Genomic DNA, 72,089 nt, shown 5'->3' with positions numbered 1-72,089 from the left:
TGAGAAGAACTTATGATGAATTACGCTAGTAAATATTTCCAATCGATTCTTTTGCTTGTCGACTTTTTTTTATTGTTTCTACGTTCTAGTCTTCAACTGTCTAAACAGTCAAGTAGTGATAGCTCCAGGAAAACTAAGTGTGACAAGGTCAGAATCGTATATTTTTCAAGTGTTTTCAAAATAAAAATAGATTTTACAGGATTGCAGAAACCGCTTATATTCACTGTTTACTATTTGTATGATTTAGATTCTTTGGTGAAGCGGTAACAGTTATCGATTTCAGCAGTTCCTCCTTATGCTGTGATTTAAGATTGGAAGCTGCATAAATAAACAAAACGCTGACAAGTTAGAAGTTGAAAAATTATGACTAGCACGAAAAAGATAAACTGGAAGTTAAATGTGAGTTGTCTTTAACTAAAAGCCCTTGTAAATCTCTGAAGGATGCCATACTGTCATGTAGTGGATTTTATTTAAGCAAAGAATAAAAAACGTGGACATTATGAATATTTAAAAGCCTACTTATGACCATACTGTAAGGGCACAATGCTATCGTAAAAAAAAAAAGCTAAAATATCGAAATAAATTCTTGTTTTTGTCATTGCTAAACAATAATATTCTCTTCTGTGAGTATTTACTCCACATATTAAGAAGACAATTCAAAGGCTAAGATAGGTAATAAATCAAAACAAATATCATACATTAATTTCCATAAAAACAAATTTATTTAATTTAAAGTAACGATGAAAATACAATGATGATGATAATAATAATTTCATTATACGAAGTAAATCAAATGAAAACCCAGCTGTATTATTATTATTATTATTATTATTATTATTATTATTATTATTATTATTATTATTATTATTATTATTATTATTATTAAAAAAGTAAAATCTTCCAGTATGCAGACGACACGGCCATAGTATCCATTCACAACAATGCAAATATCGCTTACAAAAATATGCAACACGACATCAATCAAAACTGGTTAACCGAAAACGGCATATATATAAACCCTGGAAAAACAAAGCTAATGATATCAAAAACCCCCAAACCCTGCCCATAGAAACTAAATATCTCACTATCAAACATTCATCCTCCTATACACAAAGTGCAGAACCTAAAATCACAACCATCACACAGGTGAAAACAACACGCTATCTTGGACTTCACTTCGATGCTGATCAAAGTTGGAATAGCCATACAAACTACCTACATACCAAGCTTAGGATAATAGCAAGCAAACTATACAGATTAAAAGACATTGCCCCAACCCACATAAAAATACTAATCTATAAAGCATTATGTGAAAACATTTTAAGATATGCAATCACATCATATGCATTCTGCACAGACTACAGACTTAACAGGCTACAATGGTTGCAAGATAAAATGATAAAACTGATATTCTGGGAACAACCCACTCTTATGCAGGAAGCATGGAGAAAACACAAAATATTTAAGGTGAAACACTTACGCCACTACACAGTCATGTTAAAACACTACTACAGCCCAACATATAGAGTAACCAGAACAACAAACTACATAACATATAAGTACAACAATCACTACGGCGAAGCCACCCGAAACTTCTACGTACCTGACATGATAAACAAACTGGCGTTCGACAACAGAAACAGGCACTATATAAATATTATAGCGAGAATGAAAATTAGAGCAATTCCTGTCTCTCTCTCCCCCACCACACACACACACACACACACACACACACACATACACACACCTATGACAACCCCCCTCTCAAAAACTATCACTACAAGAACACAAAGAAACAAACACACCACATCTAAATCCAACCCTATTTGCACAAAAATAATAAAAAAAATAAAATAAATAAAAAAAAAAAAAAAGTTAAACTGTAATCGTAAAGTCGAAAAAAAGTTGTAAAGTCGAAGTCTTTCAAGCACGTACCAACAAACAGTAAAATCAACACCTGGCTTGTGACCAGTATAGGAACACAACCATGAAACCACTACCCTCTGTCATCTATTATCTTCCTCAGATAAGCTCTGCTGAGCTTCGAGGAAGAAAATTACTAACTTGCAAGAATCTGTTATACACACTTGTAATGCGTTATAAATATTATATATATAATTACTACAGCAACTATGTATGCAATTCATCTGAGACAAAAAAAAAAAAAAAAAAATGATAATAATAAATAAATGAATAAAATAAATAAATTATTATTATTATTATTATTATTATTATTATTATTATTATTATTATTATTATTATTATTATTATTATTATTATTATTGTTATTATTATTATTATTATTATTATTATGCATATTCTAAAATCAAAAATTATGTATAATCCTTATAGTATAATCCTTATAATTCTTATAATCCTTAAATTATTACTTTTATTAAAAAAAAAAAAATTATTATAATTTAAAAATATTAATAACTCGCCAGTATCTGTTATTCACAATTGCAATGTATTATAAATATTATGTATATATATATATATATACGTGTATATAAAACTATTGTTGTATCTATGTATATAATTTATCTGAGACAATAAAATGTTTAAAAAAAAAAATTATTATTATTATTTTAATCTTGAAATGTAAGGCAAAATGTACAAGCTTCTAGTGTTTTCAACATAGTTCTATTTCTTTTCCTAGAGGTCTTTAAATCGGTGTTCATGAGATTATTAATGAAACTAGAAATTATTAATTCAGAAATTATAAATTCGGAAAAAGTCAGGTATGCACAGCTCTTTAACTTTATTATCATTTGAAAATGCCCTCCTTTTTTTAGAGAATCCAAAGAGAATGGTAATGACTTGAGTTAGGTCTAGAGTGTGCATTGTGGCATCATGAACTTGAAGAAATATCTTTTGCAAAAATCCTCTAGTTTTCTATGAACATCGAATATCAAATTCTCTTATGGATTTTTCTACCCACACACTTTTCTTTGTCTTATACGCGTCTTAACATACTGCGCTAATATTATTCTGTAAAACTCAGGTGATTCGATCCCTTCTGATCACAAAAGTCTAATAAGAGCATATTATTCACTTGAGGACCGATCGAAAACAGCTGCCATGTTTAGTTCTCGATTGTATGAGACGCAGTAAACAGAGGCAACAGGGGAGAGATGTTTACACTTGTTAATCTACATAAGAAATATAATATTCTGAAAGTTTTCTGACCTGCTGAATTATTCTTAGATGTAAATTTCGTTTTCTTTTTGATCTCCCCTCATAAAATAGAAATGTTTATAATTGTTTCTTTTTCTATTTTTCCGTCCCACTTGTGAAAAATTAAATAAATTTGCAAATATATAACAGTTCATAAACATTTATTAGTCTAATTACTGAAATGCTTAAATACTATAATCCCCTTTTTTTTAGGGTTAAAGAAATGTGAAGCATGGTTTGGTAAAAAAAAAAATACTAACTTATGATAATAAAATAAGTGTAATACCAGAAGAAATACAGTCACAGAATAAATTTTAAAATGAGTTAGTGAGCCTTATGTAGTGTTAGGAGTTTTTTTTCCCTTTCCTTGTAGAAATTCTGGATTTTGATCCCGTTAAACAGGCGCTCCAGCTATGAAACACATGCAGTTAATAGGGAATATATGTAATATACTATTTTCCTGGATTAGTTGCATTGCTTGTAATCTTACCAGCATAACCCAATCCTCTTCTCAAATTTCTAGTCCACAAACGGCCCTAATGTGTTACACGTCGTCTGGCAATTGGTCTCCCTCTCTTCGTTAGGATTAATATAAAACTAATGTACCTAATAAAACTAATCTGGAATGTGTGGCTTCCATGGAGTGATGAGTATCTATGCTGTTTAAAGAAATCAAAACTAGCAGTTAAGTATGGCTGAGCTCTACTGAAAATAAGAGAGAGAGAGAGAGAGAGAGAGAGAGACTATTTCGGGGATGATTTCCTAGTCGATAAATGTCCACACGGAACATCTCTAGATCAAGCATAAAACAATTTCGTCGCATTTTAACAAATCAGCGATCTGTTCTGTATTTAAAAGAAAAAAAAATGATGAAGTTGAATGTTATTCTTACAGACTTACAAACACTATAACCGTTGTTAATCTAAGAAAAGGGAAATAGAAAAATTTACTATTTATTTATTTAGTTAGTTAGTTACTGTATCTTAATGTGCTGTAAAAGAAAATAAATCATTACGAAATATTGACCGTTTGTTCAGCATTGAAGATATCACACCATTGTAAAAACACCGTATTTCATCCATGTATACTGTTCTCGTTTTTAGGTAGCATGGGGAACCATTAATCACTATGAACGTGACAAATGAACGAGTCTTTCAAGCTATTGATTCTTCCATTAGAACAGTTAGTATTGTTAGTTTATAGCTCTTGGTGAAGTGTCTTGCAAAGAACGTGTGACAATGAAGTGTTCAAATAAAAAAAAATCAGAAGCTGGGATTGATTCATTACGTCATGGGATGCATTTGAATGCTTTCTTATGAAAGAGATCGCAGAAATTTAACTGCATACTGGCTATGCATTTGGATTAGCACCAAGGCACTTAGAATATGGGGAAATAGTGCAATCGTATTTTATGAATTGAGTTCTTTGGAGTAAAATTTACAACTTCGAGAGGGAAATCTCAGTCAGCTATAAGGAGCGCATCTTAGTACAGTCAGAAGAATGACATCGCTGGGTTGGAGAGATCAGAGTTTGAATCAAGACGAGGACATAAGGAAGGGCTTTACAGCTGAGTGAGTTCGCCACTCTCTTACGAGGATGGATTTTTTTTTTCTGCCAGAAATTCAGGTTGTTCTCTCAAAACAGATAAATAACAAATAACAGACATCATAGTAAACACGCCTCATATAACGAAGGAATATAACGAAGAAAATTCACCAACTGGCCTCTTGAAACCTTATTTAGCATCCTTCTTCTATTTCTTAAACTGAAATATAACAATTGAAGAATAAACGTTAGAAAGCCTTGGTCTAACAAGAATTCTTAAAGTTCGGAATTTATACTTTTTAATTAAGAAGTATTCCTCGTGTAGACTGCGCTTAGGTAAACCGACGCATAAAATCATTATATTTATAGACAGGAGGATAGTATTCAACAATTACTCTCCCTTAACATTAGCAGAAAAATAAACTGGTATTGTTTGCCATAGTTTCCATGTTAAGAAAAACATTTCTAATTTTCACGTTCACAGAATGATCAAAAAACATTTGGATGACCATAGATTTACAGAATCGGTTGTCCATTTCGATCGTTATGTTTTGCTAAACGCGAGAGTTCTTTGTTAAAAATAGCAGCTGAGCCTCTGGATCGCTACTGCGATCTTTAAGTGCAGTGATGTCATTATCGATTGAGCTAAAGGCTTGTTTGTGGTCGAGCATTCTGTCAGTTTGTAGACCAATGTTTTTCCACGTGTTGATTGGAGTTTTAGAAATTTGCGGAACATGAGTAAATGTAGTCTACTCATATATATCACTTTTATATATAGTCATATATACGCATATATCATTTGTATATCCTCACATATACAGTACTCATATTTATTTTTATATATATTTATATATTACTTATATATCATTTCTAAAGAGCATTAATGTATTAATGTAAAATCATGTATTAATGTACGTAATTTTAACTGGCGAAAGCATATTTCGCCAGCTAAAATTTATAAATCTGAAAGTAAATATTAAAGATGAGGATATTTTTCGCATTTAATTTAGATGGGAATACATTTCTTAATAAATTATTGGATGACTGAAGTGGATTGAAAAAAAGTTCCATGTTTCTCTAAAGCAGTTTCCAGATGATGTAAAAATTAATTTAAAAAATAAATGAAAAAAATACAAAAATATAATAAAAATAAAAACGATCCTTAACCCATTCATGATACTTAAGTATTATTAGTTTACAACCTTCATGGGTGAGTTATAAAAAAAATCACGTTCATAATGGGTACTCTACATATTCACGTTTTAGCATCATGTATTTTGGACAGTCTTTAGAATATATTTCTTCACTTAGAAAACTTGGATTAAATTTTAAATTTTAATTTAAAATATGCTCGGATTATCAAGCTGTTTTTCTTAAGATGAACACTATGGCAAGCAATACCAGTTTATTATTCTATTAAGGGAAAGTAATTGTTGAAAACTATCCTCCTGTCTATAAATATAATGATTTTATGTGTCGGTTTTCCTAACTTTTTTAATAACTAGTGATATTATTACATGAAGCATGGTATCTCAGTTAGTAATGATGGTATCATTTGGAAAGATCTGGGTACGAATTCGGTCTATGACTAGAAGATAACCTTTATTAAGATTATATATATATATATATATACTTTTTCCTCAAAGGAAAAACTCCTTGTTTTGGATTAAACACTTGTCATTTACACTGATATCACCGTTAGTGATATTACTGATATTTATAATACTAGTAATAATCTTTGCCTCATATATATATATATTATAAATATCAGTAATATCACTAACGGTGATATCAGTGTAAAAATGACAAGTGTTTAATCCAAAACAAGGAGTTTTTCCTTTGAGGAAAAAGTACAGGTTGGGTATATTAATGGAAAACAAATAGGGACAGATTCTATTAATGGAAAAAATGAAAATTAATTTGCTTTCGATTGATAGAAATGATTCAATTTTGCACATTTTAATCATTATAATGTACCATTAAGTACATAATTTTCTTACGGACATCGATTTCTTTGTCATCACTAACCGAACTTATGTTTCAATCAATCATCCGAGTTATCATAAGGAATATAACTAGGATTTTCCGTACAAATGTATTTGTAATGTTTCTATATCACGTGCTTTGTTTATTATATTTCCCTTCAGCCCTAATCAACCAAACAAAAATCGATATTAAAAAACAATAATGTGTCTTCTCCTTTACAATCATTGGTACTAATGCATATATAACTAGAGCAATATCAATACACAGATGTAGATGTATAAATATATCGCTAGAAAAATTCTTACTACAAGCATCATTCTCGCAAATGCTACTGCATTTATGAAATATCGCCTTTATTTATTTATTTTTATATTTTGTTACTTCATTTTATAAAAGTAGCTTCAACAACTGGCATGACATTCACTGCACGCCTGTCATTTATGAGAATTTCTTACTACAATACCAAGAGGATCATTAGCTTCAACACAAAGTTATGTTATGTAAACGATGACTTACATTCTTTAGCGAATTATAAAAGCAAATTTTACAAAACATTCGTTTGTTATTTTTTATCTTTTTTTATGTTACTTCGTTGTTTCTTTGTCTTTTTATTTAACGTCATATTTTTGTGTTCTTTCAGTTTGAAGTTTGTATTGATCCATATAGAAGGAAGGAAGGTTAGGAAAAGAATTAGAAAGAATTCGATATTATTTGAACGGTGTTAATTTTGTATTGCCAACATTCCTGATATAAAATAATTCATTCCCAATTTGGGGCTTGATAAAAGTGATTGGTTTTCGATATTAAGTTGATATGTATTCGTAAAATATTTGATTATTTATAACACTATAATAATAATAATAATAAATATTTTATTAAATCACACACATACACACACAGATTGAGTTTTTTTAAAATAATGAACCAAAGCGCAAAATCATGCATTTTTGGAAATATATACAAATACTTTTCATATACAATTATTATTTTCACTCTTCTCTAAGTTGTATATCTCCTGCATGGATTTCAATATAATTCAACAATCTATATCGGAAATCCTCCATTGTTTGTTGACTCTGAAAGATAAATAATAATATTAATAATTAGGTGTAATTCAACAACGCTGGAAACTTTCATATAAAAGTAATGATATGCATAGGAAAAGATCAATATAATGTGAACCCCACCTGAGGTTCACCTTGTTTAACAGTCGACAAAAATCTTACAGTCTTAACAGGAAAATTCACGTACTTTACAAGAACATTTTCCATTAAAAAAGTAAATCTCAGAGTTTTGCCTAAGCCCAAAGACCTCTTAATCAGTCTTCATATTGTGTCGCTTTTCACGAATGTTCCTTTTAATGAAACAGTAGAGTTACTCCGACAAGACTTTTCGGCAGATACTCGTCTGTTCTCTTTTATCATCAATTCGGACGACTTCACTTGCAAGAACAAATTTTACCAGTAGAGAGTGAGTACCATCGCTGATTGCTCTCTTTCTCCTGTCCTCGTGAATTACTTTATGGAGCGGTTTCAACAGCCAATCTCTACCATCCATCCCAGATCCTCAGTATGATATCATTGCAATATGGGGAGGCTCCCTATCTGAACTTCAAGGCGCTTTTCTCACAGAGATCGAGACTGTTTATCCTCGCATACAATTTACTCTCGAAATTGAAAATGATCAACTCATTCCTTTTCTAGACATGCTTATGCTTTGTTAGCAATATGGGAGTTTTGGGATTAAAGAAAACCCACACCGGACTTTCTCTATGTTCAGCGACTAGGCTATTTCAAAATTAATTAATTAATCGAACTAGTCTTTTGTAAACACGGTCAGTAACAGTTACAAAGTTTCTCCATTCTAGTCTTCTCACAAGAAGTTTTCAACCATATAGCCATTTCATATGTCAAAGGTATCTCTGAACAAATCTCCAAATTACTTAAATCCATTGGTCTCAGAGTGACTTTTCTCCCTATTAATGAACTTTAAACGATGCAAATGACCAATTATCCCCTTTGACCTTGGGGGGGGGGGCTATCAACCCCACCCGGGGTTCACACACTTCGGCTGTTCTTCAAGATGAATATCTAGGCTATATTAGATTCCATCAGCCGAAAAAAACATGGATTTGATCAATATGCCATCTCTTCCAAACATAGAATTCTCTGGGAGGGAAAGGGGAAACTTATGTTCTACATATAAGCCATTTTCATATGGAACAGCTGTATAAAGAAAACAGTGAAACCTTGCTGCATCGCTACTTATTAGAATAGATCTGATAGGCTCTGGTTAGTTTCGTTCCCTTTATGAAAAATTATTCTCCTTCACATATCCGTCCCTAGTTCATTTTTATAACATATAAAACGATTATATATATAATTATTTTAGTTAATTTTTATAACAAATATAAAATGTTGTTAGGAGTTTGTTGTCTTACTTCATTCTGTTGTATTTTATTTAATTCTTGATTCGTATTAAAGATACTCGTGCGACAATTTTATGCAGTTAAATTCTAAAGTGAGTGTTCCTTTCTACTGAATTTTATTTAAATATCTAAATTAGTCGAAATAAGCATGTAAATTCATTTCAATAGCGGATTTTTCAATTAGAACGTTGTCAATATTTCTAGTTAATTATAAATCCTATCGCAGTCCTTATATTTATGTATACTGTATAGTAACATATTGAGAAATGCACTGTCGCTTTCGCCTAAAATATTGTTTACTGTCATCTTATTTGTAAATGTACAGTGACTGTCTGACCTTGGCAACATGGGGTCTCTGATAAATAATTCTAAAGAAATATATCATGAAATTGCGGAAGATATTTCCGACCTCAAAGACATTCAGTGTCCAAGGTTCGATTGTCTCATGAAACTTCATCCTGTTGATAAATGAGAACGACAGGAAACCATTCTTTAAACAACGTGACAGAGTGCATGTCTTATTCGATCCGTTTTAAATGGAATTGTAATGCTAAAAATTATAATTTTAAAATTATTGTTGTAGCAAGTGCTAAAACAAGAGTTTTACATTTGTAATCTATAACCAAAGATTACAAATTACAACCCATGACCTTTATAATCAAAGGTCATGGGTTCGAATCCCACTGCGATTATGAATGTTTCTGAAAATATTTTTGGTAATGGATGATTTTCATCATATTTACCAGTAATACGAGTAGTTTTACCCCGTGTGAGAACTATGCATTATAGGTCTGAAGTGGTTTTTGAAAAAGTTGCGTGTTAGGTCTTTAGAGCAAAAGTCTTGAATTACCTAACCTTTACCCTTACAATGGCACAAAAATGCTTTTACAGTTTTGCGACTTTTACTGAGTAAGAATAACATAAATATGTTTAAAATTTTATATTACCCTCATACACGAGAGACTGCAGGTACAGCACCCAAATGCCGCGTACGGCGTGAACAGAATGAAAGAAACCAAAACTTAAAAGATTTTTGTAAATTTTTGCTGGCTTTAAAGGAATGTTGACTAGTGATACTCACATTTTGATAAGCTGTGATTAAAGTGGAACTATCGATGTCATTTCAGTAGAATATCCATTGGAGAAATCTGTAGAAAAGGCTGATATACTTTCTTGTGAGAAAGCGATCTGTGAGCCAAGGTCATAATTTAAACTGCGCTATTCCGGATAGTATTACGGAGTTTTAATAAATGCTCAGTGCATTTCTCCAAATATGAGAACAGTTAATCGAATATTCGACGGGTTTTAGGTTTTCGCATTAGCAGCTGAATTGCTGAAAAGTAATGTCTTGAGGAGGGAAAAATCACCAGTTCGTTGGAGAGTGATTATGTCTTAGGATCTCAGTATTATTAAAAATTAATACAGGCAGAACTGAGGGTTTTTTCGAGTAAACCCCCTCAATTGTGCTCCTCTTGTTCCATTGGCAGCATGCGTCGTAGATTTCGCAATTTGAAATGTTTAGGAAGTGCAAGATTTAGCAGAAAGATCATACAAGAAGAACATGATATGAGAAAATAACAGGTCCCTGGGACAAGTATCCTTGGTAGGAAATCCAAATATTCGCACAACACGCATGAAGGTCCATAGATAAAACAGAACATCCGGTTATAAAGGGTAGGCAGTAGACTACAGAATAGTAACTGAGCAACTCTGTACTGCCGACAAGATCAAATACTTTCAAAATGTCAAGAGCAACTGCCAAAGTTTTCTCGTCCTTTTCTGTGGTACGGATATATATATATATATATATATATATATATATATATATATATATATATATATACTGTATATGTATGTATATATATATATATATATACTGTATATATATAACCATATGCCTGGGGAAGGAGTGTCCCAGGTTCGATTCCCGTTGTAGACTTGAGGAATTTGAGGATCTTCCTCAGGCATAGCCAAGTTAGCCGATCTTGGGCGCGGTCAGTAGGGTTTTTTCCGCCAGTTTATCTGGCGTTTTTCATCCCGCAAACAGACAAACCGGCCCCATGAACATACGCTTCTACAGTCAAGAATATATCCCACCCCCCAGCGGCAGACCAGGCGACGGGTCGGTTGGGAGCAGTACTAACAAGAAGTCGCATCTAAAAGTAACACGCGGATCCTGCATGGGAAGCGGGAATAACGCGTAGTAGAAGAAGAATATATATATATATATATATATATATATATTAAATTCCGTTTCCTCAAGAGAGAGAATCTGCTACCAGACGGAAGAATTCATACTGTATAATGGTTTATAGGAATGGGATATTGTATGGGGGGGGGGGGCAACATGGATTTGTGAAGGGTAAGTTATGCTTCAGTAACTGTCACCCTTTCTATAATAGGGTGAAAGTTGAAGTCGGATAAAGGTAATGGCTACAATGTCATACTGTCGCAAAGGTGTTTGATAGGATGTCACATAGAATCCTGATTCATAAATTACATCAAATGTGTATGGATATGAAGCTGGTGATGTTTATAAGAGATTGGTTGATGGAGAGATACTAGATAGTAGTCTACAAGTATACAGTGTACAGTCCTATAGAAAGCCTGTGACTAGTAGCTGACTGCCGAAGGGCTCAGTACTTGAGTCACTACTATTTAATTTATCAATGATATAAGAAATGACTTGGAGGGAAATATTCAGTTGTTGGCAAATGATTCAAAATTAGGTAGAACAATAGTCGATAAACATGATATTGATATCTTACAGGATGATTTAAATTGACTTTTAGTATGGGAAAAGAAGAATGGATGCCAGTTTAATGTGGCAAAATATAAGGTTATTCATTTTGGAGTGAAAAGATTACTATGATTACTATCTGTGTACCATATTGATATACTCCAGGAACTTGATGAAGCCAGGTATTTGGAGGTGTTGGTGGATATCGAGTTTAAATTCAGAGGGCATATTGCAAAGTGGCTAAAACAGTCCATATGATTATCTCGTTATTGAAGAACACTCTGACATGCAGAGATTCAGAAGGTTGTTATTCCATTTTGGTAAGGCTTCATCTGAAATACTGCGCACAGATTTGGTCGTCTGAATTTCTTAGCGATGTGGTTGAGGTGGAGCGAATTCAGAGAAGAATGACGAAGATGGTGGCAGGACTGTGTGATGCTCCATATGAGGAGAGATTGAAGATTTGTGGGTTACAGAAGCTGATTGATCAGCGGATAATGAAGGATTTGATAGATACATATAAATTGCATGGGGGGGAGGGGTTATAGGATTGATTTGGAGGAAAAATCTCCATATACGAAGAATGTGAGGAAAACTAGAGGCCGTATATGGAAATTGCGTAAGAGTCTGGTTAGGGTCAGTAAGGGAGTGAGAATTAGATTTTGTTGTTTATAAGTAATGGATGAGTGGAATAGATTTCCAGAGTCAGTTGTATGTGTTTTGTCGGTGTATGGTTTCAAGGGAAAATATGACGGATATTGTACAGGTATTGATAATTGTTGATTAATGATAATAATTTTGAAGTGGACCTCCCACGATGAGTCTATGGAATCCATGTACTGTACAGCTTGTATAATAATAATAATAATTTTTTTTTTAAAAAAAAAAAACATTTTATATGTCTCAGTATAAATTACATACAATAATAATATTTACAATATTTACAATAAGGATTATACAGAATTTTTGAATTTAGAATATACATAATAATAATAATAATAATAATAATTATTATTATTTATTTATTTTATTTATTTATTTATTTATTTATTTATTATTTTTTTTAATGTCTCAGATGAATTGCATACATAGTTGCTGTAGTAATTATATGTATATAATATTTATAACGCATTGCAATTGTGTATAACAGATACTTGCAAGTTAATAATTTTCTTCCTCGAAGCTTAGCAGAGCTTATCTGAGGAAGATAATAGAATAATAATAATAATAATACTCTACCGCAGAGATACTTCCGTAGAGCAGTCGGTAAAGCGACATATCTTCTTTTTGTTCCTTGTTTGGCTTTTCAAGCGAAGATGATTTACGAGTCTTAGAAGAGGTGGGATGTTTTCCCCTTTCCCTCTAAGCTCCAACCAAGACCATATGCATGCCAATGACTGAGGTTGGAGTTAACCAGCTATCGTTTGCATGTCCATTGGCCAAACTGTCTAAAATACATTTTCAGATGTACATACATTTGACAGACATAATATGGTTGCTTTTTGGCCTCAGTTGCCTACATATTAATTCTCAACAACTTCATTACTAGAAAATATAATACTAGTATATGGTGTCACCTATGGCCTAAATCAATTTCAAAACGAAGTAGTTATTTCAGTAGCAACAGAGCTTAATAATCTCATTAAAATTGTACTTGGAATTTTCCCATTATAAAGAACCTAAAGACGTTCTAAGAAATAATTATTTTATTGCGGGTATTTTGAATTACATTAGCATTCTTCTATTATATGCAATGTCTCATATACGGGGGGGGGCTAGTAAACACCCAGAACAAAAATTATATGTTTTGATTATTGTCTTATAACCAATGTACAGTCATGTAACAATTCTATGAAATCTACAGCAACAATTCTGACTCTGCAGTTTCAATCCAAATTGAATTTCACCTGAATGGATATAGAAAATTCTTCTTGGATAACTGAACGCGATAGCACCAATATTCTGACATTATGGCAAACTGCCTATAATAATCTCCAACTTCTAAAAATAAAAATGCAGAAAAAGAGTTTTGTCTATGAGTCCCATAAAAATTCTGCATCAAATGTTATTAATAATTTGCAGTTCCAATAGCTTCTTGTAGTATGCCCACTTTAGGTTTTATCCTAATGACTCTCACGGATATCGAAATCCAATAGCCATTGCCTTTTTGTTTTCCTTCCAATGTGGAATATTCCCTAATTTTTTTATCCTGCTATTTTTGGAAGATAAAAATATCCTGCTGTGATACGGAGATAATTTTGTATGAGATCTTGAAATTGATATTCTGAATTCGATCAAAAAACAAAAACAAAAAACACTTAAAACATAATTCTAGTCATTAAAAATAAGTAAGCCAGTTTCTTGAATAACAAAAAAATTATGAACCAAAAAAAAAAAAAAACGCAAGATTGCACGACCTCATAGTTTATAACATCCATTTCCACATAACGCCTCTCCTATGTTTTAATTTAAGTAATAATTTATAACATGGACCTTTGTCCACACATTTGTAAGCGGTAAAATGAGAAAGTGTGCAGTACACATTCAGCACTTAATGAAGAAAACGGCAATCAACTTCTTTGTGATTATGGGTCCCAGTAGTAGAATAAAGTAGTGAACACAAAGAAGGTTATTTTAATTATTTAAGACGCGTAATTGATGACGAGTTAAATCCTAGGGAATTTGTTGTGACAGTATCAGCACTTCATCTTCAGGAAATGGTCAACACGGAATAAAAAATAAAAATAACTCGTTGTTTATATTATTACTGTTAATATTAGGGCTTCAGTGCTGAGATATTTTACATATAATGTGGTTTATCTGAAATTATTTCCTTCGCATGGTGTTATTGACTTTAAATTTATTCTCTAAATTTTCGATCTGGTTCATTATACTGTTGAAAGAATAAGATTATCATTAATATATTACTTGCACTTCGAAAAGCTTTTTTCTTTTCACGTTATATGGTACACGTACGGGAAACCGGAAATGTATCATATAACATGCACATATACTAACCAACACAGACGTGTGTGTGTCTGCTAGACTTTGGATGATTTGGTGTATTGTCGGAATGTGGCGTTACTATCAAGTTCAAAATAACGTACTTCGACAGTTCCTGTAGGAGGTACGTATTTTGAGGAAACAATTTTTATTATATTAGTTTCGTAAAATAATTCCTTTTTTCAGTTTTAGAATAAGTTTCAGATGATAATGAAATATTTCTAATTTTTAATTCTAAAATAAGCATTCAATCCATTTTAGTGCTATATTATCTCCATATTGGTTATAAGGCGGATCCGCGTTTATGTAAACAAACCTTTTATTTGTTTAATAAGGTATTCAAAGAATCGACAACTGCAGGTTGCCCAATTCCTTTTGAGAGCATCCAATGAAGTTAAACGCAAATATGTTTTTGTTTATTTCCAGTAGGAATACATATTAAAATTCCCAATTACCAAACCAACGAAATTATTTCTTTATTTTGTTGCAGATATTTCCAATCTACTTCTTAGTACGTGTCTCGTTTTTGGGAGTTGAGTTTTGGTATTGAAAATTGGTCACTTCATTTAATTAAGTAAGTGGTTCTTCATAAGCTCTACAATTTTCTCAATATTTTCTTTTTCATTACGCTAACTTTTTAGATCACATAACATCATATACATTTATTAAAAATTTTATACAGTCACTAATTTTTTTCTGCGACGTTTATTAAACTTTTCATTTGTAAACTTCATTTTGTTTTGGAATAATTGCAAATCTTATTTAGGATACCTGTGTAGTCCGTAATAATGACTTTATTTAAATTAAGGGGATATTAGATCCTACATTGTTTTAAAACCGAATAAGAAACTCAAAGATTGGAATCAGAGAGTTTCATGCCGAATATAGTAAACTATAAAAGTATCGGCGACTACTAGCGTGAGCTAATGCACGTAGTCCAAGTACGTAGTACATACTCGGGCAACTCGCACCAAAAGTGATAAAGTTCTGATCGCTATTCTTGGTATTTTCCATAATGTAAAACACATTTCCTAGGAAATGTATGCTGTTATTGCATTATGGTGGGAGGTCACTACCCAGACCGGCTTCAGCCTTTATTGAATGTAAAAGTGAAACGCGCTCTAAAAATAAGACGATCCCGAAAGATCGCACAACTCTGCGTTGTTCCACCCAATGACAGGCTCATCCCGTCACCGAGAAGAACTTCTCAGTATTGGCTCCACCCAGTGTCAGGCTCACCCCGCCACCAAGCAGAGCTATAATCTCAGCGGTGGCCCTACTCAGAGACAGGCAAAAACCTGTCCCTAAGCAGAGCCTCACAGAGCCCCACCAGTTTCAGCCTTATGTGTAAGTAAAGCCGGCTCTAAAAATTCGGACGATCCCTAGACCACTCAACAGTGGGCGAAAGACCGTCCATCTCTGTGTTGGCTCTACTCAGTGATGGCCTTCCACCCACCACCACCACCGAGCAGAACCGCTCATATTCCGAAGAAAATCATTCACCGACAAGGCTCCTCACCGGACCGTGCCGGAGAACACCTTCCCCGGAAACTCAAATTGCTCCCTGAAGGCAAAAACCTTAAGAGAGCGAACTCATAATAGCCCCCCCACACAGACACCGGTTTCAGACTTTTTTGAGGCTTCATCAGTGAGTAGCTAGACCAAATTAATACCAAAGTGTATAGCGAAAAGAACTTATATACTCTGCTATACGAGTTGTCAAAAAGGTGCACCCATTAAATTACTTAAATATAAAGAGCCAATAGGCTTCATTTCGGCGATATAAACATTATTTAAATTAAGGGGATATTAAATCCCACATTGTTTTAAAACCGAATAAGAAACTCAAAGATTGGAATCAGAGTTTCATGCTGAATATAGTATAGTAATGGGTGCACCTTTTTGACAATTCGTATAGCAGAGTATATAAGTTCTTTTCGCTATACCCTTTGGTATTAATTTGGTCTAGCTACTCACTGATGAAGCCTCAATAAAGGCTGAAACCGGTCTGGGTAGTGACCTCCCACCATAATGCAAAAACAGCATACATTTCCTAGGAAATATGTTTTACATTATGAAAAATACTAAGAATAGCGATCAGAACTTTACCACCTTTGCCCGAGTTTGTACTACGTACTTGGACTACGTGCATTAGCTCACGCTAGTAGTAGCCGATACTTTTATAGTTTACTATACTATATTCGGCATGAAACTCTCTGATTCCAATCTTTGAGTTTCTTATTCGGTTTTAAAACAATGTGGGATTTAATATCCCCTTAATTTAAATAATGTTCATATCTCCCAAAATGAATGGCTCTTTATATTTATGTAATAATGACGTTTGCATCTAAAGTGCCAGGCTGTCCTAAAAAAAAAAAAAAGAAAAAAAAAAGGGGATCGTTAATACAGGTTTCATTCCAGTTTCTGATAAGTAGAGAAATTTTTTCCTTCGGTCGGTTCCGTGTTGGTCAATCTTTGGAAGGCTTTTTCTCGAGGAAACTCTGGTGTGAAAAACCATGAGTCATTGATAGTTTGGACTCACTATCAATGAACGTTTGAAGGATGAAGTTTACATCCCTTGTTTTCAGAAAGTTAGTTAGTTAGGGCTAAAAAAGCTTTGGAGTAATAAAAGGCTTTGAGGATTTATTTATCCCATTTTCGATTGGTGTGTTAGGTTCAATAGCCTGTTACAGTAAAGTACCTTGGCTCTTTCGAAACCTAATTAATGCGCGAATAATCCTATCTCAACAGGTTTTCAGAGGAAGAACCCTGCTACCTCCATATGAGGCCTGTAACTCACCCTCAGTTGAAAAGCCTTAATAAAGGTTCTCCGTGTTTTAGACGGAATTCGAAACCTGGTCTTAAAAAAAAAAGGGCATTGTGAAAACCGACTGAGCTACGGAGACTGCAGTATGAGTAATTTATTTAGAAAATATTTCTACACAACTCCAAAAATTTTTATCTATATATTTAGATAATGATGCATGATTACCTTAGGACCGATGTAATATGAGCAATCATCAGAGTTCAGGTGGGGAATGGCTCTCACGTTAAGCATGGAATTTCCTGCAAATATCAAAAGGAAGTATTAGCGAAATTCCTCCTATATATATATATATATATATATATATAGGTTTCCATTTCAGAGACCCAGAAGTGCTATTAATTTAAGGCTCTGTGAATGTTTGTAAGTTCATAACTAATCTTTTTAGGCATATTAATGAATTAATTAATTAACATGTATTACATTGAAATTGAATAAAATTGAAGTCAGAAGTCACTATACCAATCAATTAATCAGACAGTAGTGTTCCATGTCTGCCTCAACCGATCAGCGATGCATGACGGTAAATGGAGTAGGTGGCGAAGAACGAACGATATAGGCCAACAGAAGCTTCAACGGTTTGAAAAGACGTAAACTGAGAGTGATGTTAAACGAGGTTCGACTGTAATGTGATCTGGAAGTGAAGAAGGAGCAGAGTATAGTTGTGTGAAGAAAAGATCAGAGATATATCAGCATCAGTTATCTGGTGAAAGTGCGATCAGAGAGTGGAGTGTGTTTTAAACCACTGATTGTCGGTTGTCATATTCATAATTTACTGAATGGCATACTGCGTGCATTAAACGTTCTCTGAAACTGTGAAAATTAACAAAAGCTAATGTTCATCAAAAGTAACATAACAGTTTAAGAAATGATCTGGAAAACCAAAGGAGCTGTTTCTGGTAGAACAGCAGTCCAAAAGCTCTACATTAAATAAATAAATAAAAAGAAACATTCATTCGGAGAGGTAGATTGCTCATTGTTTATTGGCAATCTGTATTTCATTTTAATTCGGTTCAGCAGGACTTTAAAGAAGTGCATTGTCTCAACAACAACAAAAAAAAAAAAAAAAAAAAATTGAAGAAGGAGGTTCCATTATGTTAATTAACTTCTTTATTTGGATGGTGACAAAAAAATAAATTTCCAGATAGTTCTAGTAATTTTTTGGAAAAGCATAATGCAAAATATTTTTCTTATTATAAAGAAATCAACATTTCACATTCATGTATTGATTCGAATACTTAAGTACTCGAATCAATACTTAAGTATTGATTAGATTAATTTCGGTGTAAATAAATTACGCTAATAATATTGTAATCAAAGAATTCAGAGAAAAATTAAAGGAATAATTATGTGTACCAAGAAATCATTATAATATCTAAAGATTTTGAGTATAAGCGGTGATCGTATGGTGTTGTGTAGTGCAGACTGCCCTCAGCGATGAGTCCTCGGACTCCACGGAGGTGTCACTGATAATAATAATAAAACTAGAAAGAATTAACGACACTAGTAATTTTAATTTTGATCAAGAGAAATGTATAAAAGCTATTTCAGCTAACAAACTCTATAAATACCTACGAATATTAGAAGCCCGTGATATTCTCAACTCGAAAGTTAAACAGCGGGCAGCAGACTGTTTTTAATTTTACACCGAAATACAACAAAAGAGTCAGGAATATTCTGAGAACAAAACATAATGGACTGAACACAATTCGATCAATGAACTATTTAATTATACCAATCATCCGATACACAGCTGCCATAAGAAGATATTAGTTTGAAAAATTACATCGACAATAGCACTGAGCAAATGGTTCAAACCATTTCACAAGTAGTCATCTAAAAGCAATAGGAAAGAAACATGATTACAGAAAGGCAAAATAATCGCGATGTACGCTGAAGAAATAAATCCTTGCATGGCCAATTTCTTCGAGACACTAAAGGAAAAATTGACATGACCAAGATGTGGCAGTGGCTACTGTAAGGATATATTAAAAAAGAAACAGAAGTATTTATTCTAGCCGCTCAAGAACAGGCGTTACAAACTAATGTAACTAAAGTAAATATTTTGAACATTAGTAATAACAGCAAATAGAGATTATCTGATCAAAAAGATGAGAGTATAGAACATCTGAGCAGTGCGTGAAGCAAGATAGCTCAAACTGATTATTAATACTGCCATGATCAAGTGGCCAAAATAATTCATTTGCATGTATGCAAAAAATATGGCTTTCCTACTTCTGACAACTGGTGGCAGCGTAAAATAGAAACGGTATTGGAAAACGAAAGAGTAAAAATTCTCTGGAACCTCATAATCCAAACTGATCGGCATTTGGAACACAATAGACCTGACATCACAATTACTGAAAATCGACAGGTTTGGATTATTGACATCGCAGTACCCAGTGATATCAAGATTAACAACAAAGAACTGGAAATAATTACTGAATATTGAGATCTGGCAACCGAAGTTGGCTGGGTGTGGCTTAAACGCACCGAAGTCATCCCAATAGTTGTCGGTGCATTTGGTGCAATTTCAAAGAAGCTATCTGAGTATTTACAGCAATTAAACATTATTAAAGTGACCTCACATGATCTAGAAAACAAACACAGCATTACTTGGAACAGTCCATAGTTTACTACGCTACCTGACAGACTATTCTTAGATTCTTGGGTAGAATCTGAATTGTTCTGTATCACCATTCAAATTGTTATAATAAATTTAGTTTAATCCTTTATCCAAGTGTTAGCAAACAAAGTTTGCGTCTGAAAATATCTTCAGGACTGAATGTGGTGCTGTACTACCTTACCGGGGTAGGTAAGGCAGTACAGCTACTGGGTAGTGGACAGTCCCTTAATGCATAACATTATACATATCCGTAAGGAGATGTGTTTTGCATTATGGGAGATACTAAGATAGGAGTGTTGGTAGCTTGCTCCACCTTTGCTATGAGTTGTCCAGTGTTGTACTACCTACCCCGGTAAGGTAGTACAGAACCACATTCAGTCCTGAAGATATTTTCAGGCGCAAACTTTGTTTGCTAACACTTGGATAAAGGATTAAGCTAAATTTATTATAGTCTAACCAGGTGAAAAACAAACTTTCAACAGTCAAATTGGTGTTTAAATGATATCTTGTTTTGATTGTGTATCAACTGTGTGAATAATGTAGTAGTAGTAGTAGTAGTAGTAGTAGTACTACTACTACTACTACTACTACTACTAATAATAATAATAATAATAATAAAAGTATTTACCGAATCTTGACGTAATGTTTTCTTCATATAATAATATGGCCATCAGCGCATCGTCAGAGGTAACAATTTTCCTTAGCGAAAGCTTAGCGAAACTTTGAGACAAGGAGGTCCTATTAAGACAAAAATAACAATAATACAAAACCTCAAGTCATTATTACAGAACTTAGTCATTTAATGCCCCTTAACAGCTGCAAATCAAGACTGTTGTGAGAATATGGGGAAGAAACAATTGCATTTAAACAAAACAAATGAAAAAATATAAGTTAATTGACATTTCTCGTATGCAACTCGATCGGTCATATACATTTGAAATATATTTCCGAGAAACAATTCGCTCGTGATTTCTTTTTCTTAAAGTTTAATGTCCGTTAATACTACTGGTCGAGGTTGCAGTCTAAGTGCTGTTTCAAAACACTACATGATTTTATCTTAAATAGTAGTTAAATAGTCTAAAGAAATAAAAACAATATTCTTACTTAAATTAATAAAAATAATATAAAAATAATAAAGAATAAATTAATATATACTAGAAATCTAGATCACGAATATCCGTGCAATAACGAGGAAATAAAAATTAGATAAAAGGATTGAGGGAAGTGCCTCCATAGACCAGTTGGAAGAACGATAGTGCTATTTGGTTGGATCTGAGCTTGACTGTTTTCTGTTAAGTGATGAGGGATGTTTGCTAAAGTCTAAGTTAGCGAATCTCATACATACTTAATATTACAAATTATTATAAAAATTCATAATTTTCCTTAAATGCAAATAAAAAAATATTTTTACTTTGTAATAATTATAAATAATAAAGTATAATATAGAGGATCATAAAAAATTCCTTAGTTTCATCTGACTCTGTTTTTCGTTCCTCTGTCGTTTTCCTGCCAATCTGGCAGAGAACACTTTGCTAATCTTTCCTAGCCCATTTTGTTTAAGTGACCATACCACCTGAGATTAGCTCTGCTAACATGCCCCTAATCTTTCTCAGGACTCTCATATCTGCGGTCTCTAGTCTTTGGTCAAGTGTTTTACTTCTGACCCAGATCTCCGATCCATAAGTTAAAACTTATGTCCTGTCTTGTATACAGCTAATTTAGTGTTCCGACTAATTTCTCTCTTATTCCATATCAATTTATTCATTTGACTTCCTACAATACCTTGTGTGTTCATCCCTGCCCGATGAACACACACGGATCTACAGCCATTGAAAATATCAACTTCATTGTGAATGGAGAACCTGTAGAACAATGAAATGAAAAATTAATGAAAGTCAGCCATGAAATTCTTACAACAATGTGAAAGAGATAGAGTCATCACTACATTATCCTTACGCTCGTAGTCAACCATGAGTGGCATCATGGTAATTAACCTCCTGGACGCAAACGACATATGGTGATGATAGATGTAGAGAGATATACGTTTTTTTCATCCCTAAATGTACGTGCAATATCATATTTGAAAGAAATACGTTTTTGAATGCCAAATTTGAAATTTAGGAATGCACAACTAAGATTCTTATGTCCTGACAAGCTTTTTGGAATAACTATCTTATAATTCGCATTCTAGTATAGTTTTTTTTTAAATATACACTATGAAAGTAAGTTCTAAATTCTCCATTGAGGTACAATGGAGAATTTAGAACTTACTTTTCTTCACATGCTTATTGCTGTTTACGATCTTAATAAATATGGCAGCATTCATCTGGTACAGAATTATAAACATGCCTTGTTTCTCTTGGCATCAAGATGAATTCTGCATGTTGCTTTTTGGTATGTAAATGGCAGATGTAACATGGCACACGAAAGATGAGTCCTTGTCGTGTTTATCATATTTTACGGTAGATGGCGACACTTGATTGTCAGTTATGCCACGATATCTCTACTGCTGGTGCTCAAATAGAGCAAAACTGTGGAGTTATCTTTCGTCCACTGAAGAATTGCAATGAAGCACTTAAGGAAATTATAAATACCTATATGGTTTAGTTTCTGATAAGTTTCTAAAGAGAGAGCATTTCTAAAGGGAGATAACTTTAGAGTGCTGTTATCTGAAAACCTATATATAAGAATTTAAATCACAGAAAGATCACTGAGGATTTGTTTTAAGCCAAACGGTGTTTGTCCTTTACCCCTCCCCTCCCTCTCCTTGATGGAAAACTAGGACTTAGATACATGAAGCTAATTCAAAATGGAATGACGGATGGATGAACACACCCATTTCAGTAATAATAATTTCTGTTATAGTCCAACCAGACAAAAAAGAGGAAATCATTTGGCTCTATTAAATGAAGCCTCAGAAAAAATATGGTAAATGTAATATTCAAGGAAGGAAATGTGCATTAGAGTTAAACATTTAAAGATTAAAAGGAATTCTGGTGCTCTATTTGGATAAGATAAAATCTAAATGTTTCATAATCTTTTCTTGCTGTATCAATACAAAGAAATTAAGTTAATTTTATTTGTGCACGTTATTTCACCCAGGAGAATGACTTCGATATACAGAAAGTGAAAAGTGAACATTAGGAAGTATATGTAGATATTTCTTCTTTAAAGTATAAAGAGTTATGAAGGATACAAATGCTGCAGTGAAATAGATGGTTAGGAATCTGAAAATTATGTTTCATTTAGTAAATATAGTTTTGAGAGGCGTGAAGATGGAAATCAACTTTGCTGAAGTTTCATCTCAGGCTAGTGTGTGTGTGTGTGTGTTTAGAAGTCAGTATTATTTTATTCTTTGATAGAAGATATATTCATGTTTTGATTTTTTTTAAATGATACGTTAAGAATGGATGGAGGAAGTTGACGAGATAAATTTTTTTACGAACGAATATTAAGGAATAAAATATCACGCACACACACACACACACACGAGCGTGCGATAGGAAAAATCTTAAAACATTCTTCTGTTATATGCTTCTCCTGTTGTTGGATACATTACATTATTCTGCATACGCAACTTGCACATAAATCATGCAGAGTATGCAAATCTGATGTAAGTTTCGTATTTTCTCATAATGACGACATGAACAATTTTGCCTTTTATCTCAACCATAAGTAGCATGCTAGGTTTCTCATCAATAAGTTTTCCAAACCATATCTAAAAGATGTACAGACTATAGGATATTCAATTATTTTGCGGCCTCTGCATATCATTTATAATCATGTTTACATTTCTTGTAAAATTTGTGTCCTTCGAAGGATATGTAGAAACATTACCCATTATACTTTTATTTATTCCAAATAACAACAAGAAAAGTCGTTAGTTTAATGTCACATTAGTACGGAGGAAAACTCGTATTCCTTGTGGGGTTTATTTATGCGAGGCAGAAATAATTGAAGCATTTGTTACCCCAGTTTCTCTTCTTTTTTAAAATACCATTATTAGCTAAAGAATTCAGGTTACTTTTGCAACACTGCTAGTAAATTCATTCGGTAAGAAATATGTATCTATTAGTTTGAAGTTCAGGATATTAAACGCAAAAACACTGCTCTAACATTGCAACATATTTAAGGGAAAATGCGGATGTTTCAAAAAATGACTATTGCATAATTATTAAATATATGTAGGATGAAATAGGTCCATTTAATTTCCTATTTTGGAAGTTTACTTGACAGTATAATGTTACAGGATTCTAAAATAGATCAAGACATCGTAGCTCAGAAACCAAGTTTGAGACGATCTGTGATGCAAATTCTATTTCTTTCAGAAATTTATTGTAGTAATATGGAAATGCGTTCCTCGTCCTACATTTCACGGTAATGATATATGCAAATAGGATTTCTAAAAATGTAGCAAATCTCCTGACGAACGAAATTACACCACACCACTGAAAGATACTTTATCGGAAGATAGCGACATTTCTTCTTTACATAAAGCAAAGAATTTTTGATTACAGAAAAGAAGAACTTTTTCTTATTAGTCAATAATTACAAAGTAACGTAATGCCCGTCCTCTTTTAAATGAAAATTCAAATGAGCGAAATACATACAGGGTTGATACAGCAGCAAGAGGAAATTCAGATTTCCCTCCACAGTTTCTAGCCCTTCTACTGGCGATGTAGTACCCTTGAATGAGATGTTCAGCCTCTTCGGAAAATGACACTATTATTCGTCGAGCACAATCCAGGAACTAGAAAGGTTAAGGATATGTTATAATATGAAAGTTCAACAGCATTGATATATAATTCTAAAATAATTCTGTTCACGTCGTTTTTTAGAAACAAATACTAACTATAAAACACGCGACATATTCAGGCTTAATTATATAAAATTCATAACATTATAAATGTTATGAATTTTTTCATAACATTTAAATTTTTTTTAATTTTTTAAATGTTATTTAAAAAATGTTATTTAAAATGAGAAATTTAAAAAATTTAACATTTAATTTTTTTTTTAGATTTACATTTTCATTAAACTTTAAAAAATTTAAAGTTTAATGAAATATATTTTATTTCATTAAACTGGATGCTACGTAATATTCAAGAAGAACAAGAATTGGCCACAGAGGAAATAGTAATATTTTCATTATAATTCATTACTTTCATGCATATTTTAAGAAATGTGTTATAAATGAAAATTTGTATCTCATGAATTAGTTAGGTGCTTTTTAAATTGGTTTAATATGGAAACGAACTTTTGTTGGAGAAAATTTAAAATATATGCAAAATTTATCAACAGAATAGTTCAAAAGGGCATTATTACTTATTTTTGATTATATGTATGTAATGTATTCACCGTGAAGAAGGACGAAGTTAAAACTGTATTATGTGAAAAACACGATTAAAAATGCTCAACAGAGCCGGCTGTTGTTTTATGAGATAGTGTAAAGATTAAATTGAAAAAAATGGCAGAAACTATTGTATCAAGAGCCAACTTCACATTTTGTTTTTAAATTATGATAGCTTTTGAAATACTTTTATATTTTTGCCATCGCATTGTCACAGATGAGTGATAATGCGCTAACAAATCGATTTTATAATTAATTTTTTTCAACAACTAAAAATATAAAGGAATTTATAAACAAAATGTGTCTCTTAGCAGGTATTGACTGAACTCTATTAGGGTCGATCTGCTTGTTGGCATTATCGTGTTCTAACCACTTCGTTCGAACTGTTTGCATTAAAAGTTTAAATTCAAATAGTTTGAAACACGTGGTCAACACTTTGCTAAATTTCGGAATCATTCGTACACATTAATGACGAATATCCTGTTTGTCAGAAAAATGCTCCGAGTATCTTTAGCTCTTCCTCAGCTCATATCTTTTCGAAGATGGGTTTTACTGTGCATGTGGATCTTAGAAAAAAATAAATATAAAAATAAAATAGAAAAATATTTTATTTGCCTCATCAAGCGTTTTTATTATTGGAAATTTAAATTTGACACTTTTTGTTCTCCTATGTATATATATATACTGCATTCGTATAACCAAAAATGTATTTAATAATTTTAAAAAAAGGTCTCACATGTTTGTAATTATTGTAACGCAAATGCTAAAAAATAAATACCTTTATATTATTCGTGTTTGAATGAAATATTATTAAAACTTCTCCCAAACTGCCTTTGCCTATTTAGTTTGGGAGAAGAGGAGATATGTCAGTTTTACTAAAATTTTAAAAAGGAGAACTTCAAGATTTATAACCAATGTCATAAACACTAATCTCCTTACTATTCTGCAGTGAAATTGAAGACAGCAATGTGAACTTTCGTCTACTAAATTATATAATTTTGCTTTGTTTCTCGAAAGGAAGATCTCTCTTCACTACCCTTTACTTCTCATAATATTCATATTTCCAAGCAACATGAGATTCCTCATCTTGGAATGACTACTCTTGGCCTATTGTGGAAGAAATGCATGATGTTTATTCCTTACTGGGCCTCCATAAAACTCCGTGTATGTTTCAAACTCAAGACACTATATGTCATATTTACGACTTCTAACATTTTATAATTCATAAATGCGTCCATCCAACGTTAGAATTTTGTTGTCATATTTGAAGTGATATATTAAAAAAAACAAACACTCTAAAATGATTATTGCCATTAGAAGAGGACGAATCCGTTTATCTATTGAATTTTCCCTCAATGCATATAAGAAAATAACTGGGGCGAATCATGGATTCGCCCCAGTTATTTTCTTATATGCATTATGTTTCTGCCTGATGCTTTTTTATGTAATATTTGTTTAGGAGCTGTTTATTGAGATGGCTATGATCATTCCTTCACTTTCTTTTAATCCTGTAAAAGCATGAGCATCTGTTGGTTAGCATCCATCCATCCATCTGCTTCTCTTACTTAGAAAAGTCTTCCTTACACTATTTTTACTAAGGACTATAACATCCGTCTGTTCAACAACAAAAAAAAAACAAATCAACAGCATTCTTTCTCCTTAATCACTTGTCCACATACAGCACTGCAGCTGATGTGTTATAGCATTGCTCATCCATCAAGATAGTGGTTGTAGTTCCCATGGAAACAAGACAGAAGAAAGTTTGTCTACTCTACTTGATCAGCCTTGCTCATCAATCAGACAAGCAAACATTTCCATTGAGAAATCTAAGTTTCGGAAAGTCAAAATAGTATTTAGTTAAACATCATTATAACCTGCATGTGACCTTGTTTCACACTGTTCCAAGATGCGACAGCATTATTCGAGTTTTAAAAGGCATCTGAAAAGTGAATGTTTGCTTTTAACCATTATTCATTTGAAGGGTTTCAAGGGCATTTTCTTCAGATATTTCTCCAGTTGATGGTATCAATCTCCTCTTTAAACATATTCATTATTAAACATTTATATTGTATATCCTTTTCACGATTTCACGAATCTAGATGCTAGAAACTGACAAGATGAGCGAAAAGATGCGTGCGGAATTCCTTAATATTTCTGCAATGATTTTTCCCGTCCCTTATTTAAATGGTTGGAAGAGAGAGATCATAATTTCTGTACTTTTTCATGAACATCTCGAAGAGTTTCCGCTTATTCTTTATTCAAAAAAATGTTCTCTCTAGTTTGGGGAATCTGATGAAGGATCGACAATTTTTTTTTACGCAGAAAATCACACCACGCATAGTTTCAAAAACTATTCCCTACCTAATTACAAAATGCTTCCCAATTCGGTTAATCGATAGACGGGATGAAGATTTGCAACAATGAGCAAATGTGATGCAATGATATTTTCTCTTAAAATAAATGCATCGAATATTGTTTCCGCTCATCTTCATATAGATAAAATGGCAAGTTATTTAAGCATAACAAGCCATCGGGACTAAAACGTTAATGAAGACAGTGTGTACAAAAAAGCTAATCTATGTGATTATGTTGTCTTTGTTTTTCGATCAATCTCTACGCATGAATTCATAGCCGACAAAGTTTTTGTCTGTTTTATGGGGGGGGGTAAGTGTTTCCAAGAATGAAAAGACCTTGTAATCTCTGTTATGAGACTCTCTAACTCACCTTTAAACTTTTATTCTTTCGCATCAGATGACACAGAATCAAATTATCGGTCTACGGAAGCAGCACTTGGAACTGCCCCAGTAAGCGCATGTATGTGTGTGTGTGGAGAGGGTGTAATTAACCAAGGAGAACGAATAATTTGAAAATTATTTACTACTTTTATTTATATACGTGTCGTAAAGAAATTTCTCTAAGCCGTGCAAGAAAACCACAATCCTGTTTTTGATCACACGATAACTTCCCACTTTTGGACGGGGGGGGGGGGGGAGAACTCCTTTATTTCTTTCTATTTCTCTGCGATTTCTTGCATCCAGATTCTATCTACAGCGTATTCTCTGCCTCCTTGGATTTCTCTCTCTCACTCTATCTATCTATCTCTCAGTAAATGCTTCATTTTTTACTGTGCTTTGGATTATAAGTCGAATCCAGGTATATTTCATTTATTTATTTATGATTTGATTTTATTGCAAGTTTCTTTGCTTACATGAAAGTTAATGTTAATTACAGCTCTCAGTTACCTTGTAAACTTTAAAATTAATTAATTAAGAAACTAAAACCGGAGATAATAAGAACCTGTTTATTCACGAAATAGCTAAACAATATTTATAATCTGAAACGTGAAAAATACTTTCAGCTATTCCGATTTTTATTTTATTTTATTTGCTGATTATGAATATTTTGAGATCTCTTACATTTCTCCATTGGTCATCTGATATGTGTAGAGACTCTTCCAGTGGTTTATTGCCACTTGCTTTTTGAAGAATTTCAGCGCAAAGTAAATTTTCAGTGTAATCCACTCTGCTGTTAGTAGTGTCCGTGATGAAAAGTAATCCGAAAGCACTAAAAGTGAGGGAAAAAAACACTAAACTAAGTAACTCATATAAAGATTCCTAGAACTTCTCAAAGCTAATAAAGGATAATGTTCTGCAACTGGTAACTTACTAAAGCATTAGCTACGAGCACTTTGTAGAGGTCATAACCTTCTGATACTGAAACAATATTCAAAAGATATCTGGTTCCCTCACATTCTATATGATTAATTAAAATGTTCTGGGAACTAACGAACAGACCTGGTTATTTATCACACCCATGTTAAACATTATTAAACAGTCCTTAGTGCCTTAAACACATTCACTATGAGAATAATGACTCTTCTTATTTATATCATACACATACTAATCGAATGCGTCAAAATCTGAAGTAATAATTTTTGAGTAATTTCTGTAATGATTTCTAAGTAACAGTTTTCGTTGCTATTTTATAGCATACTAAAATATGGAGAATTGAAATACCTTTGACTATTGCAGCCATCCGTAAATGGTTGTAAAGAAATCGCATTTCTTTCGCGGAATAGTATAAGATGAAAAAATTAATCTTATTCATCCTGGCAAACTCATTGTCACTTGAAAAGTAATCGATTACTAAAATGGAAATACTTCTTAGCATAATACTAAGCTTGGAGACAGCAAACTTTGAGGATAATAACGTTACGCTGCTGCTTTCATCAGAGCTAAGCACTGACTTCAATCACGAAAACATTTGCTTGTTAACTCAGCACGATGCTTTGAGATTTCGGGATTGGCACTCCTCAGTTGTGCAATATAGCAATGCGTTGCAGCAGCAGTTGTAAAAAAATACCAGGTATTTGTTAATATAAAAGATGCTTCCAGGGTAACACAGTTGGTATGATATTTTTTTAATAAACATGTGTTCTTCTGATAACTATTGCTGTTTAATTTTTTTGAGAATGATTTATATATGACAAATAACAAATAGATTTATGACAGTGTAAAATACATACTTTATTGTCTTCATTTGAAGCTTGTTCAATTCCTAAAAAAATAATAATAAAAATACAAATAATTAGAGGAAATCTGAGATTAACATTCAGTACAAAACAGGTAGAAAAATGATTGAAGATAATTAAAATGGACTTCTTAATGGCATTCTTGCATGAAATATCTATCGTTCATTATCACAGTTAAATCTAGATATCCGGTTTTGACTTATGTACAATAAACGTATTTTGTTTCAAGTGAAAACAATCCTCTTGAAACCAACTCGAGTATATTTAACAGACGTTTGTGAAGATTCCAAATATCAAATTTCGTTTATCCAGCCAGAAGGAAATGTTCAATTTCCTTCCTGATCACTAATTAAAAGCAAGGATCTAACGATCTTCAAACATTCCTGTAACTTACAGAGAAAACCAAGTTATAAATTTTAGTTATTCTCTTTTTATTTACATCGGTGACTTTTTTTTACTAACCCATATTATAGGTTTTTCGGTTATAGTAATCTACAAATTTATCTCTTTGTTTAGGAAGAAACTATTACTATGTAAATAAACGAGAACTTAATGGTTTCCATAATCAGTTTTACTTTTCCAACCATTCTACGATGGAAAGCATAATCTAGTTAAATTCAGTCTTTACAAAACTAAAATTTAATTGTATGAAAAGATTTCGTGGTCTCATATACTGAAAATATAACGATTTTCAAATCATAACATTAACTGAGTGTTACTAAATAGAATAGTACTCAACTATTCTGATATTTATTAACACTCAGTCTCATTTGGAAGAGGCGGTATTTTCTTTTGAACGCTCAGGTTTTTATTGAAAACCAGTCAAGAACGCTTATAATTTGCAAATACAGTATACCGGATTGATAATCTGCTTTTCCCCAAGTGAAAGAACCAATTGATTTATTCAAATTGTCCGCGCGGCTAGTCTATTGGCTATGAGCTTCGCAACCATATGCCTGGGGAAAGAGTGTCCTAGGATATAGTACTTAATCCCTCATTAAGAAGGCTCAACCAGTCCTAAAGGGCAGTCAAGGAACGGGGCAAACCCACAATAAAAAAATTCGAAAATTTAACTTGAAACTCACCATTAACTACTCAAGGCGTTGCACAGGACACACGTGGTTGGGATGAATGAAGAAGAAGAGTGGTTATTTCCGTTAGTGTTTCCAGAAAGGGAAATATAAATAATTTCACTTTTATTTTATGATCCCATCTCCACGCATCATACTAACAGATTATGATTTTCAGTCTTTAGCGGATGAGTCTGCGATAAAAAAAAAACATTAAATATAATTAAATTATTATTCATCGCACGTTAACCTAGACATGCCTCCAATCACTCCCAATATCCCTTACTGCATCATCTTTGTATCTTCGTAATCTTTCTTCGAGCAGTTGAAGATTTTATTAAAATTGAATTTGATGTTGACAGGATAAAACTTTCAGCTACTTAAACGAACTTTTAGTTAAATGCCTGCGTTCATGAGTAGCATTCTCTGGGAGACTGTGTAAAAAAACTCATCATCCGTCTTTGTCTAAGATCGAATAATGTATCCTTCCCTAAAAACAAACAAAAAAAAAAAAAGTCTAATTGGAGTTCTTTTCACGGAAAGGATTTAAACCGGGGTGTCTTTCTAAACAATCGTTCAAAGTAGCATAAACTCTTATAAACTTAGTTTGGTTTATATGGTGTTTCAATTAATTTCTGGATCATTTTATGTCGATCAATGCATGTGTCTTCTGGCTGACTTCTCTGTTACAGGAATGAATAAATAAAGAAATTCCAAAAAAAGAGAAAGCCGTTTTTATAAATGAAATTTGGGTCCGAGAGGAAACTGTAACGTAGATCTTTCCAGCTTAAGGATTATCTTTCTGCCAACCGCGCTACGCAAGGAATGTTGCATTTTAAAATGGAAGATTTTGGAATCCTTTTGTTTTTAACATACAGCGTTTAATTAATGCCCGTTTATATGATTATTTTATATTGTACGTATATAAAAATTGTGTTTAAATCACTTACCACTTTACTAACGACATCATCATCATCATCTGTCGAAGATTTGAATTTGCCACCAAAGTGTGCATATGCCCACAAAGTAGCCTGCGATGGAACTTTGATTTGCTGTCCAAGAGCACTAATGAATTGTCGAGGTACTTCCATAAAAACATATCCATTATCCAGAGCTGAAAAATATTATATTTTTGTAATTTTTGTTTTGACCAAAATTAAATAAATAGTATATAAATATCATAATTGCACTAGAATGTAATATTTGCCTGGAAGACATATCAGTTCTCAATTCTCGGAACTGTGCTTCTGTATACAGTCCAGATGGACTCTTTAAACAAAAATCAACCCATTCCATCTTCAATGTATTAGAACCCGCAGCTAGTCAAGACTGAAATAATTATATTTTACAAGAACTATTGAAAAAAAAAAGAGTAAAATGAAAAAGAAAAAAAGAAAAGAAACGACTTCAGCAGTTTGATTCCGATTGCTCAACTTTAGCTACATCCATATAGTTAAAGGTGAGCAATCATATCCACATATTATAAACTATTTTGCGTATTTATTTAGAAATTAGTGCCTATTCGCAATCAATCTTTATTCCAAAATTCAATTATATTTTCTTTAGTTATTGGCATTGCTAAAACAGATGATTATGCAAATATCTATTAATTCATTCATTCTCAATGGTTCTAACATGCACTTAAGCGCCATTCCAATTATTCCTGGATTTTTTAACCGTAATTTGAGGATAAGATGGTTAGCCTTATGCCTACCAGAGTGCCCTATGTCTGTAGATGCGTGTGCTCACTATGCCGGTTTGCCTGTTCTGAAGCACGAAAAACTAGAGTTTCCGGATGGAAAAAAAAAAAAAAAAAACCTAGCTCCGTATGACACTGGCTAATCCACCTTTTGTGGGTTTCGGTGTTGTAAGGATAAAGATTCATCACGTTAGGGACGGGATTCGATCCCAGGAACTTCTAAACAAAGGGCTTCACCTATACCTACTGAGCTACGGAGGCTCTAAATATCTATTAAAGGACAGATATTAATAGATATGCAAATATCTATCAATGAAATCGTTCTTCTAATTAAGAAGTAAAAGATGGAAATCCTCCTTTCGTTTTCTAATGAATTTTCAGACAACTTACATGGAAAATAATATCTATTTTGCACTGCTTTTATCTATTTATCCAGTTTCTACAAAATTTGATTACAAAGAAGGACAACGGTTTCCGATGCTACAAATTAAAAATCCTTCAGACCATGTAAACAAAATCCGTCGTTTCTTTATCCCAGTTCGCCATATACCACATCGGAGTGATCTATCCTAATATTCGAAATGTTTCTGATGAGAGATTTCATCTTTTCAATGATATTTAAAGCCAATAAGTCTCCAGATATCATACCAGGGCTGTTTGGGATTCGAACTTTGGTCTTTCCAAATTTCATCTTCATAAAAGATCGGCTACCTGCCTAGGTAACCGACAACAAATGTCATATCTTCCTGAAGGTACGAAGGCGCGAAACTTCAGTGCAATAGCATTCTTGCGCATTTGTTATCAGAAAAAGTGTATGCTAAATTTCTTAGAGGTCGATATAATAATGTAATATATATTTTCATATCCCTTTGTATAGTTTAAACGCAAGATATTATCTAATTTCAACTGAAAATTAAAATGGTTCGAGAAATCTAAGTGAAGTTCTAAGTAAAGTATCTAATTTAAGATCAAGATCATTCCAGTGATTTCGAGGATGTCAAATGAATGTAAATATGGATTAAAAAAAAACTATCCTAATTACTGATTAAGATCTGAATGAATAGTCACCGTCGAAATTTCGTTAAGTTGCGAAATATAATGAATTATGTGCTTTCACTTGGAATATATGTGGATGCGGAATCAAATGAAAGAAAAGGAGAATACCCATATGAAGAAGAAAGTTTCGAATTCTTATTATTATAAAGGTAGTCATTTATTCTATTAGCTCACCTTGACAAACTATATCCTGGTTTGCTTTACTCATTAGGGAGATATCATTGAGCAGACAAGTTCCCTCTGAAGCAAGCACCAATGAGCCACCTAAAGGTAAAATTGTCTTTTCAATGTTATTGCAAAATATTATGTCTTTCCTTGTTTTATTTAATTTTATGGTGAATTGTTTTTAACATTCGATCAAATGAAGAATTACAAAGTTTTATTAAGCTGTATATGTAAATTGAGATTTCTTATAGTCATAATCAAGAAGTTCATTATATTATGATCATTTAATACAATTTTAGGAACAATATGCATATTAATGACATGCTGTTTCCCTTTTCTAACTACTGGTTAAGAATTATGAATATCAATAAAAACCAACTGATCCTCTTTCGCAGAACCTTACTTTCATCTTATGATGGCCAAAAGATCATCTTTAAAACTTGTATTTAGATTTAGAAACTTGACTTTGCTAGGATTATTTTTGTGCTCTTAGCGTGCAACAACACTTGCCTAGCGTTTCTAATTTTTATATTTAGAAATACTGAACTTCATAAAATTTAGCTATAATTTGAGTTGCTGTCATTTGCGTAAATTTAATGTCTCAGGTCCTGGTTGCTTCTTAGAAGAAAGAAAAAAGTAAGAACTGGCATATGATTTATTGGAATAGGAAATCATTTACTAAATACGCACGATAAGCTAATAAACAATTAAATCTCTACAGATACTAACGGTTTGCCGAGATTAAACTGGAATTACCTTACTCTCTGTAAGAAAGAAATGAGGATACAAGGAAAAGCTTAACAGGAAAAAAAAAGCACATGCTAGAAGCTATATGAACTTTCATTGAGCGACCATATTTATCCAATGGCGATATGTAGAACACAAGAACCGTACCTGTTTACTCCCCTGGAAAACAAGTCTTCCGATTATGTTCGGCAGACACTCCATAGGATTGATTGGAAAGGCACACACATTTTACATCAAACAAAAACGTGTTACGAAAGAAAATTGAAAGTAGCTTGCGAGACCTTCACAAATCAACCAAATCTAAACAGGAATGATGAGTTTCGGTATTTCGAAGCTTTAGTAACACATATCCGAACCTGACAACAACGCACGCCCTCTGATTGCCTAGAGTACAAACTACAGTAAACACTAATCTCAGACTCATCCAACTCGAAAAGTTAAATCATAAAAATAAAATTAACGATATTAATTTCTTTTAATGTAGTGTGTATATATACGCACACATTCCCGAAACATACCGTAATATAAAGATCAATACGTATAAAATAATTTTAATGCTGTTAAATGCATTTATCTCAGAATGGTAACTGATTCCATAAATCTAATATAATGATTGAAGGAAGTGTTATCCACTTGGCCAAACAAGCTGCCAGTGTATTCAATATACTCAATATTAAATCAATAGATATGTACATCCCGTAATATAAGTAAAGAATGCAATCTCTTATGACTTTACTATGAGAGAAAGTTAAAGGAATTAAGTAATAATAAAAATTAATGATACAAACTCAAAGCAGAAAGAGTAATTTCCATTTTTTGAGACTTCCTAAAAATCCAGAAATTGACAGGGAAAAGAGGAATTAGAATATTCATGAGATTTACTATATGATCATGATATTTCAAAGCGAGAATTCTTTTCTTTATATATGAAAAATCTTAGTAAAATTAGTTATCATAATTAATACACTAAAAATACATCCCACCTAATATAGAACAAGTTTCAGTTCCATGGAAATCTTTTCGGATAGTTCCTGCTAGAGGAGTTGTTGGAGAATGATGAAATCCAACCGTAACGAAACTGTGGCTGTATTTTAGAAGACGGGAAACGAGCATAGTTTCTTTCGTAATCACTAAAATTGACGTACCTCCTCTTGAATGCTATAAATAAATGTACATATCTATTAGATGCAGTTATATCTATATAAAATTACCTAATTTCTGCAAATACATTTTAATCCAAAATAATTGTTTAAAATGCCATTATTTAACAAATTTGAAAATATTATATTCTACGATACACAGAATATATTTCTCAACTAGAGTCTCTTGTTATCTCTTCTGTAATTTGAAACTGCAACAAATTTTGACTGATGAATTTCATTTAAGCAACACGAAAAGAAATATAAACTAAATCTTCAGTTGATAAAACTTAGCAATTGAGTTTAAAATGTTATTCAGAGAAAAGCAGTTTTTGTATATAATGGTACAGTACTCTCAAACGACTAGACGATGAACTGAATAATTGATTTCATAATTAAATTTTGTTAAATAAAATAATAATAATAATGTTACGTTGATTTATGTCAAAAAATTATACAGATAACTTTATGCTTATTTTCGTAGGTAACATACTAACATATCAAATTACCTGATTTGGGGTGGATAAAATACTTAACAATAGTCCAAGTTTTAACCGGAAAAATGACCCTGGGATTACAATTTTACCTGTACAAAACAGAAAAAAATTACTTTAAGTATCAAATTAATTTAACCACAATAACTAGACATCAAATTCATACAGACTAGTCCGTTTAATTATATCCATATGGTATGATCGCACAACTGCATGAGATTTTGCTCAGGGATTAACCTTCTCAGACAAAAATCCCTTATGAAGCAATTTCTTTTCGCAAAATTTCCGTTTGCTTAAATTATTTATCAAAGTATATTCTTGTAGCGTCCAAAATTATATTATAAATTGTCTTTGATGTTAGCTTTACATACTTTTTTGAGCATATGAAAGAAAAAAAAAGTCGTGCTCATGTGGGACAACCATTGCTTGGTTTCGAAATCGTATTTGAACTCGTATTATATTTTTATAAAGTATTCAGGATTAAATGCATGCCCGAATAAATTAGAGGTCCACGATCGATTTTCTTCTTTATCCTCTATTTCCAGATTTCACAAGGACTGTGGAAACGTGATGAGCGGACATGTGAATAGTCCATTCTTTTCTGTTATCATTGATATAGTTAAAAAGTTCGAACTAAATAGGAACGCTATTTACACATCAACATCTCCGCATGATATTTTCAATAAAGCATATATGTCACTGATCTATTTGATAATTTTAAAAAACAGCATATTTCCTCTCTTTATTTACATGCAGGAACCAGCAAGTGTACTGTTGCCTAAATCTGGATGGAAATGTCATCTGCATTGTTATAACGATGAACGTCTGGTAGACGTTGAAATATACGCTCAATCTGAATACATTTTGAACAGACCTCGGTAAGACCACAAAGCATAAAAAACACTAATTCCAGGAAGAAATACGATTAGCGTCAACAATTTCTTATAGGAGATATTTTATAATTTAAACATGCATCTGTTTCACTACAGTGTGCTGATTATTTCTTGAGAAAAGTATAAAATATTTTTATAAAAGGTTTCATAATTTTCAGAAAGCCAATCACCTTTATATAGAAAAGCGTGTAGCATTTTAAAAAATAAATACGATGAAATAACTATAAAAAAACAACATAATGTAGTCTGAAATTTATTTTGAAAATCTGATTCAAGGAAGAATGTACAATACCAAAATGAAGGCATATATTTAATTTACACAACTATAAAGATAACTTAGTTTGTTTTCATCTCTTTCGTCCATGAGTAGATGCATTTGACAATATTTTTAAGATAAAAAGGTATCACGTTTTTACCCACACATGACACTACTGTGTTATAGGTCATGTGACCTTTCATGTGCAGAGTTATCATAAAAAAAAAATGGAGTATTTATGTGAGCTAAGAGGATAATGTGGCAAAACTTTGAGAACATTTTATTTGACATACTGCAGTTATGTACAAATAATAGAATTCTCTTATTTCATGCCTTGCACTGGCTTTTTCATTATTTTAAACACGAAAACTCACCAGTGAGACTTCATGTTATAAAATCTCACTAGATGTTGGCTTCATAACATGAACTCTCATCCATAACATATGTTCTTCGTATGATAGTATATGATAACTTTTCAATGTTTATTTATACGAAGTTTCAAGAGCAATTCAAACTAGTTGCGTAACTCTACTGGTTACAGATTAATTACTAGGAATTATCTGTAGAATACTCCATCATCATCATCATCCAAAAAGAATGATGATAGCCTTATCAACTTTTAGTGCGTTTTAAATTCCGCCATAATATGTCAGAGCATCGATTCCAGAAACACTTTGCAGATATCGTCCAGCGAACGTAATGAATTCCATCAGATTTGATGGAATTCTCTCTCTATCTCTTTACACACACACACACACACACACACACACACACACACACACACACACACACACACACACACACACACACACACACACACACACACACACACAAGTTTGAAGCTGCATCATCAGTTATTATGATATCATATAATATCATTAAATAGAGAGTTTCTAGACTGCATGCCACTCTTAAAAATAATTTTATCAATAGATGTACACTTCTGAAAAATAATTAAATAGCAGAAAACTTCCTTTTACCTTAGCGTTTTCACAAAACGGTAAAAAATGAAGTATAAGATAAATATAAAAGTTTGCAGAAAACAAGTAAAACGAAAGCATACCTAGCAGAATAAATACTGCGCACAAAGAATGTAAATAAATAAATAACAAGATATACAATATAATTATGAGTATTTTTTTTAAAATTCTTATTACAGCTTTAGCTTACTGGCAAATAAGTATGACATAGTTATTCCAAAGCCCCAAGGAGAATCCGACTCGCCTGAAGTACAAAATAAATATAATATAATATAATATAATATAATATAATATAATATAATATAATATAATATAATATAATATAATATAATATAATAAAATTATAGTTATTGAAAAACTTTACAAATAATATCATTAAACAAATCCTAAAATGATCCATGAGAATGATACATACAGATATGATGGAGCAATCATAAAATGATTCCTTTTTTAAATAGCATTAACGTATTGGTTTACCTATTCTTGCCATTAAAATTATTTTGAAGTTGGCAGTTGAATTATCAATCAAATTATCTTAACACGTTATCGAAAATATCTTAAATGCCATTCAACAAAAAGGGAGTTATCACTTTTTGTCATTTTCGAAACGTTTTGAGCCCATAAATAATCATATTCAAACAAAACTGAAAAGGCTCAGAAATTTTCCCGTAGGGACCAACATATTAATATTCATAACATTAATATTGATTATTTAAATTAAGGGGATATTAAATCCCACATTGTTTTAAAACCGAATAAGAAACTCAAAGATTGGAATCAGAGAGTTTCATGCCGAATATTCGGTCTATAAAAGTATCGGCGATTACTGGCGTGAGCTAATGCAAGTAGTCCTAGTACGTAGTACAATCTCGGGCAACTCGCAGCAAAGGTGGTAAAGTTCTGATCGTTATTCTTGGTATTTTCCATAATGTAAAAACACATTTCCTAGGAAATGTACGCTGTTATTACATTATGGTGGGAGGTCACTACCCAGACCGGTTTCAGCCTTTTTTGAGGCTTCATCTGTGAGTAGCTAGACCAAATAGATACCAACGGGTCCTTATAGTCCTTATAAGGACTGGCTTAAAGGGGCGAAGCAAGAATGCTTTTCATATTCCCCGTTATCTGTAGAGGACAGTGTAGGGATAAGGTGTTATTGAGCAATTAAAGCTCTGATCATGGCAGGAGGGTAACAGCAATAGCCGAGCCTCAGTTAGAACTTCATTGGCTACAGCATTGCCATCCATTACCCTCCAAGAGTATTGGATTGAATGAATGAATCCTGCCTACCAACGGGTATAGCGAAAAGAACTTATATATACTCTGCTATCTGTTGTCAAAAAGGTGCGACCATTAAGTTACTTAATTATAAAGAGCCAATAGGCTTCATTTCGGCGATATAAACATTATTTAAATTAAGGGGATATTAAATCCCACATTGTTTTAAAACCGAATAAGAAACTCAAAGATTGAAATCAAAAATAATATTAATATAATAATTTCAGTTCTTGCTTGCTTGCTTTTGGGTTGTCCATGATGTAAAAAAAATAATTATTATTTAAGAAAATATGAATTTATTCACATAACCAACATATGCTTACCTAAAGGCAAACGGAAAACAAATCACCGCGTTTTAGTTACCGTTTTTACTACTACTGCTACTAACTGGTAACTAGTATGCATTATCTTTTTCATTAACATTGATATAGTGGATGTGGAAGAGGGCTGCAAACTCTCTTCCACATCATTCCTCCACTCTCTTCACACCAAACACTCTACCTCATATTGGATACGTGAATTGTGAATCCATTAAGTGGGGTCATTCAAGCAAAATTCTTTCTAAGAATGGATGTACTTTTGGTAATATTATTAGAATGCAAGAAGTTCTTGCTTTGAATTCTACTAGACAAAATTTTAACAAAGTGAGTTCTTGATAATTGCTGTCTTAAGAGGAATATGTGAACATATTCTTGATGGTCGACTAAAAATCTTTACGCGATCGACGTTATAGACAGCACTGACGTATAGAGTCTTAGTACTTAAGAGCTGGGCAGGAAATATTTATGTTTCACTGTTAATAACTTTATAGCCTAAAGTGGTGACACTCTTACAGAGTAGAATGTTTTATTGACTATCACATTGTGATATGCTGTATTTTCCAAGATATATTTCAGATGCTAATGAAATCAATTTAACGATAACTGAATTCAGTGTAAATTCAAGAGGTAGGCGTGCACGATAATGAAAGGGAGTTTCTACTTTTCTGGTTAAGCAGTGTATGTTTCCCGAATAAGGGAGAAACATATAATAAGAGAAACGTTTATTTTATTAGGAGAAGTTGCATTTTTTTTTAGTTATGTTTATTCAAGACCCGAGAATTTTATTCATATAACCGATACTGCGCAATCTCTAGTTTGTTGGTGAGATAAATGAATTCTCTTGGAAGTCATTTGTCTCATACCATTCACGTCTCAAAAAAGCAATCACCATGATTTTGCTTGCAGAAGATGTGACTGAATTTCTCTTGCAGTTTAGACTCTTTATGATGGTATTTATTAGATTTCAATCGATGACATTTCAGCGCTGTCATTCAGGCATCTCTAATAACAGAACTTATAACTCCACGAATGCAAAGAAGTTATGAGACTCCCGAAATTTAATTTCCGAACAATTGTTAAATTCAGCTCAAGTAAAAATTGAATATTGTATTTAGTCAATAAATAGACTGTACGTTTCAAATCTATGCTTATTAAGGCAGCTTAAATTGCAAACAGTGTTCTCGGAGACTGAAATAGGAACGAAAAATATTCACCTTAACTACATTGATTAATTTCACGAAGGATAAACGTAGCCAACTATTTGTTTGAAATCGAATACTTCAAACGTATGTTTTGAATAATAATCTAAACAAACACATCTGTCGTGCGCGCACGCGCGCGCGCGCGCGCGTGTGTGTGTGTGTGTTAGAAGAGCTCTTTGTTAAATGTCTCACACCTCAGACGCGCATTATGGTGGATTCAGTGATCCTTTTCCGTTCATTTGATTAAACTATCATCGCAACTGAGAGCGTCCATATACAAAACATGCATTTATTGCAGTGACAAACTACTCATTCATTTTTCATGCTTGTTGATAAAATCATTCGCTTCTTTATTGCAGTTCGACTCAATTTATCGACTTAAGTCATGTAATCTCCTATCGTGGCAGAGGTAACAGATCAAATGACTTCAACATAGACAGCGAATTATGTAAGAGGCCCCAAAGCTGAACTGAATTCTAAGATGAATATTAGACAGAGATAAAATTGACTTTACATGTTCCATCCAGTTAACCAGCTTCAGCTGCTACTTTTAACTTGGTTGATCAGAGAAGTAAATAATCATGTGGATACTTGAAATAGTGTCGATTTTTATCCCATCAAAGAAAGCGCCATCAGAGTAGGTGAAATCCGATTGATAAAGATGTCCTTTCATACCAGTCTAAAAACTGTTATGGAATTATGAGAATCGATACTGCTAAAAGCATATCCTAGAATGAAATATTTAACTGGATTATCTTCATTTGTCATATTGACAGCGTAATATGCTGTTCAGTTAGTCAGTGGTAGCTAAAATTTGACTCATTGTCTTTTTGTATTTTATTTTTACATAGTCCAGAAACAATAATCTCTAGAGACCAAACTTGTAAATTTTTCAAGCCACTTCAGGTGTTCAATAAACAGGGTCTCACACTGGGAGATGAAATTCATCTCCTAAATAAATATAATCACAAACATCTATGCCCACAGAAAATGTCGCGCCTATGAGTTTTGGTTGAACCCATCTAATCAGAATCTTGGATAAGCCCACTTAGATGGTCTCAAACCCAATCTGAAGGCCCAATAAAAATTCTCAAAGTCTCAGAAGATCTGAAAGCTTGTTGCAAGGAGGGAGAACAAAAAATGCACTTTTACCGCGCAATATCAAACGCTGCCCAGTGTTGTAAAAGTGCATTCTATTATGTTGGCTAACTTTATCTCTTATAACAATATGTCTCTTAGGATTGATGACTGCATAGCAATAGATATACTATAGAAGATACAAATTTGTACTTAACGGTACATTACAGACGCCGTGAACTAAGCACTGGAACCAAATCTTATTATTCGTAAAAGACCATACTACTCCCTTAAATTATTTAATGAAAATAGAACGAATAATAATTATAAAATAAATCTCACTTTCATAAAGCTTCCATATTAATTTCGATACCTGGTCATAGTTGTGAAGCATACACCTGCTTGGATAAACCTACACATATAATCAGAAAATAAAATTAAGTATTAATTATCTAAACACAATAAAATTAACTTGTATTATTTAGATAGTTAAAAATACGAAAAGGGGGAAGAGAAAAGTAACCCATTCAAAAGAGAGAAGTAGTTAATAATAAATAAAAGTTTATTATTATTATTATTATTATTATTATTATTATTATTATTATTATTATTATTATTATTCTGTAGAAATAACTACAACTCAACAAACAACAGTTAACAAATGAGGAAATTAAACGAGTATGTAAAACCAGCCCTGCTAAATATGATTATATGGTTATCAGAAGTTCTTATGTTATGCTGCAAAAGTTAAATTCGTTGTTAAGAATTCGCTGCGAGGAAAGGATTATTTTGGGATTCTCAAGATAATTTTCAAATGATGAGACAGCACATCATAACGTTAAATTATTTATCCTCTGGAACTTCTCACAGATAGAATTCAGGTAGAACCACACACGCACGCCAAATTTTCCATATAGAAGTACTATATAGTTGTCAGAAGTTCTTATGATTATATAAGTATTAATTATATAACAGTGTATCCTTATAGTATTAAATTACTCTGTTTCAGAAATAGTTGAATTAAGTTTTTTTTCCTGCTTGGTTTCTACAACTCTCCACAACTCAGAGTATTTTAATACTAAGATGATACATCATTATACCACTTGTATACGGAAGATATAACTAATGGATTTATTTAACTTTAGTATCTTCCTGGGTATGGTTCCCACCGAGGATATCAATAAAGGTCGAAAGTGATATTTGTAATGATCCATCCCATAATGTATAGGAATATACACTTCCAAAAGGAAGTGGGCTTTATGTTATGAGATACTGAGGCGATTAATACGAAATCGATAGCTTCTATACACAAGTAGACATCGTAAAGATACTTCACGCGTAAACGTATTTACTTGTGCTTGGGCAAAGGACTGAAACAAGAATAAAATTTCTTATCATGTATAAGATATATATAGAAATATCAATAAAAGATTTGTATATAATCACAATTCAAAAGGTGAAATTCTCTCAAAACGTGAAAATCTCTCAAAGTGAAAATCCGATGCACAGTTACACTTTCTGCTATCATATATTTTTTTGAATTTTTTTTTCCACAAAACAGAAATGAAAGTTCGGAAAGTATAGTCAGATACATAAAGAACTAATTTTAATTTACTACACTTAAATAAATGAACCAAATGACGTCTAATTATCAAACTATTATCAAAACACAGTGTGTATATACTGCTTCACTTATCTAAACAGTACACAACTCTGCTTTGATTATTAGAGTTTAATAAAATCTAAGAATACTTACCTCAGTACGAAATATGTTGTTAGCCTGTAAAGTTAAATAAATAAATAAAAATAAATGTATGCTTTTTCTTTGTAGATCCAAATAATTAATATACAATTATGAAGATTGTGTAAATATCTGTTCTATCCTTTAATTTTAAACTTTATTTGAAAGAATATTGCTTCTCTGGAGTAGCTGAATACTTTGTGAAAGGTTTAGGTTTCATAAAATAATAGAGTAATTAAGAAATGCAGTTTCAGATTATAGAATTTAAATGTGTGTTTGTGTTTATATTATATACTTTTCTTACCTCTATGCCTACTTCAAATTCGTTCTCTGTTTTAGAAAACACAGACGTTCCTATAACAGTATAATTCTGGCCAAGTTGAAGATCTGTACAAAGTTCATCTGTAAATGTTATTTTAAACACTTTATTAAAATTAAAAATTTATATTAATTTATAAATGAAAAGTAAAGAATAAAATAGATTTTTCACAGAATGACAAATAAACCCAATATCAATAGATATTGAAAAAACACGAATCTCTCACAAAAATCAAAATAAATTTACTAGTTTTAGGTTTCACGACTAAGTTAATGGTTTTAGCGACATACTACTCCTAAATTCTATCATTCACGTAGCGTTTATGTTTAGTATTTAAAACTACACTAGGCTGATAGAACTTGAATTGTCATCTTCTTTATTAACTATGAGACACCTTTCCTCCATTCACGATTGTTTATGGTCTTAATGGGGAACCTTGCTTATGTTCCCTCTGATTTCACAGCGATTGAGTAACCTTAAAATCTCAGTTTTTAAACCTGCTCTGATTCAAGATCTCCTTCCATCATTTTCTTTAATTTGTTTGCTGCCTCAACTGCTTTCACAATCACTTAAACGTTTTCACTTTTGCGATTCTATATCTCTTGCAAAGCAACCTGTCTATCTAAATGGCAGATGTGGTATACCAACTTTACTTATTGGAGATCTGAGAGGTTTGAAAAGAAAAGTTTTGCAAAGCATGACCCTTCGCCATTATCAAATAATAATAATAAATAATATATAAAAAATATGATTCTGAAATTCGCTTTTTACCTAACTTTGTAAAGTTAGGTAAAGAGGTAGAAAAGAATAATAACATGATAGAAACATAGAAGTCAGTAGACAGAGAGAGAGAGAGAGAACGAACCATATAATGGAAGGTTTTTCAACTTTCAACAAGAGGATAAAAAGAACTAGCGATTCGAGTAATAGTTAGGCTAGCAAGAGTGAACGATCACTGATTATTGTTATATTATATACAATAACTATTATATACAACACATTGTTATATTATATACAATAGAAAACAATAGTAATATGAATGTCCTAAGACGAACATTATCAGTTGAAACAAAGGAAATAGCTGCTGTAAGAGGAAAAAAATGGTGAACTGATAAAAAAATAGAGATACAATAATCAAAAGAATTCAGGAATTTTATACTGAACTCTATGAAGACAAAGACCGGGACATCCAAGAATCATCTATGGATAACTCGAGTGAGGAGAACATGATGCCCCTGAGATCTTACAAGGTGAAGTGGAAATGGCACTGCAGGAATTGAAGAATGGAAAGGTCCCAGGAGAAGATGGAATTATGGTAGACTTCTTAAAACTGGAAGGAAGCCCTGTCATCAAACAACTGACTAAACTCTTTAATAAATGCCTAAAACAGAGAAAAATCAAGAAAAATTGGAACAATTCACTTCTAATATTAATTTTTAAAAAGGGCAATAAGGAAGAAATTAAAAACTACAGACCTATAAGCCTACTCCCCACCATATATAAAGTGTTCATAAAAATTATAAATAATATAATAAAATCTAAACTGGAGGGAATGCAATTCTGTGAACAAGCTGGATTTGGAAAGAATTACAATACTTTGGACCATATTCACACATTAAGACAGCTCATTGAAAAATCAGTTGAATACAATAAATCCTTATGTCTGGCCTATATGGACTGTGAACAAGCATTCGATTCGGTTAAAACATCTGCAATACTAAAAGCACTTGAAACCCAGGGAACTGAGAAACCATATATTCAAACACTAAAACATATTTACAATAATGCAACTTCTGTAATTAAATTATAAAAAAAAAATCATCAGCTAACGCCTTTTTATTCCCGTATACGGGAGTAGGCGAAGCCATTTAGCCTTATCTAACTTTTGGAGACTGAGTGGGCAGTTCAATCTCCACTGGTACCAATCGGAGATAGATGGCCCAAGGCTATCACTAATTAAGCGGTACACAGTGAAGAGAGACGGCTCAAATGTGCCGCCATCTCGTGGTCCCTAACCTTAGCACAATATATTTAATGTCTAAAAATAATGCGGGTTTTCCGGGAGGAAAACCCGCTTGCCCGTGCCAGAGATCGACTAACTCGGGAACCGGTCGAAAAAAGGCTTAGAAAAATTTCCTCTAGTCGGCGACTAGATTTGAACCACCAAATCCTTTCTTCGTGCGGTCAAGCGCTGTAGAGTGCAAACGCCACGTCTACTGAGCTACACAGGCCTTTTGGAATTAACACAGGCCTTTTGGAATTTGGAATTAAATTATATAAAAATTTAATTCCAAATACAAAAAGGCATCCGGCAAGGCGGCACTATATCTCCCAAATTATTTACAGCTGCACTAGAGGAAATCTTTAGAAGCCTTGATTGGGAAACAAAAGGAATAAACATAAATGGATAAAGGCTGCATCGTCTGAAATTGCAGATGATATTGTCCTGATAGCAGATAATCTTGAAGATATGGAATAAAGGCTAAATCAGCTAAATGAAGCCTCCAGAGAAATTGGATTAAAAATAAATAGAGAAAAAACAAAAATAATGATGACTAAATACATAAACCATAGAACTATCAAAGTTGAAAACCATGAAATATAACAAATTACTTCATATGTATATTTGGTCCAATTGTTATCCTTTGAGGAGTGCCAAAGAAAAGAGATTGAACGAAGAATATCACCTTGGATGGATGGCTTATGGGAAAATGAGAGACATATCCAGAAGTGACATCCCTATGAGTCTAAAAAGGAAAGCTTTCGAACAGTGCATACTTCCTGTCCTAACATATGGATGAGAAACATGGACTTTAACAGAAGCCCTAAACAAAAAGCTGAGAACAACACAACATCGCATGGAAGGAAGTATGCTAAAAATAACATTAAGAGATAGGATCTCAAGCAGGTGTCATGGATATTGTAAAATACATTAAACAGGCTAAGTGGAGATGGGCTGGCCATATTGCCAGATGAAGTGATGCGAGATGGACTAGAAAAATAACAGAGTGGAGACCAATGGATGAAGCAAGACAAAGAGAGAGACCGAGAAGAAAGTGCAGAGATGAACTGGAACAAATTGCAGGAGTGAGATAGATGGGAGAGGCAGAAAACCGAGTGATCTGGAAAATCATGGGGGAGACCTTCGTCAAACAGCGTACAGAACCAGAAGGTTGAAGAAGAAGATGATGTACAATAACATAATATTCAGACATTTTGTGAAATTTTGTACCGCATAACTTATGTGAACAGTAATTCCACTTCACTAGTTTTTTTGTTTTTTTTTTTCAGAATCAATATATGTAAGAAACAAATAAATGCAGAACATTTGAATTATTTCAGCACATTTTTAGTGAGGTAAGTAAACTAAATTATGGAAATATATAATAGAATAAGCAACGCTAGTATGATGGGGAGCCAGTTGGGTAAATTTATATGGAAAAGACAGAAATTAGCTTAAAAGGTTGCCTATAATAACCATGTAGTTACATTTCTTATTCCATACCGCTAGATGATAACCTAGATGATAGACCGTTATAGGTTCCATTCTAGTCGCTGATTAGAGAAATATTTTCTAGTCCCCTTTTTTTCAGGTCGGTTGGTTGATCTTCTGTGAATAAGCTTTTGCTTTCTTCCATAAACTAAGAATTTTAACTTTGCAGACTATCAGAAAATCAGCCCTAGAACCAAGCTATATCATTAACAATATACGAGTTAGAATTCAGGATCACAAGACGGTAGAAGTTAGCTGATGTCCTCTTGTTCCAATGTCTTTAAAATACTGATAGCCATGAAATCAGTTATTTCTAACGGCTAAGGATAGAGTCCAGATGCCCATCGATTATCACAATTAGCTGGAGCATTAAAATAGAGTTCAGCATAAGAAATATATTTCACTTTTTGTCAGAATCAGTTTAACGATATGATCTATAGAGATGTCTGCAGATGAGAGGTAATTTCATTGCTTAGTGTGAGACCACCTACTTTGGACTGTAGAGTAGGGTACGCGAATTGCTTAGCCTATCTACCGAGCTACGATGCTAATACAAGAGTTAATACTCGTATGTTATAGGTTTACGACGATTCATAAGTGGGAGTCAGAAAAAAAAAAGTTGAGGGCACGATCGAAAAGGTATGCTGGTAAGCATCATCATCATCATCATCATCATCTCTCTCTCATTAAATTCGATGTGGTGGTGGCGATTGCAACCGTCTTGCTCGATATTCTCTATTACAGCTTTCTTTTGGTAATCATATGCAGTTGAATGTTGGCTAAGTATTGTTCTAATGAAAACTGTAATCCTTTTAATAGCATTAATTATGTAATAATCAAATTAACATTCTTTTAAACACTTTTCTAATTCTGCCTTTTTTTAATGTGAAACCACAATTTATGAAGATTGTACTAAATTAAAATAATATTCAACACATCGCTTTAAATATTTTTCTGATTTTTTAAAAAGTAAAAAATATTCCAATTAAAATATTTCATAAGTTATTGAAATGCCTCACCGCTGTATACGAGAGATTTTTCCAAATTTATATTTACTGTCAAACAACAATAACAAAATCCAGTCGGTAGCTTCTAGACAACAACGAAATTTAGGTGATTTCTGAATATTTTTGTAGTTTTCCTGCGCACAGACTTAAACCAAAATATGCTCTCTTATTTCCCTGTGTTACACAACATCAAGAACATCAGAGAATGGAAGAAACGTCTATTCATACATATACAAGAATTTGGTCTTTAAAGTATGGTCGATGTTAGGCAATAAACGTCTTCCGAAATTATGGAGCTCCTCTGTAACTCGGATGACATGATAGTTTTCCCTTAGATTCGCAAGATCCTCTTTTGAATCCTATCTAAAACATGAGGAATCGTTATAAGGACATCTTCTTCTACTGAAGGTTCGGCTATAATTCATACCAGCCAACCAATTAGACATTATGTAATCTTTGGAATAAAATCAAAAATATGTTTCTTTGAGGTAGTTTTGATTCTTACCCGTAGTTTTGATTCTTAGTAGCTGTAAATTGCATATGTCAGTTTATTTGTTTTGCCTTTGAATATACACAAGTTGTCGGAAGAAAATATTTTGGGGATATGAAAGGATTTTTTTCCGAAAACTGTATAACTCATATCCAAAAAATCTTTATATAAAGGTTCCATGAATCCTACAGGGGATTCATGGACTATATATATATATATATATATATATATATATATATATATATATATATATATATATATATATATATATATATATATATATATATATATATATATATATATATATATATACTAGCTTAATGTTTGTGAACGAATATGCTAAAACAGGAGATGATTGGAAATGAGTGAGATTTACCCAGGAAATTCAAATTTTTCTCCTCTAAAAGAAAACAACTTGACTGAGAACACATACACACACAGCTGAACACTGCTACATAACAACCTGACACTGCATGAGTTTAATTGTTTCGATACAAATGTTAAATAACTCATTCGTTTTAATACTAGGTATTAATTATAAGTATAATTATTAAGTATATTCTAATTCTACCCCACTCTGCATTCTAATAAGTCCTCTCGTGTTTCTGGCACACGTTGCTCCTTCTTTCCATTCCGTCAACCTCATCACTTTACTAGTATCAGAGATAACTTCGAATATTTTTGAGGGATCATTTCCAAATAGCAGCGTATATTAAACCAGTGAACATAATTTAATTATATATTGATTTTCACTAGTTTGGGGATAATAAAATTACTTACCTCTGCAGCAGACATTTATCATTTCGTAAAATGCAAAACGAAGTGGTTGGGAAAATGCATGGGTTGGTACCATCCCAATTACCAGCTTTTCTGCAAGATAACATATGTTTAGCATTTTATTATTTTAACTACTGTAACTAAAGTTTTGAACACTTCTATAAAAACTTTATCTGAACAGTTATACTTCAATGAATATTCAGCACCCAAGGAAATCCCATAAAGGTTTGACGAAACTATTTTGAATAATGCCATTTGTTTTGAACAGTATCTGAAATTTGCTTCATATACTGTTTAAAATAAATAAACAAACCTCTGTAACGAAGAATCCTATCCATAGTTTCGTTGACAAGTGTATGTTTCATTTCTCCCTCATTTAACATAACTTGCACTGTTCAGACTACAGGATCATCTACATATAAGCAGTGCCTTAAACAATTATCTCTGTGCCACTCTTAAACTGGAATACAAATGCCATGCCAACTTAGAATAAACCAAAACAGCCTTCTTAAAAGTCTCTCTTCTGAAATCCTCTCTAGAATATCCAGATGTATTTTCCATTGACAATACCAGAACAAATAAGTAAATTATTGCCAGCAGCCATAAAAATCTTGCGTTTCGTAATCGCATTCTTGTATGGAGACTTCATTCTTTTTCTTCTTCTTCCTATGGCTATACAATTCAAATCAAGGCTTAGCCTCCTGAATTTGTTGCTATCTAGACTCTCTGTCTAAAAACCTTACTTCTCCATGGACATTACAATATGATCTTACTGTCTTCATTAGTAGTACCTATCCATCTCGGTCTTGGTTTCCCCTCTTGGTCTTTTACCAATAATTTTATTATTTATAGTTTCTTAAGATTACTGTCACTTACCATACGAAAGACATGTTCTACCCCTGGTAACTTTTTGAACTTGGTTAAACTTGATCTTGTTGGTTAGTGTTGATACCTGCTTGGAAAGAAGACAACGAACACCCCATGAGTCGTTACATGGCATGTACATCGTGCCATGTAACTACTCACGTGTATTTAGCGTATAAATTGGAGGAACATGATGCGTTCAAGTCAGTGGAACTGTGTCCGGATGAAATGTTCACGAGAAGGGAAATGACGGCGTTTGAAAGAGGCGCTGGGATAGAATACCATGTTGCAGGCTATCAGTTCAGAAAATTGTAAAAATTGTTGAGAAATTGGGGCATCCCAAGTCAACAATCAGATATGCTATACTGAGATGGAAGCGCAGAGAATCCATTGCAAGTGCTACCCGCAGAGGACGACCCACCACACTCACCAAACTTGACCATGGGGGCGCTATGAAAGATAGCATGTAAAATCCGACATTTATTGGCCCACACGTTGAATGTGGAGTTCCAGACATCGACTGCAACACGAATCTGTAAATAAACATTCAGAATCGAGACTTGAAATCGGGGGTTTTCATGGTAGGACCGCAATATGCAAGCTCCACATTACACCTGCCAACATGCAGCTCGTCTTCAATGATGCAAAGAGCATGTACAGTGGGACGTGGAAGCTTGGAAAGCTGATATTGAGCGAAGAATCACGCTATACCCTCTATTGAGGAGATGGACGAATGTGGGTGTGGCATATTGCCGGGAGAATGTCTCTTATCAGAGTGCATAACCATAACTATGGAATTCGGAGGTGGATATGTGATGTATGGTCATGTTTTTTTCTGGTTTGGCATCATCAGACAGCTTTTTGTGATGTCAAGAATATTAAATTCCGAGAGGTATCTGAACATTCAGGACAACGCAATACTTCCTACTTCGTGACATTTCTACAGAACTGACCATCATTGTCTCTTTCGGCAAATACGATGCACCGTGTCATAAGATTGATGCTGTAACTGCGTGGTTCGTCGATATGAACGCCACCACATTTGATTGGCCTCCACATAGCCCTGATCTCAACCATATTGAACATATGTGGGATGAACTAGAGTATCGGACGAGGTCAAGGGACGTTTGCACTACAGCATTCCAGGATCTTACATGCATACAGGAAGAATGGTCCAAAATTCCCATTGATCGCTGTCGTACGCTTGTGGAAGGTATGTCCCGTAGGATTGTTGCGGTCATCGCAGGTTATATATCTTATTAACGTGGGCGCCATGGCTGTTTGTTCCGCATACCATGGTGTCAGTTGACTTTTTTTCCAAGCATGGTATGTCTTATGGTTGTATGCGATCTTCTAGAGACCATTATCATTCACTGGGCCAAACACATCTGTAGCTAATAATTGGATGAATTATCGATTTATATATTTGTACTTTAGTAAAAATATATAAATCGACAGTTCATGATAGAAAGTGAAAATTGTACCCACTTTTCACATTCTATAAATGTGAAAAGTGGGTCCAATTCTGTGTGGTGTTAATTATTATTTTGATTTTTTTATTCATGTTAGCCTACCTGGTTGCAGTTTTTTCTTATTTCGAATAAGTTACTTCTGCTTTCTGTTTGGTTCTTCACGTGATAATATCATCTGTGCCGTAATCTTCATTGATTTTGGAGTGCTTTGGTATCTTTTGGCAACGATCGGATAACGTATTATAATGAATTCCAAATCAAAGTTTAAAAGTATTGTAGCTTATTATCGCCTTGTCCTTACATTATCGGAAATAGATCTGTTAAATCATTTTGAATTTTAAAGTGTGCCTTTAAATTTTCCATTTTTAATTGTGTGAATCAGTCCTGTTTGCTGTCGTATTACACAAGTGTATCATAATCTCATATAATTTTTCTCTATTAATTCTATCATATTCTTGTTGGAAATCAACAAAAATCGGATACATCGTTCATTATCAAAAAATTGGACCAAGAACGGTTTCGATGTGTACTAATGAAATTCTTTTTAATTTTCTCAGTGAAATGACCCAATTCGAAACGACTGGACAAATTTTAATATAGTATATAAATATCAAGTTTATGAAAGTTTTTTCACTTGGCTATGTTACTAATTATATATTAGGTTTTTATCCTTTATCCAAGTGTAAGCAAACAAAGTTTGCGCCTGAAGTACTTTCAGGGATGAGGCAACTCATAGTAAAGGTGGTATAAATTCTTATCACTTGCCTTAGTATCCCATAATGCAAAGCACATCTCCTTGCGGACATGTAAAATGCTATGCATTAAGGGAAGGGTCAATTCCCACATCGGTTTCGACATTTACTTAGGGTCTCATCAGTGGGAGCCAGACTCATTACTAAGGTGGAAGTAATGGAGAAGTTATATTTACCTATACGAGTTGCCAAAGGTGTCATACACTATTATTAAAATTCTCTGAATTATAGATTTAAGCAAGGAGATGTGCTTTGCATTATGGGATACTAAGGCAAGTGATGAGAATTTTAATCGTGTGAATATGGGATACTAAGGCGAGTGATGAGAATTTTAATCGTGTGAATATGGGATACTAAGGCAAGTGATGAGAACTTATGCCACCTTTACCACGAGTTGCCTCATCCCTGAAAGTACTTCAGGCACAAATTCTGTTTGCTTACACTTCGATAAAGTGTAAAAACAAATATATAATTAGTAAATATCAAAGTTCTAAATCGTTCCAATTATATCGAAAAATAAAAAATAACCAATTTCGCTAACGCATTTAATTGCATCAAGCAGTGGTTCTTAAAAAAATGACTAATTTTAAAAGTAATAATGCATTTTATTAAACTTTGATCAGCTGTGACTTTTATACTCTAGGTTTATAAATGAGAAATGTAGAAATGACTGAAGTGAAACATCTTCTTCTTGTGTCTGTTTCTCTCCAAAATTTTATTAAATTCTATCCAGCAGAAGGAGAGTTACAGCAGTATATAATTTCGACGAGTGTGTCGTTGTGTCGTTGAATCGAAACAAACATTGGAATGGTCAATAATTCTATAATGGATTCCACATACCAAATTTAAATGAAATTCAAACCAGCTGGAGTGTCAGGGTCACAAAGTAGTTTTATGGCTGGATTTTATCTTCCTTTTTTAGGGACAGGCTGGTTAGAGGCTTGCTTCTTTCTTACTAGTTTGGAGCATACGTTTTGAGCACAGCTGGAGAGATACAATCTCGAAGATTTATTAATAAACTAATGAGGATTTTTCTGATATCCTTCTGGCAAAAATCAGATGAGACATGCTGTGAACAGTTCTTAGCATTGTTGGAAATTATATGTCTTGATTGTTTATACAAGAGTTAAAATAAAAGACAGATTCCGAGAAGTCTACTTTATATTTTGGTGATGTTACTATGGCACAACTATCATCCTGATGGTACAATGTTAACTTTTCTTTTGAATTTATATCAAATAATGTTTTATTAACACTTTAGTGTTATTTATTTTCTCCTAAATTTTTCTTAGAATACTCTTTTAAAACTTTCCGAAAGATTCTTCATTCTATTCAGAATATTAATATCCTGATAGTCTATGCCCGTTTTCTTAATGACTCGCTTCGTCTTATATCACAGGCAGCCAACCTGGATGTGCTTTGAATACTTTCATTGCCAAGCTGAAAATTGGAATTTCGTGTGGTGGCCAAATTTTTTTTATTTTTTTTATTTAGTTAGCGACGTCAACGCGATAACGCGTGATCGGCCGTCTGGTGAGAACTCGCATCGCGCGATATCGCGTGATTGGCAATGAACATGTTAAGGAGCGTGTTTTTATATCACCCATATATGATCTAATTTCACATTGAGAAAATTGGTATATTTGTCTTCATTCATCCATCCCATTCATTCTGGTAAAGCGTTTTGGAGTCCGCTCTCGAGAATTTTAACCAGCCTGTCCACTCTCGTTGCTATTTGGATGGATGAGTTTCCAAGCGTTCCATCCTACAGTTATTTAAAATAATTGTAAACAGGTTCCTTCTCTATCCGTAAGATGAAACCTGTAAATTATACTAATGTAATATGTTTTCAATATTTCATATATAAATATTTGTTTCACACTTATTATTCTGGTAATCAACTAATTAATTGGCAGTAGTCTTTCTGCTTATCTTAACAAAATTTAATATTACCACAAAGACAAATTTAAAATAAAATAACAAATAAATATTAGCAAAGTTATAATGCATATCTGATCTTGTTATTTAAAAAATAACCTAACCAATTTTGCATTTTTAAAAGGATAATTTCTACGATTCGTTATAGCTTTAAACACACCAATATGCACCTGCTTGGAAAAACATCAACGGACATCATAGTGTGGTAAACAAACAGCCATGGGCGCGCCTTTATAAGATGTATGACATCCTTTCGTTGCAATGACTGAAGCAATCCTACAGGACATACTTTCCACTAGCGTACGATAGAGATCAATGAGAATTTTGGACCATTCTTCCTGCAAGCATGCAATGATGGGTATTATTGTGAGGCGATGTTGTGTGGCGGAAGCCCCTTCAACACACTCGACACTCCAGTTCATTCCACAGATGTTCATTAGGGTTGAGATCAGGGCTCTATGTTGATGACGTTCATGTGATGAAGTATGATGACGTTCATGTCCACATTCCATGCATTTATAGCAGTAGCCTTATGACCAGGTGCATTGTCTCGCTGAAAAGAAGGAAGTATTGCATTGTCCAGAATGTTCAGATACTTCTCGCAGTTCAATGTTGCACCCCAAAAAGAGGACGCACCACTGAAGACAACTCTGCATATTGGTTCGGGTGTAAAGTGGGTGCTTGCATATTGCACTCCTACCATGGAAATCGATGTTATGAGCCTCGGTTATAAAGGTTGTTGTTGTGCAGATTGTGCTCTACTCGATGTCCTGAAGTCCGCATTCAACTTTTGTCCGACGAATGGTGGATTCTAGATATTATCCTTCGCACCACCCTATGGTGAAGTTCCATGAATTTTGTGAGTAGTCCAGTGCTGTCCAGTCCAGTCCAGTCCTGCTGTTGACTCCCTGCGCTTCCATCCCAGTATGGTATTACTGATTGTTGACCTGAAATGGCCCGATTTGTCAATAATGTGCCAAAAGATAAGCCTGAAACATCCTCCTACATAACACCTCTTTCAAATTCAGTTATCTTCTCGCAGCCATTTCATCCGGACACAGTTGCACTGACTTCGGAGCATCATATTCTTCCAATTTATACCGGCTATAAACACGTGACTCACTACACATGGCACGATGTACCTTGCCCATTGGGGTAGGGTATCAATAGGGTATCAATTGATGGAATTCAACTGTATATTTGTAACGGATGAGAGTTAAGCTGAAATTTTTAGATATAAGAAGTCTGATCAAAAATTATTGAAAAATACTTTGTTTCTTTTTAGAAGTTCTTTAACTAAGCTGGTATAGATAAGCCCTTTAATTGGAAAGACCTAGGTCGCGAAGAACCTTTATCCATTTTTCAAGAGAAAGTGAATCAACCGGTTTCATGTAGAGATGGCAGGGGTTTCCCTCCCGAAAAGCAATACACACAATACAGATAGGATTAATCGCCCTATCACAATCAATATCACGCTTCCAGTTTACTTGGTCATGCAAGCCATTGAACATAACACGAAAGGGAAGATAGGATGGGGTGAGACTTTGCTTCTCGATAAATTACATTGTCTAATGTGTCTAACCTCTCTAAATCCTATCCACATCTCATCTTGGTGGAGAGGTGAACGGGAGATGTAGGTGAAATATGTCGGAAGCTTGATCTTCCAGAAGGGCCGCCTTAGGCATGAAAGCTACATCAATATTCCCGGCTAACGTGGGATGCGGGTGATTGGGCTAGCAACCCGTCATTAGACGAAAAACAATATTGCTCGAGAAACCAAGACAAACATGAATCGGATGGAAAAATTGGATATCGATAGGAAACGGAAAAGGAAAAAAAAAGATACAGAATAACGAAATTAGCAACATGGAATGTAAGAGCGATTAATCAGAAAAGAGGAAGAACTACAAGAAATAGCCAAAATAAAACATTAAAATATGCATAACAGAAAACAAAAAAAAGGAAATGGAACAATGAATATAAAAGCTGCATATTCATATACAATGGGATAAAAAAACAAAATAGAGATGAAGCTGGAGAAGGAATAGTAATATATAATGAGTTAAATGAAAATAGAGAAGAATATAAATGAAAGAATATTAATAGTCAGAATAAAAACAGATAGAGGTAAAATAAATATAATTACAGTATATGCTCCAGAAAAAGGAAGAAAAGAAAAAACAGAAGCTTTTTATGAGGGCCTACAACAAATAATACAATTCAAGAATAAATCGAATTATGCAAAGATTTAATGAAGAAACAATAATGGAGAAATATTGATACAGTTCTGTGCAAATAATAAGTTAAAAATAATGAATACATTTTATCAGCATAAAAAAGGGCATAAAATAACTTTTGGAAACACAAGAGGACAGGAATCAATAATAGATTATATTATATGTAATAAAGTAATATACCCAACAGAAATAGAAGACGTTAGAGTGTTAATAAGCAGAAATTGGAAATGACAATAACCTGTTAATATGTAAACTAAGGCTTTAAAAGAAATAGGTGAAAATAAAATCTAAATAAAATCAACATGATGCCGAAATAAAATTTAAAGTGGAATTATTAAAAGAAGAAAGCAAAAAAACATTATACTACAATAGATTAAAACAGAAGTTCCAAGATAATCCATTAAGCAGTGAACAACATGCAGAAGATAATTGGAAGATTTTTAAAACACATTTAACTGAAATAGCAACAGAAGTGTTAGGGGTAAAAAAAAATAAGAATAACAAAATAAAGAAGATGAACTCCATGGTTTAACGAAGAAATAAAAATATTAATAAAAGAACTTGAATGAGATTTCTATGGTATACAGAATCAAATATGGAAATTTATCAATACACAAAAGAAAGAAGAAGCAGAATATATCCCAATATTAAAAGTAGAAAGCGGGGAATTAGAAAGTTATTTTAAAAGTTTATAACCAAATATTTGAAATAAAAGTAAAACTAGGCTAAGAAATAAATACAACAGTAAAAAAAATTGAAAATGCAATTAAAAAACTGAAAAATAGGAAATCACCATGTCTAGATCATATAAATAATAAATTATTAAAAAATGGTAAAGAAATTATAATTCAGAGTTTAAATATACTATAAAACCAAATAATAAATACAAAAAAAATTCCGGTATAATGCGAAAAAAGTATAATAATTATACTTTTTTCGCATTTAAATATTTAAAAAAGGAGATTAAAAAAACAGAAAATTATAGAGGGATAAATCTAATAAATATATATATATATTATCAAAAATACTAAGAAAAATTCTAAATAATAAAGGAAATTAATCTACTAAATGAACAAGGTTTCAAAGAAGATAGATCACGTACAGATGGATTATTCATAATCGGACAATTGAGAGAGAAAATAATAGAATACAATAAGATATTATTTATGCTTTATAGATCTGGAAAAGCATTTGACAGAATATTAATTCAAGATCTAATAGAAATATTGCAGAGAAAAAAAGTATCAGAAAACATAATACAAATAATTCAAGAAATATATGATAATAATAGCTGTATAATAAAAACACAGGGAAAAATAAGTAAAGAGATACAAATTAGTAATGGCGTTAGACAAGGAGACCCTTTATGTCCAGCAATATTCAATATAATAATGAATGAAATAACACAAAAAGTTAATAATATACAAAATACAGGAGTGGAAATAAATAATAGAATAATAAGAATCATATGCTATGCAGATGATGTACTATTAACTGTAGAAAATGAAACTCAGTTACAAATATTACGACATGCATTTAATAAAGCAGCAAAATTATATAATATGAAGATATCAAAAACTAAAACAAAATGTATGACAATATCACAAGAACCACAAAGATGCAGTTTAGAACTGGAAGGTACTATTATCGAACAAATAACAACTATTTAGATATACAACTGAACTAGGAAGGAAAGCCACATCTAGAAGTCAGAGAATAAGTTGCAAAAGCTGCAAGAATATCGGGATGTTTGAATGAAACAATATTGAAAAATAAACGTCTTAGAGTAGAGACAAAAACCAGAATTTATAAAGCAGTAATCAGACCTATTACGACATATAATGCAGAAACAAGACCAGACACTAGGAAAACAAGACAAATGTTAAACACAGGTGAAATGAATATATTAATAGAAATGGTAGATAAAACTAGACTAGATAAAATAAAAAAATATAGATATAAGAAAACAATGTGAAATACAAGCAATAAACAATTGGGTATCAACCCGAAGAACAAAATGGACTGAACATGTGGAGAGAAGAAGTGAAGATAAAATAATAAAACAAGTCTATAGCTGAAAACCAAAGAATAACAGAAGAACAGGAAGACCTAGAAAAAGACTGAAAGATATCATTAAAGAAGATGAAGTCTTGGTCGTAACAGATATTACATATAATGCGTGAAGAAGTCTAATGTGTGCAATGCCGTGTAGACAACTGATTGCTGTGCAGTAATCGTACTGTTCAGTGTTTCGTGATAGAATATGGCATCAGTGTGCACATCGAAAATCACTTCTTAAGTCACATTTCATGATTCTTAAGAATTTGGGATAGCATACGCACATTCAGTTTTGTATCAAAGCCACAAAAGCAGACAAAACATTAATAAATACAAATAACAATTGTTAACGATGTTATGAGCTATGAAGAAGATTGAGTAGCTCTAGTATTTAAAAGACCAGAAGGAATATCTAAAATAGTGTTTCTCAATGGTACTCGTATCATCAGCGGCATGTAGAAATTTTAGATGACAGCAGCGAAAATAAGTCACTATAATTCAAAAACACGAAAATTTCGAAATAATTAAATACGCGGTATTTCTGGCTGCACACATTGTAATTAAAAGTCTGTTTCTTGTGATCTTCCATAGTTCAGTCTATATGGACGATGCCCTTTGGTTGAAAAGATCTGGGTTTAACTCCCGTCTAGGACGCGAAGAATCCCTATCAGAACTTTTCAGATGAAGGTGAGTTAGCCCGTCTCGCTCATACGGTGATGAGAGGGTTCCTCTCCCAGAAACTCTGGTTTTTCATCCTGCAAAACATGCAAACTGGTCAAAAGAGTACGCGCAAGTTACAGCTATTGTAGACAATGCAGATAGGATTAACCGCTCTATCATAAGTAGTATAAGGTTTCTAAGAAACCAAGTTACTTGGTCATGACAGGCCACTGAGCCTAATACGATAGGAAAAAATGGGAAAATTGGCAAAGTTGAGTAAAAAACTGGAGACGTGACGTATATATTCCTTATTCGTGGCGAATTTGATTCCTTGATATCTCTTCATAAATTAATATTAAACTCTACTCGTGAAATCAGTTTGGATGTGTTGCAAAATATGAAGCAATATCTGAAAAGCTTCCAAAATAATGTTCATAAGTTCCTCCCCAAGCAGATTTGAGTGGATAAGAAAATCTTTTGTTACTGGCCTTCAAACATTGCTAAATAACTGTCGGATTCAAAGCAAGAAAAACTCTTAGAACTGGCTTCAGATAGATTTCTGAAAAACTGTATATGAACAAACGATACTTACTTATTCTGGTCGATCTTCAGCTCGGAATATCAGAGCTCTCTTTGGTCAAGAAGTGAAGCATCATCTACCTTTTTTGACCTCCTACATGTGGGAGTTCGAGTTTTTACTCATGTTAATGTTAAAACAAAACGTCTAAAAGTAAAACCACATCTTCGTATTAAACTTGCAAATATTGAACCTGATATCTTGGCCATAGCGTTTGATCACAGGCAATTCCATTCCTCACATTAAACAATAATTTAGTTTGTATTCAAATTGAACTCTTTTCTTGAAAATCGTGTTTTTTAATTAAAATATTAACTTCATAACAATTTTTCTGTAGCCCTAATTTTTCATAACATCTTCCCTAAGATAATGGTACGTCCATGATGTTACTTCCCGATAGCTTCATGCGAATAGCATGACTCTGCGACACACACACACACACACACACACACACACACACACACACACACACACACACACACACACACACACACACACACACACACACACACACACACACACACACACACACACACACACACACACACACACACAAACTGGTCTACACCTGGCTACACTGCACATAAAAATGAAAAATCAGCGACTAAAGTGCACGTTTGAGCCAAAAGTAATAGAAGTTTGCATTCAGCTTAGTAAAAAAATGGCAATCGAGGCTGAACAATGAGATGTGTGTTGCTGAGTGGAACTATTTTCTTAAATTTTGTTTCTTGGTGTGTCTGTGCGATTTTTGTGTGTTTTCTGTGTTATTTTAATTATTATTTTTAAGATAAGATAGCGTACATATGGCACCGATAAAAAAAAATGGCGGCCAGGTCGCCATGTTTGTTTAAGAGTTTTGATATTAAAAGAGTTTATGCAATGTGCTGTCTGTGAGATGTATGCTTTGCGAAGAGCGATGGGAGTCTGGTTAGATGGTGATAGTGGAGTTAATACGTGCAGAAAGTGTAAGGAGAATGAGGATCTCAAGCGTGTTTCGGGTGGCGAGAGTGATATCATTAACGATAGTCAGAATATAAAAAATAGCGATGTGATAAGGAATTGCGAGGTAGTACCAGATAGGTGTGAGAGCGTCGTTGAAAGTGTAAATGAAGGTAGAAATACAGAACGAATGAATGATTTAATTGATAATAAAATGGTGATATAGATGCAAGTAGCGAAACCGCAAGGTTGAGCGCTTGTACATTTCATGTACACTAATGCCAGGAGTATTAGGAACAAGAAGGAAGAGTTTTTGGCCTTGGTTGGCACTTCCAGGCCACAGGTTGCTGATATTAGTGAAACATGGCTGACAGAAGATGATAAAGTTAGTGGGATTGAATGCGACGGGTAAAGCGTGTTCAGGAGTGACAGGGAGAATAAAAAGGGGGAGGAGTTTTATTGATGATAACTGATGAGTTGCAGCCAAGGAGTATAGAAGTTGAACTGCAGGATAGAGAAAAGAGCACATTTGAAGCTGTTTGGTGTGAGATAGAGTCTAGCAGAACAAAATATACAAGTGGGTGCTGCTATAGACCAGGCGATGGAATAGATGGTGGGGATAGTATGCATAGGCAAGTAGAAGAAATGAGTGGAAGGAGGGTAATTATTATGGGAGATTTCAACTATGGTCGCATTGATTGGAGGGAGGAGAGGACACATGGGAGGAAGGAATTGGATTTTATGCGGTTATTAAGAGACAACTATCTGCGACAGCATGTAGTGGAAAATACCAGGGGGAAGAGATTGTTTGACCTAGTAATTGCAACTGAGAATGTGGCTGTAACGAACATGACCATGTTGCCACCAATTGGTGAGAGTGACCATAAGGTCATGACTTGGGAGGTGGCTAAAGGAGTGGAATTTACAAATTTACATTAAGACATGGTACATGTGGAATTACCGGGATAGTAAGTATGACAAACTTAGGAGCGTGCTTGGTTCAGTGCCATGGCATGTAAAACTGCAAGGGCTGGATGTTGATGGTGCATGGGAGGTGGTTAAGAAGTGTTTGCAGGAGGCAATGGTTGACTGTATACCAAGAGTCCAAATAATAAATCAAGTAGGGATTAAATGGACGAATAACACCATTAAGCTTGAGCTGCAAAAAAAGAAACAATTGTGGAGGGAATTTAAGGAGAAAGGTGACCAGCAGGCGCAGGAACAGTATAAAGCTCAGGCCAGGATGGTAACAAGGGTGGTAAGAAAAGCAAAAGCGGATTACGAAAGAAAATTGGCCATGCAGACTAAAGAGAATCCCAAACAGTTTTTTCAATATGTTGCAAGTAGAAGGAAAAATGTTCATGGCAGAATGATTTTAAAAAATGCTGAGGGTAAGGAGGTAACCGAATCAGTCGATATAGTGGAATTACTGAGCGAACACTTTGCAAGAGTATATCATCCAGGTGGCGACGTTGCAGGAATGGAAGAACCAGCAGCTTATACTGGAATTGTTATGAATGAAGTAGAGGTAACTAGTCTATTACAGAACCTCAATGTCAATACATCTGTGGGATTGGATGGTATACCAGTTCGTGTCGTACGTGAAGCGGTTAAATAATTGTCAGTGCCCTTGACCATTTTATTTAATTTGAGCCTCGAGTCTGGTTCAGTCCCAAGGGGGGTGGAAAGAGGGGAAAATAGTTCCGCCTGCATAAAGGTGGTTCCAAGGCTGTTGTTGAAAATTACCGGCCAATCAGCATAACAGGAATCATTATCAAGGTCTTGGAGAAAATAGTCAAGAGGAAAATAGAAGATTGGATAGATGAAAATGGGATACTGTATCGGGGACAGCATGATTTTGTAAAGGGTAGTTCATGCCTCAGTAACTTGCTCACGTATTATAACATGGTGACGGCTGAACTGGATAAGGGTAATGGGTTTACAGTGATTCTACTGGACCTTGCTAAGGCCTTTGATAGGATACTACATGGAATTCTAATCAGTAAATTGCAGCATATGCGGATGGATATAGGGTTGGTGAGATGGATAGGAGGGTAGTTGACGGAGAGATATCAGAGCGGTTATTCAGGAGTAGAGTCCACAAGATAGCCTGTGACTAGTGGTGTGCCACAAGGATCTGTTCTTGGACCACTGCTGTTTAATTTGTTCATTAATGATATAGGAAAGGATCTGAGAGGAACAGTTCATTTGTTTGCGGATGATGCAAAGTTGGGTAGGGCAATAGTGAATGCAGATGATGTCAAAATTTTGCAAGATGATTTGATTGGAGGTCTAGGCTAAGGAGAATGGATGTCAATTTAATGTGGCAAAATGTAAGGTTATACATTTTGGAGTGAAAAGATTAGCAGCAGTTCATTACATTGGTGGAACTGTACTCCAGGAAATTGATGAGGCACGAGATTTAGGTGTGTTGGTGAATAAGGAGTTGAAGTTTAGGGGGCACATTGCAAAAGTGGCCAAATCAGCTCATCAAATCACTTGGTTGCTGAAGAATACGTTGACAAGCAGGTTATTGTTCCTCTGTATCGAGCTTTGATAAGATCCCATCTCGACTACTGTGCCCAAATTTGGTCACCTAGGTTTCTTCTTGATGGGGAGGAAGTTGAGAGGATTCAGAGGTGAATGACCAAGATGATAGCAGGTCTGTGGAATGAACCTTATGAGAACAGGTTGAGGATTTGTGGGTTGCAAAAATTGGTTGATAGGCGGAGGAGGCGAGATATGATTGAGACATTCAAATTACTGAAGGGTTTCTATAAAATTAATTCAGAAGATATTTTTGAGAACAGAGCTGATTGTGGGAGGACTAGGGGACATCCATGGAAACTGGGCAAAAGTGTGGTTAGTAAGGATGTTAGAGCTGGGTTCTTTACTTTTAGAGTGGTGAATGAGTGGAATGGGCTGCCAGAGTGTGTGGTGGATGCTATGACAGTGAATGAGTTTAAGGCGAGGTATGATAGATACTGTATGAATTGTCGAATAGTTGTGATAAATATGATTTCGGTCCTCCCTCGATGAGTCTAAGGACTCCCTGGAGTTACCCGTAATAATAATAATAATAATAATAATAATAATAATAATAATAATAATAATAATAATAATAATAATAATAATAATAAATTTAAGAAAAATTAATTTACAAGTTACCAGTCCTTCCCTCATACTGTATTTATCTGTTGAGGAATAATAACGAACATTTCAGCTATTACTAAGTTTCAACGAATGTTGAAAAACTTAATATGGCGACAATGATATAAGTAATTTAAGGCATATGATGCATAGAGCTCTATTTAACATTCTGCTTACCCCCTAAGGTTCGGCCTTTGGGATCTTCAACAAGGAATCTTTGACAGTAAGGACAAGTGAAATCTTTCCTACAGTGAAAGGAATTATAGTAAGTTATATTAAAATAATAATAAACAATATATTGAAAAGCTGTAAGAAAAGTATCTATAAATTATTTTATAAAACCTCATGTATCAGTTATAAAACGACTATATTTTTATCACTTATTCACGATGAATTGTTATAAAAAATATAAAAAAAACTAATAAAATGTTTATATAAAAATAAAATTTTGTTCTATTTATTTATTTATTTCCACGTGAATTAGTTTAAGGAACAGCTAATGAAAATATAGTGAATAGATGTAAAAAAGAAAGAAATTAAAGAAAGACTTGAAATAGCTACTTTACATGGAAAAAAAAAAAAGATATTTCAAATTTACCTGACCGTTTCCGTCTCTCTGGCTCCAGGGATATGTATCCTAATGAACAGGTTACCAGTGTTTCCTGTGCATTCTTCTACTGAACAATAATAACGAGCACTTCGGCTATAAGTAATATAAAATAAATGGGTTGCATTGACTTCCCATCGATGAATATAACTAAAAACTAAATAATGTTCAGTTAATTAAAACTGTTTTAGCTTTTTATCTAATCTTGCAATAATTTCGTTTCAATTCCTGATTATCCAAAAGTCTACGTTCAAATAAAGTATTTCGAAAGTCTATAATTTCTATTGCAACAGTATGAGCATTAGATTTTATCCTCTTTATTGGGTTGATAATGGTACATATTTAAATGACAATAGTTACATCTGCTCTCAGATATAAGCACAGCTAAGAAACTAGAAGAAAATGCTCTTTCGAATACGTAACTTAACCGATTTTGGTCAAAATCGGTTGAACGATGTGGCCTTTGTCTGTCTCTCTCTCTCTCTCTCTCTCTTGGAAAATTTTCGCTGTTTTGAAAAGTGCTCTAGGCTTTCATTACTTAGATTCAACGCCCTTTGAATTTAATGAGTATATTTGTCGAATAAAGGTGGCTGATCAAAATATTGAACTTTGAACTACTTACAGCAGGATTGAATTTGACCCTGATGTTTCTCGTAACAAGAGTTGAGCGACTCGCTACAAGTACTTAGCTAGGAGTCATTGCCATATTTTAGATAAATGTAAAAATAACGAAATATTTTAAAATGCCTAATTTGCTGATTTTTCTTATAAAATCAGATTAATGTTACAAATCAATGAAAAGTAATTACGTGTATTTCATGATAGCCGACATACGACAAATAATTCCTTCGAATCGGAAAAATCGTGTTTCTTTCTTTTTTTCTGTTAAAGACATTATGCTGTCGACCTGGTACCTATAAAAATAAAATAAAACAAAAAAATAATAAATAAATAAACAAATAAATGTAAAAATCTATATTTTGAAAACGTTATTATTATTATTATCATCGTTGTTGTGCATTATCATGAGTATTCGTTAAAGTAAATGAAATGAATGGAACTGCTGATGAAAGTAAAATAAAAGTCTATGACATTTAAAATCAAACGTTCGCACAACTATAAGAGAAATCTGTTACAAAAAAAGTTACCAATGTTTTTAAAGTCAATCCTTGATTACCCGGTAATAGTGAAGTGAAAAATAAAACCATAGTGGAAAGTAACTATTAAACACCAATTCTATAGCACAGAATGAATGAAAAGGATAAAATTCAATGCATAACTAAAAATGATCGTACTCCAATTTCATGAACATGATTAAGGGGACTCTGGAGAATGAATATTATTGTTTCATGTTAGCTTTCATTTTCACTCAACATTCCATGTTGCAGTTCATACTATGCGGTTTCGACTGGTAGATAATAACTAATGTGCTTAGTACAGTAATGTAGAATGTTGTGTGCAGAGGTGAAGCAGTACAGAAATGCTGGCATCTGAACGCTACATCTTTCACAATCAACACCAATTAGGTTTTCATACAAAATGTCATATTTAACTAAAGCTTGTGACAAAAGTTGTTAGATTTGTGCTACATACAAATAAAGACTATGTACCGATAGTCATTTTAAACATCGGATCTTTGGTTACTATTCACTGAAGGCTCTGACTAACCATTTTAATTGCTCAATTTTATAAAAACAGATACAGCATACATTATAATTTTTGATCTTAAATTTTCTCGTTTATAAAAAATACTTACTCTGGAAACATTGGTAATGTATCGAGACGAAAAACTACCACAATTTGTGATAGAGATATACCCTCAGGCAAAAGGCTAAGCGCATGTGTAGCAACATAAATAGCTTCTTTGAACACGTTTTGTGCTTTCTGCGAGTCACTGAGAAGTAAACTACCTAATGAGGCTAAATATAATTCAATGTTAAACACATATCGTTCTGCGTTTATATCAATATGTATGTTAAGGAATAAACAAGGAAAATAAACAAATATAGCAAACAATAAACAAAGAAAATAAAGAAAAACAGGGTGATCAAAATTAAAGTATCCCTCTTTAAGGCCTTGTGGAGTGCCACTCAGTAAACCAAATGCAGTGAAAATTTGCAGGAAGGCATTGTGCATCATGCGGAAGAGATATCTCAGAGGGAAATAAAAGTAATCTCAAATTTCACCACCAGGGATAGCTGTGTGATGGACCGAATGAAGATATAATTTTTTCTTTGAGAAATCCCCAGAGCCAGAAGTCACAGGGCACCAAATTCAGGTGAACGAGGCGGTCATACAGTGGGAAACACATGGCTGATCACTATGGTTTCCGTGAAACGTTCTCGAAGAACCTCCTATACGGATCGACAGATGTGTGGAGAGGCCTCCATCTTGCGTGAAAAGGCTGAATCCATGCACAGTCGCTTTTGTAGCAGTGGCGCAAAAAACTGTTAATCATATCGCAATAGTTCATGTCAGTAACTGAGCAGGTCACAGGACCCGACTGGCGAATGTCCTCAAAGAAGAATGGTCCAATGATAAACGAAGCTGCAAACCCGCACCAGACAGTAACTCGGGATGAATGCAAAGCAATTTCTTGGAATTCAAACTGGTTTTGCATAGCCTGTGCCCGGCATTTGTAGGTATTCACAGTTCAGTTCAGGTGAAAGTGAGCCCCTTATCTCCACAAAATCATACACGGCCACGTAGCGTCCAACTCCACTTGAGCAAGGAATATTAAAGCGAAAGTCAGTCGGCTTTCAAATTCCTGCGTGCGCAACTCCTGTGTTGGGGTTATCTTGAATGGGTAGAAATGCAGAATCTTCCATAGACTTTTCCAGACAGTTGTGTAAGGCACATCCATTTGTCTTGATACAGCGTGCACTGCAGGAACCAACGCTGGCCTGCTCTTCATGTCCTGCTTCACAACGGGAGTAGCAACATTATTCACTTGTTGTAAACTGATTGGTTCATCACCTTTTGCCAGGTCTAACTCTCAACGATCCCGTTTCTTCAAAACGACTAATCATTCGTCGCAGAGTACACGGAGATAGTGGCCTTCGTCGATATTTGTTCAGGCGAAGAAATTTGCATAGTGCAGCAACAGCGTTGCAATTGCTTAGGTAGTACAGCTTCATGAGCAAAGCACGTTGGGGCAAGGTTAGTTCCATCATTGTGGGTGGTATGAAAAGATGAAAGGGTAAATTACGTCCCATCTCCTTAAACCCTCCTGGCACCTGTCGAGTTGCGTGATATGCAAAGTCCATGCATTTGGTGTTTACAATAATTCCTGGTCATGAATTTTGGAACTACCTTTTTTTCTTCCAGATATCGCTTCCGCATGATGCGTAATGTATTCCTGCAAAGTTTCAAGCATTTGAATCACTTGATGGCGTCCCACAAGGCCTTAATGGATACTCTAATTTTGATCACGTGTATAATAAACAAAAGGAAATGGCGTTGAATTATAAAATAAATAAAATTGTAATATTTTACAATAATCCAGAAGACAAACTGTTTTAAAAATTATCTAATATATATATTTTTTTGCTGAAATTCAATAGAAACATCAATTTGGATTTACTTCACTTTATTTAAAACACCGCTTTATGGTCTCTCTCTCTCTCTCTCTCTCTCTCCTTCTTCTTGATAATGTCAAAACCCTCAGAAAATATCAAACATCTTTTTTTGGAAAAATACCCCTAACCCTTCTTAGCACAAACTCATCACATCTATAAATTTCTCATCAATGATTCCCTTGACAACAAACTCCATAAACATAAATCCCAGATCCGTCATATGTTATATTTATTCTTGTATTTCAGATGGAATACCAATCGCCTTCAACCTAAAAATTCCTGATTCTCTCCAAGAGAACAGAATAGTTAACCTGATAATCTGTCTCTTATTGACTCCCTTTCCTCTCCGTCACATAGATCCCTCCAGAAATATAATCCCTCCCTTCCCCTAGAAATCTGCAAAACTTGAGTGACTGTTGGTCAACGCTCAATTTTATAGACACTAATGAACTGATGATGTGCAATACGGACTCTTCAGTCAAGTCAATCCCCTTCCCTTTAATGGACTGTTTCCACAAACTGGTGCTTGCGATTCTAAGAAACTTTCTTCATATGCTCCACAGCTGGAAATATATTTACGGTGGAATCTGCTAGCTAGTGCTCTAAGCAGTAGCTTCCTCAGAACCTCCAGATGAGAGATGGCATTCATTACCCAATTTCATTACTATCTCTCTTCTGTTCTGTTTTTGAAGTTCTGAAGTGGTCCATGTCATTTCTAGTCTTAGGAACAGAAGCCCCGATTTCTATATTCCTGCCCCTACTCTCTTGTAACATGCAATGTGAGTGATATTCTTCAATGTACAAGGTATTTTAGACATGGTGTGGAGACTAGAATCGCCCTTCCTTTCATTCGATGATAAAGCAGTATCTAGTTTTTCTTCGGCATTTCTTCCAACTTATAGTTGAGCAATCTTCTGTATGAGGAGAATACCTGACTAGCTACAAATTCAATAAGAACAACACCTCTCAATAATTATAAATAAAATGAATACTGATAATTTATACTTTTTTAAATCTTTAAAAACTCACCATTGTCATCCATTAACTCAGACATGGCTATTTCAACAACAAACCTATACAGACAGGAATCCTGAAAGTAAATAATTTAATAAATCATTTGGCTTTCCAATAAATTAGAAATAAAATCAGCTACTTTATTTTTTAGGCCATAAAAGTAATGCAGATGTTAAAAATTATATATTACATTATGAATATACTCAGTACTCATTTTGTTTACCATATCCTCATCCTAGCAGATGGATATCCCTCAGAGAACAGATATTAACGTATGGTATTGTATTAACGTGATTTTGACATATTGCTATCACAACATACGAAAGCGTAAGACAAACACCATCCAATAGTTTACGAGCTATTTCAAGGTAAAAATCCTAATTTAATTTGCTTTTAAGCCAGTAATTTTGTTGTTTGGTCATTCAGGGTAAATCAGTAGACCTTACAACGAATGATCAATAGCAAAAAACGAATGCGGTTGTTAAACCGATCCATGTTTCCCAAAAACAAAAGAAGATGACAGAGAGAGCGAGAGAGAAACGATTTTATATTGAGTCAAATATATTTAAATATTTTCACGTTCTGTAGCAATTTACTAATATCATTGTAGTTCGAAAGAGAAACTGATAACTAATTTCAAAAATAAATAAATAAATAAGGCGTGAAAAAAAAGAAGGTAAGTATTCCAGAAAGAGGGCCTAAGTATGCTAAAGAACACTTGGGTACAGACGCCTGAACATCTAATATTCTAGGATAAGTCGAATCCTTATAAGGACTCAATTTATTAGCTAATCTGACAAGAAAAGAGGTCTGAAAACTCAACAGATAGTAGATATCCCTCCTATAGTAGCATAAATTAGGTTTATCAAAAGACAAGTTTTTATTTTATTTTATTTTTATATTTGGTGTTAGAGGCCATTGAGCCATATTAAGGAAATGAGCTGCGTTAAGAGATAGCTTGATATCGATCAGATGGTATGAAATATATAGTTGTCAACGACTTCTGAAATGTAGTATAGTTTCTATATCTGATCTGTAGTTACCGATTTTCTTTCGTTTATGCCTACAAGGTTATAGAATGGTTAAAATTATGTCAACTCAGTTTGACGCGATACAAAATAGTAAGAAATCTTATTTTCGTCAAATGACATACATATAAATTTGAAAATCATTAATTCATGCCAATAATAAAGTAAAAGAAAAGCATTATACTGTGATACATTTGCAAGATAATAAATATTATCGTTACCTTAGGTAATTTTCCATCAACTTCTCCGTCACACAGGTACTGTAATTTGTTAAAGAATCCGGAATAATTAAGATAGCGAATTGCTGCTTCCTGTAGATCATTGTTGTACTTTTCCATTGGTGAATATAGAAACTCTTATCCTGTTGAAAAGAGAGGTGAATGTAGTACTATGATAATCAAGTAAATTATTTTGTGGTTTCGCTATTCCGAAGAGAGTGTAAATAACAAAATTTTGTTAAATCTACATGCCATAATAAATTTTGTCTTGCGTGGTGTGAACACATTTTTATAGCTAGGTTTACAATTCAGTATAGAGCAAGAGCGGAAATTCGTTGTGTTCATACCAGCCACCGTCCTAGATGGATTCACGAAAAAGTGAAATAAAACAAATAAATCAAACAAATAATAATAATAATAATAATAAGCGCCAGTTATGGAAATTGCATCTGCTTCCATAATTCGCATGATACGCCACAATACAAATACCACACGTCGTAGCTAATTTCATCGATGACAACAGGTGAACAGTATGAGCGTAATAATAAATTATTTTTAACTATATTTATTTGTTAATTATATTA

The 72,089-nt window shown here is 33.4% G+C and overlaps 2 protein-coding genes and 1 long non-coding RNA gene across 3 annotated transcripts; 1 reads left to right on the top strand and 2 right to left on the bottom strand.

Annotated features, from left to right (window-relative positions):
• Nucleotides 1–14,935: 14,935 nt before the first annotated feature.
• On the top strand, nt 14,936–37,621 carry LOC150100110 (uncharacterized). Its single transcript, XR_016549291.1, has 4 exons — nt 14,936–15,003; nt 15,370–15,453; nt 34,247–34,305; nt 37,337–37,621. It is a non-coding gene; the product is annotated as an uncharacterized LOC150100110 (long non-coding RNA).
• On the bottom strand, nt 17,204–32,371 carry LOC150100111 (minichromosome maintenance domain-containing protein 2-like). The gene is made up of 5 exons (XM_090403162.1): nt 32,239–32,371; nt 26,458–26,516; nt 24,940–25,079; nt 20,958–21,067; nt 17,204–17,244 (listed from the first exon to the last, which is right to left on the bottom strand). Exons 1-5 carry the CDS (start codon nt 32,369–32,371, stop codon nt 17,204–17,206), a joined length of 483 nt encoding a protein of 160 aa, XP_090259288.1.
• Nucleotides 37,622–38,920: 1,299 nt separating the features above from the next.
• Nucleotides 38,921–71,625, bottom strand: LOC150100109 (minichromosome maintenance domain-containing protein 2-like). The gene is made up of 8 exons (XM_090403214.1): nt 71,509–71,625; nt 70,275–70,335; nt 67,424–67,586; nt 66,477–66,581; nt 65,238–65,305; nt 44,632–44,750; nt 44,343–44,366; nt 38,921–38,953 (listed from the first exon to the last, which is right to left on the bottom strand). The coding sequence occupies exons 1-8, from the start codon at nt 71,623–71,625 to the stop codon at nt 38,921–38,923; spliced, it is 690 nt and encodes a 229-aa protein (XP_090259340.1).
• Between the last annotated feature and the right edge of the window lie 464 nt (nt 71,626–72,089).

The sequence above is a fragment of the Typopeltis vanoorti genome, chromosome 13 (assembly GCF_054136105.1).
Source record: "Typopeltis vanoorti isolate ZY-2024b chromosome 13, IOZ_Tvanoo_1.0, whole genome shotgun sequence".
NCBI classification, from domain to species: Eukaryota; Metazoa; Arthropoda; class Arachnida; order Uropygi; family Thelyphonidae; genus Typopeltis; species Typopeltis vanoorti.
This window is presented reverse-complemented; position numbering and strand designations above follow the sequence as displayed.

Coding starts and splice junctions, on each gene's coding strand:
- LOC150100111 (XM_090403162.1), bottom strand. CDS start 32,371: ATGGAAGTACCTCGACAATTCATTAGTGCTCTTGGACAGCAAATCAAA. Junction 21,068..24,939: donor CTTGCTGCTGTATCAACCCT/GTATGTATTTCG, acceptor TTGTCTTAATAG/GACCTCCTTGTCTCAAAGTT. Junction 17,245..20,957: donor AAACATTACGTCAAGATTCG/GTAAATACTTTT, acceptor TTTTTTTTTTAG/GACAGCCTGGCACTTTAGAT.
- LOC150100109 (XM_090403214.1), bottom strand. CDS start 71,625: ATGGAAAAGTACAACAATGATCTACAGGAAGCAGCAATTCGCTATCTT. Junction 65,306..66,476: donor TCGGCTATCATGAAATACAC/GTAATTACTTTT, acceptor CTTTCACTGTAG/GAAAGATTTCACTTGTCCTT. Junction 38,954..44,342: donor ACAACATATTTCGTACTGAG/GTAAGTATTCTT, acceptor TTTGTACTTCAG/GCGAGTCGGATTCTCCTTGG.